General features: G+C 43.6%; 2 protein-coding genes across 8 annotated transcripts; both read left to right on the top strand.

Moving 5' to 3' along the window:
* The first annotated feature begins 1,423 nt into the window (after positions 1-1,423).
* Positions 1,424-8,403, top strand: SCAMP5 (secretory carrier membrane protein 5). The gene is made up of 6 exons (XM_058156449.1): positions 1,424-1,475; positions 2,357-2,485; positions 4,278-4,434; positions 5,296-5,397; positions 6,515-6,632; positions 8,098-8,403. Exons 1-6 carry the CDS (start codon positions 1,469-1,471, stop codon positions 8,290-8,292), a joined length of 708 nt encoding a protein of 235 aa, XP_058012432.1. The 5' UTR covers positions 1,424-1,468; the 3' UTR covers positions 8,293-8,403.
* A 4,816-nt stretch (positions 8,404-13,219) lies between these two features.
* On the top strand, positions 13,220-34,400 carry PPCDC (phosphopantothenoylcysteine decarboxylase). Of its 7 annotated transcripts, none has more exons than XM_058156692.1 (7): positions 13,220-13,357; positions 14,751-14,912; positions 14,991-15,086; positions 15,386-15,514; positions 16,267-16,435; positions 16,553-16,651; positions 22,030-22,677. In XM_058156692.1, the coding sequence occupies exons 2-6, from the start codon at positions 14,772-14,774 to the stop codon at positions 16,636-16,638; spliced, it is 621 nt and encodes a 206-aa protein (XP_058012675.1). In that variant the 5' UTR covers positions 13,220-13,357; positions 14,751-14,771; the 3' UTR covers positions 16,639-16,651; positions 22,030-22,677. The 7 variants fall into 7 exon arrangements, with proteins under 7 accessions (XP_058012675.1, XP_058012672.1, XP_058012674.1 ...); XM_058156689.1 differs by having other exon boundaries at positions 21,993-22,677; XM_058156691.1 differs by lacking the exon at positions 22,030-22,677 and adding an exon at positions 17,797-20,217.
* Positions 34,401-60,752: the final 26,352 nt, after the last annotated feature.

Raw genomic sequence — 60,752 nt, 5'->3', positions numbered from 1 at the left:
TCTAAGCCAGCGTATCTCAACCTTGACCGCTTTAAGATGGGTGGACTTCAACTCCCAGAATTCTACAGCTCCCAGTATTACCACTAACCAGGCTGACCGTGAGACTGGTGGTTGGTTCATGGGCTTCAACTCTCTTGTTTCTTTTCCTTTGGAGGGACTTGGATCAAGATTCCCTTGGGTTTGTTCATTCAAGTCACTTTGACCATCTCTGGAGACTTCAGGAATATGTTCCTGAACCAACTGGTAGGGGGAAGTGATAAAAGAGAAAGAAAGAAAAGGGTTTTGCAATGTAGGAGAGACGGACTGAGAGAGAGAGAGAGAGAGAGAGAGGGAGGGAGGGAGGGAGAGAGAGAGGGAGAGAGAGGGAGGGAGAGGAAGAGAGAGAAGGAGGGAGGGAGGGAGAGGGAGGGAGGGAGAGAGGGAGGGAGAAAGAGAGGGAGGGAGAGAGAGGGAGACAGAAAGAGAGAGTGGGAGAGGGGAGAGAGAAAAAGAAAGGAAGGGAAGGAGGGAGGGAGGGAGGGAGGGAGAGAGAGAGAGAATCTGACTATCTTGAAATAGGCCACTTCTGATCTGAGCTGACCATCTTACTGCCTAATCCAGAGGCGGGATAAGCAGGCTGACCAAAGGCCTGGAATAGCTTTACTAAGAGACATATCTCATTTCCTCCGAGTTACAAGCTGTTGTAACTCGGTTGTGCGATCTTATGCCCCCAAATCTACCTTTAAAACCGTGGCTGAGAATCTGTCCTTCTCTAAGAGTTGCCTGTGTGGACAATAGAATAGGCAAGATGAAATATAAATAAAATTAAGGTAAAACCATCATAAAATCGCCATAATATGGGGCCGGAGAACTGCAATAGGTTAGATTTTATAATTCAGCAGGTTACTATAATATAGAAGGTTGCCGTTGACCAGATCAAGATCAATCAGAAGAGATATTGGAAGAGACCTTGGAGGTCTTTTAGTCCAACCCAAGACCTTGCACAATTTGAGACAAGTAACTGTCCAGTCTCTTCTTAAAAACCTCCAATGATGGAGCACTCACAGCATGGTCTCCATGCCTTTAAACATCTTAGTTGCTCTTCTCTGCACTTTTTCCCAAAATCTCAACATCTTTTTTTGTGACACAGTGACCAAACCTGGATGGAGGTGTGGTCTTACCCAGCCTTGTTTCTCTAAGACAGGGGTCTCCAACCTTGACAACTTTAAGCCTGGAGGACTTCAACTCCCAAAGCAAAGCTGGCTGGGGAATTCTGGGAGTTGAAGTCCTCCAGGCTTAAAGTTGCCAAGGTTGGAGACCCCTCCTCTAAGAGGCCATAAAAATATTCAGGGGTGCAAACCAAACTAATGCCCTCTAGTGGCTCAATGTTCTAATGACACTATCCACCCCTTCGTTTCTACTTCAGCTTCAGTGGCGACCTGAGAATTTGTCTACGCAATACAAGATACTTTAAAGACAAGGAAAAACCATGGGAGGTAAGTGAACGATGAATTTCCTTGTATGGTAACCTTGTAATGTTACGAGGAAATTAGGAAGAGGAAGGAGTATTGGGTACATTTACCGCCTTGAGTTATTTATAAAAATAATAAAGGAAGGATTTTTAAAAAAAAATCTAAAAAAAATTAAGGCAAATGTTGTGCAAAGGATTGATTCTTTGAGCAAAATTTGGGAACGTCAAGGTTTTATTGAACCTGAGCAGTCATTTTAGCATTGGACCAGGATATTTATGGGACCGCCTGCTGCCGACAGTTACCTCCCATTGTCCGGTACGTCCAGTGCGCGCTCACAGGGAAGGCCTTCTTAGGGTCCCGTCGGCTAGGCAATGTCGGCTGGTGGCCCCCAGGGGAAGAGCGTTCTCTGTGTGGGGGCCCCGGCTCTATGGAATGAGCTGCCAGTGGGACTCCGTCTCCTCCCTGATCTCCGGACCTTTAAACGCGAGCTCAAGACTTTCTTTTTTCACCAAGCGGGGCTGGCCTGATTGATTTTAGTATGGGGGTTTTTAATAGGGTTTTAATAGGGTTTTAATAGGGTTTTAGTTTTTTATAAAATTTTTTATAAAATTTTAGCTAATATTTTAAGTATACAGCGGTTGAATCAGATTTTTAAATTTGTTATAGTATTTTAATTTATTTAGGATTTCTGTCGTTTTATTGGCTGTACACCGCCCTGAGTCTTCGGAGAAGGGCGGTATAAAAATATGAATAAAATAAATAAATAAAGTCTGGCAAGTCTTCAAGTTGCCAAGGTTGGAGACCTCTCTCTTAGATGACTGCTCAGGATTCTCTCTTGCGTTTCAGTTTGGGAAGAGAGAACCGCATCCCCATCCTCAAATGACCCTTTTTTGCTTTTCTTGCAGAAAGAGTGAACAATTTCCCCCCTCTGCCCCGCTTCATCCCCCTGAAGCCATGTTTTTACCAGGATTTCGACGAGGAAATCCCACCCCTTCACCGAACCACAGTCAAGCGTCTTTACTACCTCTGGATGTGTGAGTTGAGGGTCTGTGGGTGGGATGGGCAATAAATTAACCCGACAAAAGCGGTAGAAAACGAATCTATATATACTGTATTGCTCTAACTACAACTTCTATAGGTGAAAGGGAAAGGTTCCCTTCGCACATACGTGCTAGTCGTTCCTGACTCTAGGGGGCGCTGCTCATCTCTGTTTCAAAGCCGAAGAGCCGGCGCTGTCCGAAGACGCTTCCGTGGTCATGTGGCCGGCATGACTCTACACCAAAGGTGCACGGAACGCTGTTCCCTTCCCACCAATGGTGGTCCCTATTTTTTCTACTTGCATTTTTTACGGGCTTTCGAACTGCTAGGTTGGCAGAAGCTGGGACGAGGAACGGGAGCTCACCCCGTTACGCGGCAGCACTAGGGATTCGAACCGCTGAACTGCCGACCTTTCGATCGACAAGCAAAATTTGCAGCCAACAAATGAATTTGCTTAAGGGCTACCGTGTTCCGTTTGTGAACACTGTGTTCACATATACCGCCCTGAGTCCCTAGGGAGATAGGGCGGTATAAAAATGCGAAAAATAAATAAATAAAAATAAAAAAAGGTTGTAAAATCAGTCAGGTGGGGACCCGCTTAAGAACTGTCACGACTTAACGACTGTACGGGTAGCCCTCGACTTACAAGAGTTCATTTAGTGACTGCTCAAAGTTACGACGGCACTGAAAAAGTGAGTGATGGCCGTGTTTCATGCTTACGACCATTGCAGCCTCCCCAGGGTCACGTGATCAAAACTCAGACGCTTGGCAACTGATTTGTATTTATGACGGTTGCCGTGTCCCGGGGTGTGCGTGTCATGTGATCCCCTTTAATGACCTTCTCACAAGCAGGTTCACTTAACGACCGTGTTACTAACTGAACAACTGCAGTATTTCAATTAACAAATGTGGCAAGAAAGGTCGTAAAATGGGACCAAACTCGCTTAGCAATCTCAGTTTGGTTGTAAATCGAGGACTACCTTTATAAGCTTAGAAATGGGAAAGGATCCTTCATCTAGTTTCTGAACTGCGGCACCTCTAGGATCTTTGGTGAGCTCTGTTTTATCTTCTGCTGTGTGATCTGCCTCTTTGCTCCTTCTCTCTTTCCGCCCATCTCTCTCTCGTTTTTTCTCTCTCTCTCTCTCTCTCTTTGTCTTTCTTTCGCTGTCTTTCTCTCTCTCTTTCTCTCACTTTTTCTCTCTCTTTCTCTCACTTTTTCTCTCTCTTTCTCCTCGCTCTCACTAACTTTCTCTCAATTTTTTCTCTCTTTTTTTCTCTTCTCTCTCACTTTCTCTCTCTTTCTCTTTTTTCTCTCTTTCTCTCTCTTTCTCTCTTTCTCTCTCTCACTTTCTCTCTTTCTCTTTATCTCTCTCTCTCTTACTCTCACTTTGTCTCTCTCTCTTCCTTTCTCTCACTTTCTCTTCTCTCTCTCTTTCTCTTTTTCTCTCCCTCTTTCTCTCTCTCACTTCCTCTCTCACTTTCTTTATACCTCTTTGTCTTTCTCTCGCTGTCTTTCTCTCTTTCTCTCTCTCTTTCTTTCGCTCATTTTCTCTCTCATTTTCTCTCTCTCTCTTTCTCTCTCTCATTTTCTCTCTCACTTTCTTTCTCTCTCTTTGTCTTTTTCCTGCTCTCTCTCTCTCTCTCTCTCTTTCTCTCTCTCTTTCTCTCTCTTTCTTACTCTCACTTTCTCTTCTCTCTCTTTCTTTTCTCTCTCACTTTTTCTCTCTCTCTCTTTCTTTTCTCTCTCACTTTCTCTCTCTCTCTCTCTTTGTATAACTGTGTCTGCAGTGAATAGCATTACCTTGGCGGTCAATCTGATCGGTTGCCTCGCATGGCTGATCGGAGGCGGTGGAGCCGTTAACTTTGGACTGGCAATCCTTTGGCTTATTCTCTTTACACCCTGTTCCTACGTCTGCTGGTTTAGACCTATTTACAAAGCTTTCAAGTAAGTGATAGGCCGGGATCTTGTCTTCCGTTCCTCCCTTCTTTTTCTGCAATGATGTGTCTGCTCCCCTCCCCCGGAAGCTCCTCCTTACAGCCAGGCCTCGTTTAGTGACTACTTGGGTTAGCCACCACTCACAAACTGATAAACCATAATATTAAAAAAAAAAAAAAAGAAATCCATTTATGTGTGTGCATGGACAACAAAACTGACTGCAGCCTGAGAACAAAAGCTTTTGGTGAGAAACTGATTAAGGCCTGGTCAGTTTCAGGCAGGAGTTGGGAGCTGACGGGAGAGATCTAATCAACTAATTAAGGTCACAGAGCTCAGCTTGTTAAATCGTCCTTGGCATTTTTTTTTTTTAGAGTCCTGCTACATGGGGAGAATATCAGCTCAGGAAAAGATGGCTTGTTTAAGCGATCTCTCTGCCTTGCAAGGGGGTAAACAAATTAATAATAATAATAATAATAATAATAATAATAATAATAATAATAATAATAATAATAATAATAATAATAGGAAAATTGTACATCTTAAGAAGATACTTGGTTGATACCTAGGACGCTGGCAACCCGTATCAACCATTAGCACCAGTCAATGGTATTTGTGATGCATTTTTAAATGTTCAGTTGACTGAGTTTCATGTTTAATGAATAAAAGAGATAATAATAATAAACAAAGCTAAGGCACAGGGCAATGCATGAGAATCTGAATCGGATGGCAGCAACCAGGAATTCTTGCCGTGCCTCTGCCTCTCCAGGGAATTCTGGGAGTTGAAATTCACTCCTCTGGATGCTGCTGAGCTTTGAGTAGACGGTCCTTTCTTTTCTTTTCTTTTCTTTTCTTTTCTTTTCTTTTTTGCAGGACGGACAGCTCCTTCAGCTTCATGGCTTTCTTTTTCACCTTCATGGCGCAGCTGGTGATCAGCATCATTCAAGCCGTCGGCATCCCCGGCTGGGGAGTTTGGTAAGGAGGACGATTGTTGCTGGTTCCTAATTTCGCTCATTTCAGATTTCCGGTGTTTTATCGGCGTTTGTGGGAGTTTTAGGAACCAGCACTTGCTGCAGATTCCCGGTTGGAAAAAAATGGGCAGAAAACTTTCTGATGGATTTGGTAAAATGATGCCAGGGTTTTTTGGTTTTGTTTTTTTTCCTGCAAGGCTGGTGATCTAGTGGTGAAGGCACCAGGCTAGAAACCAGGAGGCTGGGAGTTCTAGTCCTGCTTTACCCGTGAAAGCTGACTGGGTGACTTTGGGCTAATCACCAGGAGTCTGGGAGTTGTAGTCCTGCTTTATAACTGAAAACCACCTGGGTGACTTTGGGTCAGTAACCAGGAGGCTGGGAGTTCTAGTCCCGCTTTAGGCATTAAAACCGACTGGGTGATTTTAGGCCAATCCCCAGGAGGCTGGGAGTTCTAGTCCCGCTTTAGGCATTAAAGCCAACTGGGTGATTTTAGGTCAATCACCAGGAGGCTGGGGGTTGTAGTCCTGCTTTATAACTGAAAGCCACCTGGGTGACTTTGGATCAGTAACCAGGAGGCTGGGAGTTCTAGTCCCGCTTTAGGCATTAAAGCCGACTGGGTGATTTTAGGCCAATCCCCAGGAGGCTGGGAGTTCTAGTTCCGCTTTAGGCATTAAAGCCGACTGGGTGATTTTAGGCCAATCCCCAGGGGGCTGGGAGTTCTAGTCCTGCCTTACACCTAAAAGCCTGCTGGGTGACTTTGGGCTAGTCCCTCTCTCTCAGCCCAACCCACCTCACAGGGTTGTTGTTATGGAGGAAATAGGAGGAGGAAAAAGCATTCGGAAGGTTTACTGCCTTTATAGTTATTTATAAAAAACAATAAAGGCAGGATTTTTATTTTTTTAAAAAAAATCTTTTTAAGGAACCCTTTGCAGTCTTTTTTATTTTAAAGGAGCATCTTTTCTTTCACCTGCTTTGAAATTTCCTTCATTTCGATAAGAAGATCCTGAGCATCTCAGGATTAAACAGATCCAGACAGAATCAGCCGCCCTTGAGCGATGGGGAGAATGCCCCCAAATTCTCTAAAATGTCTTTCCCTCCCCGTCCCTTCTCTTTTGCTACAGTGGCTGGATTGCAGCGATCTCTTTCTTCGGGACCAACGTGGGCTCGGCTGTTGTCATGCTGATTCCCACGGTTCTCTTCACAGCCATGTCTGTGTTCTCCTTCATTGCTCTCAGTATGGTAAGAGAACGGATTTATCCACTGGAAGTGTCGTGTCCCCCTCCCCCTCCGACGACCGGGTCAAGGAAGTCCGTATCAAACGTGGCAACGAAGCCTCTGCAGTTTGCCAAGTTCCTTCGAGGTTTATCAGGGCAGGCAGGAGTCCAAGTTGTGACTTCAGCGATAAGAGTCCGATATCAGCAAACCAGATGAGACTTTGCTTGACTCAAGGTTGGAATGCCAAAAGCAGGTCCTTTATATAGGCCGTGGGGTGTGGCTCCATGACTCAGCATTTATCCAGGCCTGCCCCTCCCTTCCTTCTGCTGGCGTCGCCTCTCAGATCTCCGGAAGCGAGGATCCTCCCACTTTGAATTGTCTTCTGCTGTTTGGGAAAGGGAGAGGTCAGAAGGAGTAGGCCCGAGCAATTCCAATCCTTGGCTGACTTCCTCTGATGGCTGAGCCAAAGGAACACACGCCTTATGAGTGAGGTTTATCAGGTTTGTTTGTTCATTCCTGGAATCCTCTCAGGGCATGGGGCCAGGGCCGGGGGCTGGAGGTATGACAGGCCGTTCATCTTCATTATCAGACTCGGAGTCTGATAACAGGCCCGGTTGGAGACGGGAGGGGCCCGGCTGAGGAGAGGAGGGAGGACGAGTCACAACAGGAAGCCTTTAAACTTTTTGAAGAAGCGTGTGGTGAGCCATAAGAAGGATAATGTTCTGACCCAGTTCCCCAAACACGACAAACCCTCTGACGCAGAAGTGGGACTCGTTTACCTTCCCTACTGGTTCACAAAAGGAAGCGCATGCGCCTCGTGTGCGCATGTGCAGTACTCGTGCGATACGACAGGGCGGGTGGGCGGAGCCTACCGCAGTCACCGCCACTGGTTTGAGCGATCCGGAAAGAACCAGCTGTATACCACCACTGCTCTGACATGAACTCAAAAGATTCCTTTGTTAGGAGTGTAGGCAGCTCCGGCCAAAAGTTGATCTCACAGGCTGACAAGTCCGTCCATCCGGAGGATGAACAGTTGTCTGCCACATCTATTCATCTCCGCCCCCTGCCTTTTATCTCCAGAGCTAGGGCGGGGCTTGGGTAGCGGTGATGGCTCTTCTGTCCCAAGGACCGGCCCATAGATTTCCACTGCTCTCCTCTCCTCTGCCTTCTGCGCATCCGCGCGTCAGGCACCGGACCCAGCTGTTCCTCCTCTTCCTCGTCTGCCACATCCAGACCTGGAGGCTGACGGATGGCCCAGGCTTTGCCTCTGTCTCTCTCTCTCTCTGACATCTCCATTCCTTCTTCCACCTCGGAGCTCTCAGGTTGCCTTGATGCTGATCCTGACTCCCACACCTCCTCCTCCTCATCTGATTCGGCTGCTGGAGGGGCCAGTGGCCGAAAGGCCACAACAGATAACATTTGTCTTGGATTTACCAACCGAAGAGGCACTGCACGGATCGATCCCTATTCTTCTCTTCTTCCTCTGCAGGTGCACAAATTTTACCGAGGGAGCGGCGGCAGTTTCAGCAAAGCTCAGGAGGAGTGGACCACCGGCGCCTGGAAAAACCCTCATGTCCAGCAGGCGGCACAAAACGTGGCCGTGGGGGCCGCTCACAACGCCACGATGCAGCACGAAACCCAGTATTCAGCCACCCCTAACTATAACTACCCCAACGACATGTGAGAAGCTGCAGGACCCCCCATCCGAGATGGAACCCCAGAAGAAGTTGGCTTTAGGCGGGCAAAGGAAGGAACGAAGAAGGCGTGCGTTGTGGGTGCGGGTATCTTGTGTAGGTTTCCAAGGGATGAATTCCACCCTCTTGTTGCCGGGGTGGGGGGAATTTGTGTGTGGACGGAGGCGGCAGGATGGCGGGAGAGACGTTTCCAGAGAAAAATCTCTGAATTTGATTCTTCTTCCTCTTCCTGGGTCCCCATCCTTGGGCCTCTTGTGGTATCTTCTCTCTCCTCCTCCTCCTCCTCCGAAGAAATGCATTGCCCTGCAGGACAGTTGTGTTGTGCTGTGGTGCCTGTGTGTGTGTGTGTGCGCGGGCTCATTTCTCTCTCTCTCTCTCTCTCTCTCTTTTTTGGTGAAACTGTGTACAGTGGTGTTTTTTTTTTTTTTTTGACATTTCTTGTGGTGATCATGATTTTCCTAGCTGCATCGGAGCACTGGAGGAAAGCCTTGAGTATTTCACCCATTCTTGACTGTCGCCGATTCTCCCTGCAGTACAGTGGATTGCTGGCTTCTGGCTTCGTAACCCTTCACTCCTCCTCTTTCTCTCTCTAAAAGCCACAGCAATAACCCCAGCAGCTAAAAACCTGGCTAAATATTTCACATTCCCGGGAAGGAATTCTTTCTCAAGATAGAAGCCAAGAAAAGTCTTGGATAATTTTCATCGTCTCTATCCTGTTTCCTTTCCTAGGTCCACTCCCTTTCAGCCTGAACAAATTCACCTTTTACAAGTCTACGTTTTCTCAATCGATCAGAGTTGATGATGTGACGAAAAGCAGGCCTTTCTTTCAAAAACAGCTGGGAAGGCTAACCTCCCCCCCCATGTGGATGTTTTTAAGCATAGTTTTCCAACCCAGCTCCACGAGGACCTGGTTGTATCTTTGCTCTCCGAAACGATCCAGGACTGGTTCACGTTACTAGGTTTTAAGTTTTTTTTAAAAAAGCAGATTCAGTTTCCTTTGGAAGCAGCCCAGTGGCTCTTGACTTCCTTGCAAAATATTAGCTCCCCTCCTTTCAAGAGTTATCTGCAAGGAGGTGGTCAAAATTTATTTTATTTTATTTATTTATTTATTTATTTATTTTATTTTTATACCGCCCTTCTCCCGAAGGACTCAGGGCGGTGTACAGGCAAAAATAAAAAACAGGCAATACAATATACGATTTAAAATGCAAATTAAAAAACTTATTTTATAATTGGCCTAAAAAATTTAAAATATATAATAAACTAAAACCCCATTTAAAATTATTAATAGAAAATTTAAAATCGATAAAATTTAAGCCAGCCCCGCGCGAATGAAAAGATGTGTCTTCAGTTCGCGGTGGAAGGTCCGAAGGTCAGGTATTTGGCGTAAACCCGGGGGAAGCTCGTTCCAGAGTGTGGGAGCCCCCACAGAGAAGGACCTTCCCCTGGGGGGCCACCAGCCGACATTGCTTGGCGGACAGCACCCTGAGAAGTCCCTCTCTGTGAGAGCGTATGGGTCGGTGGGAGGCATAAGGTAACAGCAGGCGGTCCCGTAAGTACCCGGGCCCTAAGCCATGGAGCACTTTAAAGGTCGTAACCAAAACCTTAAAGTGCACTCGAAAGGCCACAGGTTTATTGATAAATAACTAAATCAAGGCAGCTTTGAAAATAGAGTGGCAAAGTTGCTCTCCCTTTTATCCTATATTGCATCTTGATTTCTGGTTTTGCAGACTTTTCTGCTTGGTTGCCCTTGCGTTCTTCTTTCCAAGATCTAACAAGTCTACCAAACTGTATTGGGCATCTATTAAGAAGAGGCGGCATTCAGGTGCAGTTAAGCTGTCTTGTTTGAAGCAGCTGTGTCGATCTGAGGCACCAATCTCTTCTTGAAAGCCTCCAGTGATGAAGCTCCCACAACTACTGAAGGTAACTTCTGTTCCATGGGTTGATTGTTCTCACTGTCAGAAAATTTCTCCTTATTTCTTATTTATCTCTCCTTGGTCAGTTTCCATGCCTTTATTCCTTGCCTGGCCTTTGGGTGCCTTGGAAAATAGCTTGACCCCCTTCCTCTCAGTATTTGAGAGGCTGCCACAGAGAGGAGGGGGTCAAGCTATTTTCCAAAGCACCTTTGAAGGCCAAACAAGGAATAAAGGCGTCGGACCTGGAAGCCATCTTTTTTTACCTTTGAGCCTTCAGGCCTGCCACAAATTCTACTGTGGGAAAATGGGATTGTATGGAGTGAAGTTGATATGTAGTCAAAATAACATTCTTTCCAGAAAGTCAAGACCGTTGTGCCCCGCAGCTGTGCTAAGACTGGGGAGGTATCTTCTGTTCCAGAGGGTACCTGATTGGTTTGTGTGATGGGCATGTGGGTGATGGGCAAGGACTTGAACTTTCTTTTGGGTGAGGGAAACCCATAAGCTCTCAGATTCAGGTTTTCCCAGATGTGCCAATATGACATCTCTAATAAAAATTAGCTTTGAGGAAATTCAAGCCTCGGAGTTTGATTTTGTTGGGGGGGGGGGTGTTACTTGGAACCCTGACAAATGGATGGAAACTGATCAAGGAGAGATTCAACCTGGAAATAAGGAGAAATTTTCTGTCAGTGAGACCAATCAACCCATGGAACAGAAGTTGCCTTCGGAAGTTGTGGGAGCTTCATCACTGGAGGTTTTCAAGAAGAGACTGGACAGCCCTCTGTCAGAAATGGTGTAGGCAGGGTCTGCTTGGGCAGGGGGGTTGGACTAGATGACCTACAAGGTCCCTTCCAACTCTGTTAATCTGTACAAACCTCTCCAACGCACGTCAATTGAAGTAGCATTGGGGGGGTCCTTGGCGCACTCTGAGCTTGGCGACGCTTTCTTGCAGACGTCTCCTAACCCAACTAGGTAACGTCGTCAGTTGCTCTGACGGTGTTGAGATGGGGGTGGCTCCGACGGGGATGGCGAACGTCAAGAAACGATGATGTCACCTAGTGACGAAACGTCTGCCAGAAAACAGCTTAACTGGATTTTCTGGAAGCAGAAATCCACACATCTCAACCTTGAACAAGTTGGAGAAACACCCCTGTACATTTTTCGATTCGTAGATTGCTTTTTTATTTGTTGGGCTGTGTGCTGATTGCAACGGTCGGATAGGAGGAGCTGCGAATGTTGTCATGATTCTAAAGAAGAGATGGGACGTCTGTATATTTGCATCGATTCCAAACGGGCTCCTTTTATTTTAGCACTATAGAGGCCTATTCTCCTTCGGTGGAGAAAAGTCGTTGTCACAGAATAGCTGTCACAATCCTGACGCTGTATCTAATTCACCGTGCGATCTTTTCTTTTTTCTTTTTTAAATAGATATCTCAATGGGAAAAGGAGGGGGGGGGATTTTAAAACATCTGAATCACGTGATTATACAATTGTTCCATGTCTGTCCCTGATGAAACAATGTCAGCCTGGAAATTAATGAATAAAATAAACTGTATCAATAAAATGCCTTTTTCCTCCTTTCTGTAGCAGACGGTTAAGACCCGACAGTGGGAGGTCAACGCATGCAGGGTGGTACGTGGTAGTCAGGGGTGGGATTCCAATAATTTCACAACCGGTTCTCTGCCCTAATGACCAGCTGGGTAGGCGTGGCTCGGTGGTCATGTGACCGTGTGGGCGTGGCCAACTCAACGTCACTCACGTCAATAGGCGCTTCGCCTTAGCGGTTACAATGTAATAAGGGTTAACCAGAGAGGCAGTTTCTGTAAGCAGGGCAATAAAGATGAGGCTAGAAACACCACCAGAATGTTGCCTTCCTTACAGGATTAGCCCTGTAAAGAGGCAAAAAATAAAATAAGATTTCTTCCAACAACCGGTTCTCCGAACTGCTTAGAACAGGGGTCTCCAACCCTGGCAATTTTAAGCCTGGAGGACTTTAACTCCCAGAATCCCCCAGCCAGCAAAGCAAAGCTGGCTGGGGAATTCTGGGAATTGAAGTCCTCCAGGCTTAAAGTTGCCAAGGTTGGAGACCCCTGGTTTAGAAACTTAACAACCGGTTCTCCCAAATAGGTGGTAGTTGACGGCGGGAAGCTCTGATGAAAACTGTAAGGGAATTGGGTGAAGGGGCTACAAAGGGTGTTGAGGTATCTGAAGTGAGAAGGGGGGGCTTGGTTTACATAAGCCACAGTTAAACCATGTGTGAGCGGATTCGCATCTTACGCAGACGCTAACAGTATTTAATTTGGCGAGTCTTATCGCTTAGGCACTTTTCTTGCCTCGACCAGTTGCCGTTTTGGCAAAACCACGTTTTCAAAAGCACAAAAAACCATTATTAAAATAGAAGCACCGAAACCTGCAAAAAAAATTTTTTGGGAGGGGACTTTCTACTGCAACGAGACAAAACTGCACAGGAGTCTAGAGCGGTGTTTTTCAAACTTGGCCAGATCAGAGGACCACAATTCCCAGAATTCCCCAGCCGTTCCTTGCTGGCAGGGGGAATTCTGGGAGTTTGAAAACATGGCTTAAGGATTTCCAAGTTATAAAATGTGTAATATAAAGTGGGTTTCCAGCAAATCTGGCATCAGGAGAGCCTTTGAAGAAATATGGGATTTTTTTCTTAAAATCAGAGTCTCCTATCTTAACTGTCAAAGTGTCTGTTTGCTCTGCTGTCCACATTCTAGAAATAAAAACTTAAATTCTGAGTTTGCTATGAGATATCCGCCTGAAGAGGGAGGGAGGGAGGGAGAAGCGGGTTGCGTCTAGGAATCCAATCTATGGTCACCCTACCCGGAAGTGGGGTCAGAAGAGCTCGTCTAGCCGTTAGAGCCATAGTCAAAACCACTTCGCTCTTCGGAAAGGAAACGGAAGTTGAGTCCGTTTAAAGCCGCCGTACTCTCTATGATCCAGAAAGAACCGGAAGGTACAGTCTTTATTGACATCCGCCGGCCGGAACGTTTTGATCCGTGGGTTGTGTACCCTTATCGCTTTCCCCCCCCACGTTCCTTTTTTAATACGAAATTTTAATATGTAATTTTTATATATTATACCGACCCAGATTGGATCCTGCAACATTATCCTGGGACACGTATGTTCGACTTCGTTACGTGTTTTTATATCGGATCTTAGACTCTGAAGGAAGGGAAAGCCGAAGGCTCTCCTCTCTTCCTCCCCACCCACCCCACTCCAAACCCTCCCTGTAAGGTAGGCCAGCCTGCAAGAAGGAGCCATTGCTTCCCCCAGTGAAGCTTCCTGGCTGCCCAAAGACTGCGCCTTTTCAGACGAGGCTCTCGCTTGGGGTTTTCCCCACAATCCGCAGGGCTTTTCTGGTTCTTGCTTGGCTCAATAAAAACATGGCCTGGGTGGGTTTTGCCCCTGAAAATCCCCGCGTGGCGTTTGAAAAACAGCTGGGCTTGCTGCTGAGTTGAAGGAGCGTTTTGTCTGTCTATATCACAATTGTCTATATCTATCTATCACAATTATCTATGTCTGTCTGTCTGTCTATCATCTAATCTATCTGAAATGATTATCTACCTATCTATCTATTTATATATCATCTATCTTTATATTTAGCTATCTACCAACCAACTATCTACCTACCTATCTATCATTGATCTATCCCTATCTCTCTCTCTCTGTCTATCTATCTATCTATCTATCTATCTATCTATCTATCTATCTATCTATCATCTATCTATTGTTATATCTATCTATCTATCTTTGTTTTCTGAGGTTTTCACGGGTGTTTGTATGTAGGTCTTTGGTTGTTCGGGTGTTCTCCCGTGTAAAATTGGAAGTGTCTTGGCAACGTTTCGACGAAGTCTCATTCGTCATCTTCAGGCTTCAGCTTCGTGCTTCTGGGAGCAATGTGTCTATCTATCTTTATGTCTATCTATCTATCTTTATGTCTATCTATCTATCTATCTATCTATCTATCTATCTATCTATCTATCTATCTATCTATGTCTGTCTATCATCTATCTTTATATCTATCTATCATCTATATATCTTTATATCTATCTATCTACCTACCTATCACTGATCTATCCCTATCTCTGTCTATGTCTGTCTGTCTGTCTGTCTGTCTGTCTGTCTATCTATCTATCTATCTATCTATCTATCTATCTATCTATCTATCTATCTTTATATCTATCTTTGTATCTATCTATTATATATCTTTATATCTATCTATCTAGTTAGCTAGCTAGCTAGCTTTTATCTATCTATCTATCTTTCTATCTATCTATCATCTATCATTGATCTATCCCTATCTATATCTATGTCTATCTTTATCTATCTACCTACCTACCTACCTACCTATCTATCTATCCTGCCCATGTCCCCCATAAGGCATCTCTAGGTGGAACATAGCTTTGGAGCATAAAATTAACCAGTAAGTCCTGTAATTGACCAAATGCAGTACAGAGGTATTCAATTTGGAGCAGTAGGTCTCATGTTTTCTTGTTTTGCATGTGAAAAAGGATCGCTGTCTGGGCTTGATCATGGAGGCTACGGCATCTCCTCCGTCACCAATCTGCCCCGTGGCTTCGGAGAAGAATGCCCACATCCTGGTCGGGGTAACTGGGAGTGTGGCTGCGCTAAAGTTGCCTCTTTTGGTGGCAGAGCTTCTGAAGATACCTGGAGTGAGCAGTTTTTCGTTGTTTTTATTCATTGGTCCACTTTAGGGACCCCATATTCATACCACTGTTCTTTTCTTTTAGCTAGAAGTTCAGGTGGTGACAACAGAAAATGCAAAACACTTCTATAAATCCAAAGAGATTCCTGTAAGAACCTACAGTGACTCTGATGAATGGCAGGTCAGCAGCATTCGAACAGGTTTAGCTTTTCCTTTATGGCTAAGGAACTTTTATTTGTACAGTTTCACAAACTGTGTAGAATGATCTTAATATGTTGTAATTTGCAGGCTTTTAGTTGTTTTTGGAGGCCAGCAGCAAACTTATGTTTTTGAATTGTGATAACTTGGTTGATTCTGAGTTCATTTTACTGAGCCTAAGAAGATTGGTAGGAAAGCTTTGTAACTTGGGCTGTATTTATGTAGAATACGATTAAGCCTGCTGGGTGAATTACATTAATTGAAGCAGTACCTTGTCCTCAGATGTGGAAAAAGCGCTCCGACCCTGTGCTACATATTGACTTGAGGCGTTGGGCTGACCTCATGCTGTTGGCTCCTCTGGATGCAAACACCCTTGCCAAAATTGCAAATGGCATTTGTGACAACTTGCTGGTGAGTTACTGGAACTAGGCGCTCCTCTGTTAATCCCAGCACTTCCTCATTAAGACGTGTGTGGTAAACTGATGTTTCATGTTGTTGTTCGTCACGAAGTCGTGTCCGACCCATCGTGACCCCATGGACAACGTTCTGCCAGGCCTCTCTACTTCTTGGTTTATTTTATTTTATTTTATTTATTTTATTTGTCACAACATTATATATAAGCATAAGCATGAAATAACTATACGATATATAAGCATGTATATAACCGTAAGTATGTAATAACTATATGAAATTGTATACAATCAAAGGGAACATTAGGACAGGAACGGTAGGCACATTTGTGCTCTTATGCACGCCCCTTACAGACCTCTTAGGAATGGGGTTGAGGTCAGTAGTGGATAGTTTTTGGTTAAAGCTTTGGGGATTTTGGGAAGAAACCACAGAGTCTGGTAGTGCATTCCAGGCATAAACAACTCTGTTTCTTAAGTCATATTTTCTGCAATCAAGATTGGAGCAGTTCACTTTAAGCTTAAATCTATTATGTGCTCGTGTATTGTTGTGATTGAAGCTGAAGTAGTCTTCAGCAGGAAGGACATTGTAGCAGATGATTCTATGAGTTAAGCTCAGATCATGTCGAAGGATAATTTTATAAATTATCCAGCCTCAGCCTCCCTCCCTCTGTCCAAGGTTCTGGCTGCATTTCCCTTGGGGTCAGGTTCCCCACCTGCAGCCATTTCCTCCTGAGGCTTTGCCTTTCTCTGCAGACGTGTGTCATCCGCGCCTGGGACGTGAGCAAACCGCTGCTCTTCTGCCCTGCCATGAACACCCTTATGTGGGAGCACCCCATCACGGCTCGGCAGCTGGGGCAGCTGAAAGAATTCGGCTACGTCGAGATCCCTTGCATAGTGAAGAAACTGGTTTGCGGAGACGAAGGTTGGTGTGCCTCTCCTTCCAATCCCCTTCGTGCGAGGTGAAAAGATAACGCTGCAGGTAGGCCTCAACTTAACCTCAACCATAGTTGACCTCCCTGCTTTTCTGGTTTTCACACAGGCCGAGGGGCCATGGCAGACATTTCGACCATTGTGGAAAAAACAGAGGCTGTGCTGTCAGAACGGGGCCTGCTGAAGCCAAAGTGATTCCAACCTGAAGGTTTGTTGTTGCTGGTCCCGAAGTCTTGTCTGACCCGTCACAACCCCATGGACAACATTCCTCCAGGCCTTCCTGTCCTCTACCATCCTCTGGAGTCCATTTAAGCTCATGCCTACTGCTTCAGTGACTCCATCCAGCCACCTCGTTCTCTGCCGTCCCCTTCTTCTTTTGCCCTCCATCCTTCCCAGCATTAGGCTCTTCTCCAGGGAGTCCTTCCTTCTCAGTAGGTGGCCAGAGTGTTTGAGTTTCCTCTTCAGGATCTGGCCTTCTAAAGAGCAGTCAGGGTTGATCTCCTCTAGGACTGACCGGTTGGATCGCCTCGCAGTCCAAGGGACTCGCAGGAGTCTTCACCTCCAGCACCAGAATTCAAAGGCCTCCATTCTTTGGCTTTCCCGCTTTTCATGGAATTTTACTCCGTGAAGCTGGAGAGGGCGGATCAGGAAAAGGAAAGCTCGAAAGAAGCCAGCTTGCCTCTTGTTTTACAGAAAGAGTAGCGGAAGCTGGGAACCAAACTTCCAGGGGATCATGATAGTCGTGGGTCTTTCCTCAGTAACTTGAGTTTAAACACGCTTGGGATAAACACATCTCCATCATCGAACTAAAATTGAAAAAGTAAATAGGTGAAACAATAAATGAATAATAAATAAAAATATAAATAAATAAATTAGAAGGGAGACTAAAACAAGCAAAAAAAAACAACACCTCAGAGGGCAGACTCAATGGATTACTGGGTCTTGTAGGTTATAAGTATTATAGTTATTATAGGTTCTCCTGTTTGAATGGGGCTGGACTAGAAGACCTCCAAGATCCCTTCCAGTCCTATTCTATTCTATTCTATTCTATTCTATTCTATTCTATTCTATTCTATTCTATTCTATTCTATTCCTATTATTTCTTTCATTCTCTTCTCTTCTCTTCTCTTCTCTTCTCTTCTCTTCTCTTCTCTTCTCTTCTCTTCTCTTCTCTTCCTATTATTTCTATTTCTATTTATTTCTATTCTATTATTTCTATTTCTATTCTGTTCTGTTCCTTATTCTGTTCCACTCTACTCTACTCTACTCTACTCTACTCTACTCTACTCTGTTCTCTCCCCCCCCCCATCAATTTATTATGTTTGTATGTTTCTATAAACTCTATGCATTTAGGTCCTCTTACGATGCACCACCAAGTGGGTATTTTGGACAACCTCCATTCTGGTTTCAGCCTGAAATTTTGGATCACATCTACACTTCTTCTGGGCTGGGCTTGGTCTATACTTCAGGCTTCTAGAGGTTTTTTTCTTCTCCCTGGGGAAAGCCCTTGAGAAGAGAAGGAGATCGAGATGGATGGATTCAGGCAGGTGCCTCTCTGTGAATCTCCTGCCAAGCTCGCCTCCTGAATTGGCAGCTCGCCACAGATACCTTTGACCTACCTCTGCTTTGCCAGGTGCCTTCCTGCAATCTGCTGCTGGAATCAAGGGGACCCCCCCCAATTCCTTTTGGATGAGGCTCACGATGCTTGGGGGGAGCCCAGGGCCCCAGATTGTCTGGGGAAGCGACCCTCAGGAGAACTTGCCCTTTGCTCCAATGGGCTCAGCGTTGTGAGGAATGCGGACATCAAAGGAGACACACAAACAATGCCTGACACACAGTCTCCGTGTGGTGCTTCTGCCAGACAGAGCCTGTTGGGTTTGGGGCTGCTTTTGTGGGGTGGTGAATAGGGGCGGAGATGCCCAGGAATTCCTTTACCGAGAAAGAGGATCAATCATGTGAAAACACTCCCAGTTCACAATGAACCACTTGTTAACGGGAGTACCGAGAAAAGGGGATTGATTAGAGAAAAGGGAGCCAAGCTTACCTTATTTCTTTTTGATCTGTGTCCATGGATGGGTCAGTGACCTGTCCGATAAAATCAGAGGGTCAAGAATGAAACAAAGAGGCAGATACGTTGACCCAGAGTTTATTCACATGCCCCCGAGTACATTAAACAGATTAAAACAACATCAACAATAGCTCCTCCCACTTCCCCCTCCCCCAAAACAGGACAACTGCTGTCAGAGAACCACCCTGTGGTAAGACGGGCGGCTTATACATTTTATAAATAAAAATATCGCAGACCTTTTCATTTTTAATGCTTGGTGCTAGGCCCTTGATAGGTAGTTCTCCACTTACGATCAGTCACTTAAACAACAATGTGAAGTTACGATGGACTGGAAAAAAGTTAATTACAGCCTGAGCCTCTGGTGGCTCAGACTGCTAAGACAGTCTGTTATTAACACAGCTGCTTGCAATTATTGCAAGTTCAAGTCCCACCAGGCCCAAGGTTGACTCAGCCTTCCATCCTTTATAAGGTAGGTAAAATGAGGACCCAGATTGTTGGGGGCAATAAGTTGACTTTGTATATAAATATACAAATAGGATGAAGACTATTGCTTAACACAGTGTAAGCCGCCCTGAGTCTTCGGAGAAGGGCGGGATATAAATGCAAATAAATAAAAAAAGTCACTTAAACAACAATGTGAAGTTACGATGGACTGGAAAAAAGTTAATTACAAATCATCCCCAAAGTTATAACTGCAGCGCCATCATATAATCGCAGTTGGGACTCCTAGCCACTGGCTTGCATTTACAACTGAAGTGTCCCATAGTCACGTGATCGGACAAAAAGCAGAAAAAAACCCCCATCCATTGGATAAGCTGGGTTAGGACTTTTTAACGATCATGCGATTCGTTGAACAATTTACGATTTGCTTAACAACCATGGTGACTCAGTTTAAGACTTGCAGGGAAGTCTTAAAACCAAATTCTGGCCTTCAGTTGTGGTCATAAGTGGAGGAATAGCTGTACAATTTTTGCAAGGCATGAAGGCAGCTGACTAAGCTATTGGGATGATGATGGCCTTACAGAATTAGCAAAGTGTTAAGTTCACATGTTCAAAGTTCCCAGCTTCGGTCATAAGATAAAGGCGTTCAGTGGGGCTGTAGGATTCAGAAGCAAGTAAATTCATTCATATATATATATATTTAATTAGCTGTTGGTTAAGTCTTTCATTCAGGTTAAGTCATTCAACAAATAATTTCCTCAACACTATCAAACTATTTACTAAGCCTGCACTACTATTAGTCTTCTCATCGTCCCTATCACCCATCTCCACCCACTTATGACTGTATGACTATAACCTTGTTGCTTGTATCCTTACGATTTATATTGATTGTTTCCTAGTATGATTTGATTGCTTGTTTGTACCCTATGACTATCATTAAGTGTTGTAGCTTATGATTCTTGATGAATGTATTTTATCTTTTTATGTACACTGAGAGCTTATGCACCAAAGACAAATTCCTTGTGTCTCCCATCACACTTGGCCAATAAAAATTCTATTCTATTCTATTCTATTCTATTCTATTCTATTCTATTCTATTCTATTCTATTCTATTCTATTCTATTTTCTATGACTATCATTAAGCGCTATACCTTATGATTCTTGACGAATGAATCTTTTCTTTTATGTACACTGAGAGCATATGCACCAAAGACAATTCCTTGTGTGTCCAATCGCACTTGGCCAATAAAAAATTCTGTTCTGTTCTATTGGGTTTGTGGGCTTGACTAACATCTCACTGACTTGAGAAAAGGAAACTCGCTTGAGGTCTACGCATCTGCACAGCCAAATTGAGGAAAGCTGGCTTAAAAATTCCAGGGTTGCTTTTTTGTGTGTGATCAGAATCATAGTTTCATCCCTCCACCAGCTGCTCACACATTTTTAAAAACCTCCTGTAAAGCTGTGTTTGGGGTTTTGAAAGCAGCGGTATTCTCGGGGACATGACCCAACTCAATGCACTGCGTATGCAACTCCCCAGACCTGGGTATCTTCAGTCAAAAAGATTAGGTAGCAAGTCCAGTCCCCACCCTCCAGTCAGAGCTGAAGAAGCTTCTTGGATGAGAAGCGAAACGTCTTCCAAGAAAACACAAGAAAGTCCGGTTGTCTCTTGGAAAAAGGAGCACCTTTGAGACAACCGTGACCTGGAGGACTGAGAATCTCCATAGCCATCAGGTAGCAAGGGAGCCAAGTATCTTAGGAGGCCATCACTCAAAACCCCTCAGGTAGCAGCTGGAGATCTGGAGATCTTTTGCCAACCCAACAGATAATTGCCGGATCTGCCACTTCGCGTCTTGCTTGGCCCTTCGGTGGTGCGTGGCTCTTGGTAACTCTGGGTCTTCTGAAATGGAAGAGCATTTTTATAGCTGTTGTGAAAAAGTTGCGGTCCAAAGCTTGGAGATAAAGGCAGGTCATGTTTGGAAACACCCCGGCGGCCAGGTGCCAAGTGGCCTTGCAAAAGGGTAGCCTTCAGGGTTGAGTTTTCATAAATATTGACGGATGTTTGTCTGTCCAGTTGTGCAAGCAGATGAAAAAGTAGGATCTGCTCTGCAGGCCGTCCCACGGCGTGGCAGATGAAGCGCTTTGAGTCCAAGAACAGACCAAGGGATGTTGTACAGAAGATTCTGGTTTTGTAAAACCACAGAGCAAGATGGCAGCGATTCAAAATAAAAGGATCCGTTGGGTGTCGACCACGGGTGAAATGTAAAATTCGTTACTACCGGTTCTGGGGGCATGGCTTGGGGGTGTGTAATGTGACTAGGTAGGCATAGCCAACTTTTTTTTTTTTACTTTTAAAAGCATTTTTTCTACAACCTCTTCGGCTGAAAAAATGTCGAAAATTTTTTTCCGGCAGAAAAAATGCTTTTAAAAGCCTCTGATGACCAGCTGGGATCGCCAGAGGAGCTTTTTAAAAGCATTTTTTTTACAACCTCTTTGGCCAAAGAGATTGTAAAAAAAAATTGCTTTTAAAGGATTCTGACGATCCCAGGTGAGTTGCCTGATCGCCAGAACCCTTTAAAAGCATTTTTTACAGCCTCTTCTGCCAAAGAGGTTGAGAAAAAAAATGCTTTTAAAAGGTTCAGATGATCCCAGCTGAGCCACGTGATCATCAGAGGCTCTTTTTTTTTTTTTTTACTTTTAAAAGCATTTTTTCGGCCAAAGAAAAAATGCTTTTAAAAGTAACAAAAAAAGCCTCTGATGATCAGTGCGGCTCAGCTGGGCATGTGGGGGATGGGGGAGGCAGGGATTTTTGGTACCGGTTTTCTGAACCACCGGCCGCCACCTCTACTGGATCGGCCGATTCTGTCTGAACCGGGAGCATTTCACTTCTGCCTTCAGGACCATCCTGGTTGCAGAAAACTGTGTTTGTCTCCCCAGCAGATGGCAGTTAGGAGCTGGACCGCATGGCTAAGAATCCATGTAGTTGTCCTCACTGTCAGTAAATTCCTCCTTAATTCCCGGTTGCTTCTCTCCTTGATTACAGGTAGTTTCCCATCCATTGTTTCTCATCTTGTTTCCAGATGCTTCGGAAAATAATTTGACAACCCCCCCACAATTCTTTGTGGCAGCCCCTCAAATGCGAAGATAAGACAGTCCCACCAAATTCTAACTGGTGTAGACTGACCGAATCCTTAGTTTACAATCATCTGTCTGTCTGGTTCAGTTCTGCAACCCAGCAAGAAAGACACAGACTTCAGAGGATAATTAGAACTGCAGAAAAAATAATTGCTACCAACCTGCCTTCCATTGAGGACCTGTATACTGCACGAATCAAGAAGAGGGCCGTGAAAATATTTGCAGACCCCTCGCATCCTGGACATAAACTGTTTCAACTCCTACCCTCAAAACGACGCTATAGAGCACTGCACACCAGAACAACTAGACACAAGAACAGTTTTTTCCCGAAGGCCATCACTCTGCTAAACAAATAATTCCCTCAACACTGTCAAACTATTTACTGAATCTGCACTACTATTAATCTTCTCATCGTTCCCATCACCAATCTACTTCCACTTATGACTGTATGACTGTAACTTGTTGCTGGCAATCCTTATGTTTTATATTGATATATTGACCATCAATTGTGTTGTAAATGTTGTACCTTGATGAACGTATCTTTTCTTTTATGTACACTGAGAGCATATGCACCAAGACAAATTCCTTGTGTGTCCAATCACACTTGGCCAATAAAGAATTCTATTCTATTCTATTCTATCTAGATAAGGTTGAAAGGGTGCCATAATTGGGAAGTGGAGTGCTTGGAAGAGAGATGGTAGCACATTGGCATAAACCTTATCAAAAGTGCAGATAACCCTGCAAATTGCTCTTTCTTGTTATTATAACTGAGAGGCTTCTTATTTTCTAAACACAGGGAAGCCTAATGAACGGGGGAATTCATTACCTTTATCCTTGATCTTTTCGGGCAACTGGCATAAATACCGTAGCTCTCTTTACACCCGGGAGAGGAAGTTACATAGTAAAAGAGAATAGGAGTCTTGCCGGCGTGGTCAGGATTGGCTGCTTCCATGCCAGTTTGAGTTTCCTCGCTGGTGTTTTGAGAAGGTCACGTTAGGAAGCTGGCAATTCTACCCAGCGCTGATTCCATCAAACGGGCGGGTTCTCTTGCAGTTTGCAAAGCAGTTGGGACGTAGTTGCTGCGGTACCTCATTCCTCTCTCTCTGCCAGGCATTTGTCTTGCTTCCAAATATTGTTGATCGATGGGATAAATCATTCAGGATCTGTTGACCTGAAACCTTGCACTGTTTGTAGACCCTGCAAGTACCAAAGGTCTGGAGCTAGAAGCATCCATTGAGGCCCTCCTCTTCCCCTTCCCCTTTCCCTTTCCTTTCCTTTCCTGTCCTGTCCTGTCCTGTCCTGTCCTGTCCTGTGTTCATTTTTTATTTTAACAAAGCACTGTTCTAACATATCCCTCCCACCTTCCTTCCTTCCTTCCTTCCTTCCTTCCTTCCTTCCTTCCTTCCTTCCTTCCTTCCTTCCTTCCTTCCTTCCTTCCTTCCTTCCTTCCTTCCTTCCTTCCTTCCCTCCCTCCCTCCTTCTATCCCTCCCTTTCCCTTCTTCCCCCCTCTCTCCCTCTCTCCCTCCCTCCCTCCCTCCCTTCCTGAAAAAAAAACAAATAATAGATATAGGTGCTGGAGAAGACTCTTTCAAGGTGATCAAACTGGTCAGTCCTAGAGTAGATCAACCCTGACTGCTCTTTAGAAGGCCAGATCCTGAAGATGAAACTCAAATACTTTGGCCATCTAATGAGAAGGAAGGACTCCCTGGAGAAGAGCCTAATGCTGGGAGAAATTGAGGGCAAAAGAAGAAGGGGATGACAGAGAACGAAGTGGTTGGAAGGAGTCACTGAAGCAGTCAGCGTGAGCTTAAATGGACTCTGGAGGATGGTAGAGGACAGGAAGGCCTGGAGGAACATTGTCCATAGGATTGCTATGGGTCGGACACGACTTCGTGATTAACAACAAGATATAGATGATATAGATATGGATGGATGTCTCCCGAACTTCCTCTAACCATTTCTCCAAACATCATGAGACATTAGAACATCTAGTCTTTGATCTTCTGAGCTATGTCTCTTGGTAGCTCCTTCCTCACATATTTTATTTGTCTGCCGCCCTGTTACTTGATCTTGAGGAATGTAGGTTAGTTTCCCTATTGCAGATGTTCTCAGACCTTGGCTGCAAGAAACACAAATATTAGAATCCTAGGTCTGGAAAGGGACCTTGCAGATCTTCTAGTCCAACTCCCTGCCTAAGGCAGAAGTCCTTCCTGGACAAACAGTTGTCCAACATTTTAAACCCCGGGAGTCTATTTTGCAGGAATGACCATCCTCTGCCACAGTTCTCTCCGATTCCCCTGATAATTAAAAACAACCAATTTTGTTGTATACACCAGGGGTCTCCAACCTTGGCAACTTTTAAGACTTGTGAACTTCAACTCCCAGAATTCTGGGAGTTAAAGCCCACAAGTCTTAAAGATGCCAAGTTGGAGACCCCTGGTATATATGATCTACAATGACAATAATGGCGATACTATTAAAAAACTAAGTTACATTTTCCTTTTTCTGGTATCAGAGGCTTCCTTGTCTTAATGGGTACAGGGACTACCGTCCTGTGGGCAGATACATAGATTAGCCAGATGGGCAGAGTCTTCATTACGTTTTGCATCTTGTTCGAGAGTACAGGCTGTTCCGATTCCCGAGGCGTTATCTACCCCATCAATACAGTCTAGATGGAACTGTTCCCACGGTGTATCATTAAACCCCGTAGAATTTATTCCACAATACACCAAGACGGCCAAGTCTATGGTGACTTCAAGGAGAGGTTGTATAAATTCAAGGAGGGCCTCTCTACAACGGTGGCCGAAATTGTGGAAACCTTTTGGGCAAAGTGTATTTTCTAAAATAATAACACCACTTTTTTTTTTTTTGGAGTAGTACCCTAAAATTATATATCAACGGAAAGATAATTTAATCAAGAATGTAATGCCATAACTTTTATGAAGGATTTGCTATTAGAATAGCAGTTACAATATAAAGAAGAAAAGTGAAACAGGTAGAAAAAATGAGACATACAAAAATTATCACCATGTCAGTTAATGCTTAGTTGGGGAACCTTTAGCATGACATACAGCCTTGCAATGTCTTCCCATGGAGTGACCCAAGTCTTTGAGTTCTGCAGCTGTTCTAATGTGATACCAAAATTGAACGATGGCTTCTATTAACTGGGTTTTATTGCCGGGTTGCTTCTGATGAACAAGTTTCTTTAGCCCAGACCTTCACCCAATTGAAAATCTATGGAGCTGACTAAAGAAACATGTTAGTCAGAAGCGACCCAGCAATAAAACACAGTTAACAGAAGCCATCGTTCAATCTTGGTTTCACATTAGAACAGCTGCAAGAACTAAAAGACTAGGTTCATTCCATGGGAAGACGTTGTAAGGCCATAATTCATGCTAAAGGTTACCCAACTAAGTATTAACTGACATGGTGATCAGTTTTGTATATCTCATTTTTCTATAGTGATAATTTTTGCATATCTCGTTTTTTTCTACGTGTTTCACTTTTCTTCTTTATACTGTAACTGCTATTCTAATAGCAAACCCTTCACAAAAGTTATTGCATTACATCCTTGATTAAATTATTTTTCCATTGATCTATACCAGAGGTGGGTCTCAGCAGGTTCTGACCAGTTCTGGAGAACCGGTAGCGGAAATTTTGAGTAGTTCAGAGAATCGGTAGTAAAAATTCTGACTGGCCCCGCCCCCATCTATTCTCTGCCTCCCAAGTCCCAGCTGATTGGGAGGAAATGGGGATTCTTCAGTAACCTTCCCCTGGATTGGGGTGGGAATGAAGATTTTACAGTATCCTTCCCCTGCCACGCCCACCAAGCCACGCCAGCAAGCCACACCCACAGAATCAGTAGTAAAATTTTTTGAAACCCATCACTGATCTATACGGTCATTTTATGGTACTAATCCAAAAAGAATTGGTGTTATTAGCTAGTTTTAGAAAATACACATTCCCCAAAAGGTTCCCATAATTTTGGCCACTACTGTATCCGGTTGGCCATGGAGAAACAAAGTCATGGGTTGGAAGACTCCGATTTTCGGGGTTGCTTTCCGACAATAAATTTCCCACTTGTGCTTCTTCTTCAAGGTGCTACAAGAGAAGGAAGTTCAGACCTGTATTCAGGTTAATTATAGTTGTAAATCGGCTGCTTGGCAAGGGGCAGGGTGGCAATTAGAGGCACGTTACAGTGCCAGCCTCCTGACCTAATGGGATTCTACATCGCTCATCCCTGAAGGATAGCGTCAACTCCTGTCAATTCCCAGAAGGAAAGGCAACCAGCTCTCACTGTTTCATCAGCCACAAATCCCTTAGAACAGAGTTTCTCAGCCTTGGGCAACTTCAAGATGGATGGACTTCAACGCCCGGAATTCTCCAGCCAACTGGGGAATTCTGGGAGTTCAAGTCCACTCAGCTTTACAAGTTTTCAAGGCTGAGCGACCCTTCCTTAGAAGGTATCGTAGCTGTCTTCTATCGATCAAGACTTCTGCTAACTCTATCCAGTCCAGCCGAACAAATGTCAAGAGAGGATGTTTCTTTTTTTGAAAAGAAGAGTTAACTGCAGTATTTCAACGTTCCCCGCCCCTCCAAAAAAAGGGTCATAGAATTCACTTAACAACCGTGTTGCTTAGCGAACAGAAATATGGGACTCAATTGTCGTAAGTCGAGGACTATGTGTCAACAACAGAATCTATTAATTAGATAGATAATCAGGTCTGACGCAGCCCTTCTATGTTCACCTCCCTGATTAGACTAGACTAGACTAGATTAGACTAGACTTGAATAGAATAGAATAGAATAGAATAGAATTTATAGAATAGAATAGAATAGAATAGAAATACAGAATAGAATAGAATAGAATTTATAGAATAGAATAGAATAGAATAGAATAGAATAGAATAGAATAGAATAGAATAGGAATTCAGAATAAAATAGAATTACTGTATATACTCGAGTATAAGCCGAGTTTTTCAGCACGTTTTTTGTGCTGAAAAATGTCCCCTACATACTCGATATCTCTGACTTATCTCGAGTTTTTTTTCTTCTTTTTCACATTATACCGGATGGTGCAAACTTGGCGGGCTTTTGCATTGGCGGGGAAGCCCTGCCGGTGCAGTGAGAGGCGGGCGGGGAGCCGCCAGCCTTCTCAGCTGAGGAGGAGGCTTTCCTGACCGGTAGCTGCCTCATTTCCTCCCTCGCATACTGAGTCCCCAGTTTACCCCAGTTTTTTGGGGTAAAATTGGGGACCTCGGCTTATACTCGGATCGGCTTATATTCGAGTATATACGGTAATAGAATAGAATAGAATAAATTACAAATAAAATAGAATGAAATTACAAATAGAATGAAATTACAAACAGAATAGAATAGAATAGCAAAACAATAGAATTGAATAGCAAAATAGAACAGAACAGAATAGTAAAATAGACTAGAATATGAAATTACAAATAGAACAGAATGGAATAAAATAAAATAGAATAGCAAAACAGAATAGAACAGAATAGAATAGCAAAGTAGAAGAGAAGAGAAGAGAAGAGGAGAAGAGAAGAGAATTCTTTATTGGCCAAGTGTGATTGGACACACAAGGAATTTGCCTCCAGTACAGAAGCTCTCGCTGTACATACAAACAATAAAGTCATAGGTCACTGAGTAATTTTAACAGGGATACTGAAAGGAGCCATCGCCAGAGGCAGGCAAAGGCTCAACACTTAGCTTGTCAGAATTTTAATTGCAGAGCAGAGCAAGAAAATTGCATCCCCCATTGGCTCCTCATGCTTGGACGTTCTCCAGCACTGCTGATGTTTATGAGTGAAGGTTTAGGGACTCGCTAGAGTTGTTTCTTTTTTTAATTGGGTATTTGTTTACCGGGCTCACTGACACTATCGCACAGTTGGCTGGCTCCAAGGACCACATTCAATTCAGACATGGAGATACCAACCACAGCTGCTGTTTTTCATTGTTATCTGAATCCATTTAAAAAAACAAAACAGTTTGGAATCGGAATCAATCCACATCGAATGAAATAGAAGGCTGAGGTTACCGGGTTCAAATATTTTCTATCCCTCTGGGCCTTCGTGAACATCTAACATAAAAGAAATTCATCCTTTTAAACATCAGGTTGATGAAACATCAAGATATTCCCACGGTTAAAATTAAACGCTTCTTCAGTTCGAAACAAGGACGGATTTAAATGGGAGACCAACTGTAAAAGGGTAGACTTGCTCCTTCAGTTACAGCCATAATTTACCCCGATAATTACAATCCTAGCTAAGTCGTGACAATTGTAAAGCTGGTCCCCATAAAAAATCACTCGGTTTTATGACATCTTTTGTGGTGGTCCTTAAGTGAATCTAGTGGCCGTAAAGCAAACCCTGTGGTCTTTAAGTGATTGTAGAAATATGAAATACAAATCAATCAATCAATCTCTTTGTTCATTATGGATGGGTTGGTTTATTTTTGCCAGAAACTGGAAGTAAACCCTGGTTTCCTGCAAAATCATCATAAATCACAAAGAGTAGAGTAGAGTAGAGTAGAGTACAGTAGAAAAATAATAGAGTAGAATTATAGTAGAGTAGAATAATAGTAGAGTAGAATAAGAGAAGACTAGAGTAGAGTAGAATAAGAAAAGACTAGAGTAGAGTAGAGTAGAGTAGAATAGAGAAGAGAAGAGAAGAGAAGAGAAAATATCAGAGTTGGAAGGGACCTTGGAGGTCTTCTAGTCGAACCCCCTGCTCAGGTAGGAAACCCTATACCATGGGGCACTGCAAAAGACTATAAATGCAGGGCAGTTGCCAAGCGCCCAAGCTATACCATGGGATGTTGGAATTTCGAAACTGGGTTTTTGTTATAGTTTTTTGGGGGTGTCCGTCATAACATTCTCGCCTGGACTACTGTAACGCTCTCTACATGGGGCTCCCCTTGAGGTGCACCCGGAGACTTCAGTTAGTTCAGAATGCAGCCGCGCGGGTGATAGAGGGAGCCACTCGTGGCTCCCATATAACACCAATCCTGCGCAGGCTGCACTGGCTGCCTGTGGTTTTCCGAGTGCACTTCAAGGTGTTGGTTACCACCTTTAAAGCGCTCCATGGCATAGGACCGGGATATCTTCGGGACCGCCTTCTGTTACCACATGCCTCCCACCGACCGGTACGCTCTCATAGAGAGGGCCTCCTCAGGGTGCCGTCAGCCAGACAGTGTAGGCTGGCGACCCCCAGGAGGAGAGCCTTCTCTGTGGGGGCACCTACCCTCTGGAATGAGCTTCCCCCAGGACTTCGACAACTTCCTGACCTCCGGACCTTTCGCCGCGAGCTTAAAACATATCTATTCTTCCGAGCAGGACTGGCTTAATAGGGTTTTTAAACATGGATTTTATTGGGGTTTATTTTATATTTTGTATTGTATTTTAAATTTAGGCTTTTGGAATAAGTTTTTTAAATAGTGTTTTTATTGATGTATTGTATTGTTTTATCTGCCTGTTCACCGCCCTGAGTCCTTCGGGAGAAGGGCGGTATAAAAATTAAATTATTATTATTATTATTATTAACTTTGAATGGTTGCTAAACGGCCAATCATAAATTGAGGACTAATCAGGGGACCAGAGATTTCCTAAGCCAAAAAGTGAGCTAAATGACCAAGGTTCTTGACCCGTGAGACGAGGAAAAGGAAGTGTTTGTTGGTACTGGCGTATCATGTGGCAGAAGTGGAAGTATCATTGAGAAGGTTCTGCTCAGGGACCTTGTTGCTGTGATCTCAGCAGATCAAGTTTTTCCCTGGACATTTTAGCCACGTGCATAAATAAAATTCAGAATGGAGCTGAGGCAAGCAGTTTTTAAAACTCTTCCGACCTCAAATAATTGGAGGTTTTTTTTGTTTTTTTTTTGGAATCGTCTCCAGTGCTTGGAACTGGACTCGGAAAAAAGACAGGCAGCCGGTGGAGATGATCTAATGCCATCCTGATTTCGTCAGTGTCTTTAGTGTCCCCATGTGTCACAACGGGGTTAACATCTGCTTTTCATCGCCGGTTTCACAATTTCACTCGCTTCAGTCCAGTTGTGGCCAAGCGCTCTCTTGTGCAACTGGCTGGGTAAGGACCCGTTTTAAACTTTCTCGAAACCTGGTTTTGCCTCTGTTTGCAACATACGGAGTTTTCTCCCAGGAGGCATCTTTGTACAGGGCGCGCTTGTGCGTTCCAGTTCTGCTTTTCCCCACCACAAGTTACTGTGTGGAATGTGAATGGAAGACAGAAGTGTCTGGAGAAACAAAGCAAATTTCTGGGTTCTATCATATCGCAAGATCTCAAATGGACAGCTAACATCAAAAACATCATTAAAAAAGGACAACAAAGAATGTTCTTTCTGCGCCAACTCAGTAAGCTCAAACTGCCCAAGGAGCTGCTGATCCAATTCTACAGAGGAATTATTGAGTCTGTCATTTGCACCTCTATAACTGTCTGGTTCGGTTCTGCAATCCAACAAGAAAGACACAGACTTCAGAGGATAATTAGAACTGCAGAAAAAATAATTGCTACCAACTTGCCTTCCATTGAGGACCTGTATACTGCACGAATCAAGAAGAGGGCCGTGAAAATATTTACAGATCCCTCGCATCCTGGACATAAACTGTTTCAACTCCTACCCTCAAAACAACGCTATAGAGCACTGCACACCAGAACAACTAGACACAAGAACAGTTTTTTCCCGAAGGCCATCACTCTGCTAAACAAATAATTCCCTCAACACTGTCAGACTATTTACTGAATCTGCACTACTATTAATCTTCTCATAGTTCCCATCACCAATCTCTTTCCACTTATGACTGTATGACTATAACTTGTTGCTGGCAATCCTTATGATTTACATTGATATATTGATCATCAATTGTGTTGTAAATGTTGTACCATGATGAACGTATCTTTTCTTTTATGTACACTGAGAGCATATGCACCAAGACAAATTCCTTGTGTGTCCAATCACACTTGGCCAATAAAAATTCTATTCTATTCTAAAAAAACATTTCCAACCAGCACAGGGTACCATCTTGCAAACATTTTCAGAGAGTTCTGCCAAAAACCTTTCGAAGGAGGAGTGGTTTCTGTGGTGATTGAAAACAATCGGGAAAATCTGTGGCTCATTCGGAATTCTTCCTTATCGACTTTCCAGGGTTTCCTTTTCTAGAGGAGGCTGTTGTCCCTATTCCTCTTCTCCAAGATGCAAAGAGAGGAAAGATGGAAGGGTAGATAAACTGGTTTCAGCCAAAGATAGAATTTTGCACCCGGAGAACTTCAGGTTAAACGTCTCTGGAATTCTAAGCACGCCCCTGACAAACAGGAATTCTGGAAGTTGAAGTCCATACACTTTAACAAATAACAGACTTGGAAGGGACCGTGGAGGTCTTCTAGTCCAGGGGTCTCCAACCTTGGCGACTTTAAGACTTGTGGACCTCAATTCCCAGAACTCCTCAGCCAGCAAAGTTTTAACTCCCAGAACTGAGGAGTTCTGGGAGTTGAAGTCCACAAGTCTTAAAGTTGCCAAAGTTGGAGACCCCTGTTCTAGTCCAACCCCCTGCTCAAGCAGGAAACCCTACACCACTTCAGACAAAGGGTTATCCAATATCTTCTTAAAAACTTCCAGTGTTGGAGCATTCACAACTTCTGGAGGCAAGTTGTTCCACTGATTAATTGTTCTCACTGTCAGGAAATTTCTCCTTAGTTCTAGGTTGCTTCTCTCCTTGATAAGTCTCCACCCATTGCTTCTTGTCCTGCCTTCAGGTGCTTTGGAGAATAGCTTGACTTCCTCTTCTTTGGGGCAGCCCCTGAGATATTGGAAGACTGCTATCCTGTCACCCCAGTCCTTCTTTTCATCAAACTAGACATACCCAGTTCCTGCAACCGTTCTTCATATATTTTAGCCTTCAGTCCCCTAATCATCTTTGCTGCTCTTCTCTGCATTCTTTCTAGAACCGACAAGCAATCTTAAAGTCGCAGAGACTGAAAAATTGTGTGTTCTTTTTAAAGCGAGTGACAATATATTCATGGCGTACTCTCAAGCTGCAGTTCAAGGGGTTTGGTTCTGTAGCGAACCGAAATCTCATGTGATTGACCAATACGACGAGCTGCCTTCTATAGCTTTTTTTTTTCTGGGAAGTGTGACATTAATCTGTGATCCTTCAAATAATAGCAGATGGACTTATTGGCTGATTGAGATCTCACGGGGTTAGGCAAAGGTAGGGGTATCATCCCGCTGTTGCTTCCTTATTTGGAAGGAGATGACACTCTGGCTGGCCTTTAAATTGAAAGAATTGGGTTCTGTGGTTGATCAGCCCATGTCAGAATGATGGGGCTGTTCACATTCATGCAGGTTTGCGTGAAGGACAAGGCCTGGTTTGCTGAGAGTTTCAGCACAATGGCCCTTTGATTTTGTGGCCTCAAGACATCTGTCACTGTTGTTCTATAAGTCGGGAGGCTTGTATACACGTCCAGTTTGCAGCTTCTCATACCTGGGTATTTCCTGTTCAGGGCAAGGATGGTGAATGGCGAGGAAGAAATGGGTCCATCCACCCCCTTCTCCGCCCCACCTTTTATTTCTTGGCTTTGTTGCTTCTGGCGACTCTGTCATTCCTTTGTTCGGACTTGCCAAATCAAACTTACACTCCCTTTCCTCTTGTTGATGTTCCCTCCTGCCTCCCTCCTTTCTGTTTTAAACCAATATCGCCTTTATTTCCCCCAGCCCAGAGTTCTAACCAAAGTCCACAGAGGATGTGGCAGACTTCTTGCCCTGCTGTCTTTCTAGCATCCTACCTTTGGCTGGGCTGCCTCTGACGTCAGGACAGGGGGAAGCCGTGGTTGTTTCAAGCCGCAGTGGGAGTCCCACAGACGCGGCTTCTGCATCAGGGATGTTTAACCTTGGCAGCTTGAAGACTTGTGGACTTCAACTCGCAGAATTCCTCAGAGAGCGTGGCTGGCTGGGGAATTCTGGAGTTGAAATCCACACATCTTCAAGTTCCAAGGTTGAGAAATACTGGGTTGGAGTATTGGTTAAGGTCATCAGTAGCAACTGAATGTGGGAGTCATCTTGATCTTTCTTTCTTTCTTTCTTTCTTTCTTTCTTTCTTTCTTTCTTTCTTTCTTTCTTTCTTTCTTTCTTTCTTTCTTTCCTTCCTTCCTCCCTCCCTCCATCCATCCTTCTTCCTTCCTTCCTTCCTTCCTTCCTTCCTTCCTTCCTTCCTTCCTTCCTTCCTTCCTTCCTTCCTTCCTTCCTTCCCTCCCTCTCTCCCTCCCTCTCTCCCACCCGCCTGCCTACCTGCCTTCCTTCCTTCCTGAAATAACACTGCTGTCTCATTCTTAATCAGTTAGACTTGCTAGTAGGTCTGAAGGTGCTCTGGGGTTATGTATAAGTAGAATTAAATTACTTTATTGAGTCCATATAATACAGCAGTTGAGCTTATCTTCCCTCCATTTAATAGTAGTGCCAGTTCTTATCGAATTTACCTTTCTTTGTCCTTCCTTGATTCCTGCAAAATATAGAGATAAGCACGCTATTAAGGAAATAGGAACGATAATAATAATTTAGATTAAATATAGCACCAATAAATGTAGCAATCCCAAAACATCCGGCGCACCCCATGAACCTTCAAAAAGACCTTCAAAATACCTGGACTTTGTATCCGATTGGTCTAAAACTTGGCAACTCCAAATCTCAACCAGCAAATGCTCAGTCTTACATATTGGAAAAAAGAACCCAAACACTAAGTACAAGCTTGATGGACATTACCTTACAGATGACCCCCACCCTGTAAAAGACCTTGGAGTTTTCATATCAAATGATCTAAGTGCCAAAGCCCACTGCAACTATATAGCAAAAAAGGCTCTAAGAGTTGAAAACCTAATTTTGCGTAGCTTCTTTTCCAAAAACTCTACACTACTAACCAGAGCATTCAAAACATTTGCCAGACTCATTCTTGAATACAGCTCACCTGTCTGGAACCCATACCACATCTCTGACATTAATACAATTGAATGAGTCCAGAAATATTTTACAAGAAGAGTTCTCCGCTCCTCTGTAAATAACAAAATATCTTATACCTCCAGACTTGAAATCCTGGGATTAGAAAGAACTCCGCCGAATCCGACATGACCTGTGTTTAACACACAGAATCATCTATTGCAATGTCCTTCCTGTTAAAGACTACTTCAGCTTCAGTCGCAATAATACAAGAGCAAACAATAGATTCAAACTTAATGTGAACCGCTCCAATCTTGATTGCAGAAAATATGACTTTTGTAACAGAGTTGTTAACGCTTGGAACACACTACCTGACTCTGTGGTCTCTTCTCAAACTCCCAAAAGCTTTAACCAAAAACTGTCTACCACTGACCTCACCCCATTCCTAAGAGGACTATAAGGGGCGTGCATAAGTGCACAAAAGTGCCTACCGTTCCTGTCCTATTGTTTTCTTTCATTATATGTGCTTGTATATAATGTTGTGACAAAAATAAATAAATAAATAAAAACACTGTCGGCATTGACAACATCATTATGGTGAGCACAGAACAAAACATTGTGGGCTGTCTCCTGATGCTACTGGATGAGATCACTAGGGCTCGCTGCCTTAGAAGAGTGAGGAAAATTCTCAGGGATGATTCACACCCTGGTAACCACTTCTTTGCCCTCCTGCCATCGGGAAGGAGATATAGAAGCATAGCCAGCCGCACAAACAGGCTGAAGAGCAGTTTTTAATCCATGGGCTGTCAGACTCCTGAATGCGAAATAACATCGTAACTATGTAGTATGATGGACTGCAGGGCCGGCGCAACATGTAACATGTTCACATGGGTGCAATAGGACTGGGTGTTTTGTTAATATGATTGATTGGGTTAGGGATTTTCTGTCTTCACTGTGAGTTGTGTTGTGTTGGGGGTGGTGGTAGTGCAGAGGTGGGTTTCTGCAGGTTCTGACCAGTTCTGGAGAACCGGGAGTGGAAATTTTGATTAGTTCGGAGAACTGGTAGTAAAAATTCTGACTGGTCCCGTTCCCGTCTATTCTCTGCCTCCCAAGTCCCAGCTGATTGGGAAGGAATGGGGATTTTGCAGTGTCCTTCCCGTGGAGTGGGGTGGGAATGGAGATTTTACAGTATCCTTCCCCTGCCATGCCCGCCAAGCCACGCCCACCAAGCCACACCCACAGAACCGTAATAAAAAAATTTGAAACCCACCACTGGGGGTGGGGTAGGGTGTGCACTGAGGGAGCTCAACCAATCTCATTGCACATAGGTTGTGCACTGACAATAAAGATTTGAACTGAATTTGAATTATCTTCAGTCAATTGCAAAGGGCAGCTTTACTCGGAACAGCTTACATCCGGCAAAGATATAATTTAATATTATTAAACAATAACTTCTGCCTATCCTGGATCCTTTGGGAAGAAGTCAATTGATGGACACAAATGCCAGTTCTGGTCCCAACATCCATCAGAATGTGCGACTAGCCATCATAACACGATTGTTGCAGTTATTATTTCAGATTATTCATACCGTCACCTCTGGTATTATTTTAGCAGACTTTTTTTTAGACAAGGAAAAAAATAGCCCATTGTTGGAGGCTTTTTTTCCCTTGTCTAAAAAGTCTACTGAAATAACAGTATTAATAATCTGCAATAATAACTGCAACAATCATATTATTATAGATGGTCACACACACTAAGCTTGTGATGAAATCGGGAAGTTGAGGAAGGCTAAAACACCTTCAAGGTTTTCTACTTATTGGATGGCCCTGGGTTGTTTTTTTTTTAAATTCATTCTGTTTTAACTTCCTGTTGTGGCTCTGAAGTTCTTCTCAATAGTTCTGTGGAAGCCTATGACAAAATACATTTCTCAAAGAGTTATATAAGCGGAATCGTTTGTTTCTGAGAACGACTGTAATGTCTTCAGATGAGCTGGTGCAGCAGCGGCTCTTCCTATAATATTGCTAAGGCCAACGTTGTCTGAATTTTCTCCTTGCTTCAAACCACAGCAGTTCATTATCTATTAACCAGATCATCGCTGATTCTTTTCTGTTTTTAGCCAGCAGTGATTCATAGCCCACATTCTGCCTTATCTGAAATCGCTTCATGTTTCTGGAGAAATCTGGCCTTAGATAGGAGCTCTATAAACCGAGGAGCGGAAAGTGCAAGAGCTGCCCCAAATATCAGCTCTTGAAACTGACGGCCAAGTTAAATGATCGAAAGTCTAAAATCCTGGTTTATTTTTCCCACCCTGGCTTGGGAAAATTCTGGGAGTTGAAGCACAGCTGAAAGTAGCTGAGGCTGAGAAACATGGTCTTGGAGCATCGGGGCGTAGAAAGATGAAATTAAGTTTTCTTTTTTGATTTAAAAGCAGGTATAAAGGAATCACGTGTAGGAGAATGCAGATGATACCACTCGAATGGCAGAAAGCGAAGAGGAGCGAAAGAGCCTCTTGATGCGGGTGAAGGAGGAGAGTGCAAAAGTTGGCTTGAAACTCAACATTGGGAGACCTTCTAGGAGCCTGGGGAGGGCAAAAATAGCCTTCCCCATCCCCCCAGGATGCCCCACCCCCCCGGAGGCAGGAAAAAGCCTGTTTTTGACTTCCAGAAGGCCTGAAAATCAGCTGCCTGGTGCACATGCATGCTGGGGCTGAGCTAGGGCAACACTCGTGCGCCCACAGATATGGCTTCTTCACGTGCCACTTGTGGTCCTGTACTATTTCAGACAAATGGTCATCTAGTCTCTAAGGATGAATCCTTAGACGATCCCAGCTAAATGGGTGAGCCACCTTGGCTTGGAAACACCCAATATATTGGCGGGTTGAGCTTGGTGACATGCACACAATTTTCTCGACTGCCAATAAGATACGGGATCTCTTTTACCAATGGTTAGAAGGGAAATTGTGTTAAAGGGAATTAAGAAAGGTTAGAATAAACGGAAACGTTTAAATTACATAATTGATTTTAGGGAATGGATCTGAAGATGTATAATATTAATCTGGAAAGTTGACTTTAAGGGAGTAATTGAAATTTATATTGGTTTTAATGGGTTTTATTATTTATATTATTCTTTTAAAAATTCGGCCATGTAGAATAAGTTTTTTAACTGTTATTTTATTCTGTATTTATATGTACTTTTTTACTTGTGAATCGCCCTGAGTCCCTAGGGAGATAGGGCAGTATACAAATGTGATAAATAAATAAATAAATAAATAAATAAATAAATAAATAAATAAATAAATAAATAAATAAATGTTACAGTGAATTAGAGATTATTTGATTGTAGTTGAGATACCTATCAGATTGACAAAATACAAGTTCAGATCAATTAATTGGAATGTATATGGGAAGTACATAAGATTGGGGATCAACCCACCGACACAATGTATCTGGATCGAAGATGATTTTAGGTATGTTTGTTTGTCAAAAAATAAAAAAAAAATTACAAAAAACAAAACAAAACAATTTTCTCAATTGCCAGAGGCTGATTGCTGGAGATTGTTGGGACTAGAAATGATTGCAATGCTAGCCGGAAGGGTGTTTTTTTTTTCCCCATGGCAACTGGGCAAACTGCTTGCAAGCTGCCTCCTGCAGCTCAGGCAGGTTACAGCTTGAAGATCCCCGAGACTCGGCCTCCGGCTCTCCTTCCAGGTTCTTGATTCAACAGACCCTTCCCTGCAGTGTTTAAAAGGCAGGGGACGTCCTCCTGCTAGAATAGGGAAGGAAGGAAGGAGAGGAGGTGTTGAGAGAAAGGATCCTGTTGATTTGCAAAAGACCAGATTGAGCTGCAGACAATCCTTACAGGCATTAACCTACTTGTGTTTGGCTTGCGAAACATCGGATGCGTTCAGTTGGACTTGTTTTATTATGGAACAGTCTTGGCTTTCTATGGTTTTCCTAGTTGCAATGTATGGCTGTGAAAGTTGGACCATAAGGAAGGCTGAGCGCCAAAGAATTGAGGCCTTTGAACTCTGGTGCTGGAGAAGACTCCTGCGAGTCCCTTGGACTGCAAGGTGATCCAACCGGTCAGTCCTAGAGGAGACCAACCCAGATCCTGAAGAGGAAACTCAAATACTTTGGCCACCTAATAAGAAGGAAGGACTCACTGGAGAAGAGCCTAATGCTGGGAAAGATTGAGGGCAAAAGAAGAATGGGACGACAGAGAACGAGATGGCTGGATGGAGTCACTGAAGCAGTTGGCATGAGCTTAAATGGACTCCAGAGGCGGGTAGAGGACAGGAAGGCCTGGAGGAATGTTGTCCATGGGGTCACAATGGGTCGGACACAACTTCGCAATTAGCAACAACAACTTGGCTTTCTGGTCAGGAATGATGGCATGTGAGAACTTAGGCCAGGAGTCAGCAACCTGCGGCTCTGGAGCTGCATTTGGCTCTTTCATCCCTCTGCTCTGGCTCCTTGTTGCTGGTTAGCTCCACAATTGATATGGCTTTCAATTAGGACAGGTAGAGGAAAAAGGACGCCGCATTAGGAGGAGACTATGATGTGGGAACCAGACTTCCGGTCACCTCCAGAATTGAACGGGGGCTTCCAGTTAGGACTTTTGTGGCTCTTTGGGTGTTTAAGGTTGCCGACCCTTGACGTAGGCCATGGTGCACTGCCCAGCAGTCCTGTCTTCTCATTCCAACTGTAGGAGCTTTGGGGAGATTGGGGCACGACTCCCTTAATAATTGCTTCGCTAAGTGACACAGGTACCAGGTCCAATCTCAGCAATCTCAGTCATGGGAATATCACTTTATAAGGTCTTGGTAAGACCACACTTGGAAGATTGCATCCAGTTTCGGTCGCCACGATATTAAAAAGGATGTTGAGACTCTAGAAAGAGTGTAGAGAAGAGCAAGAAAGATGATTAGGGGGCTGGAGGCAAAAACACACGAAGAACAGTTGCAGGAACTGGGTATGTCTAGTTTAATGAAAAGAAGGACCAGGGGAGACATGATAGCAGCCTTCCAATATCTCAGGGGCTGCCACAAAGAAGAGGGAGTCAAGCTATTCTCCAAAGCACCTGAGGGCAGGAGAAGAAGCAATGGGTGGAAACTAATCAAGGAGAGAAGCAACCTGGAATTAAGGAGAAATTTTCTGACAGAATAGAATAGAGTAGAGTAGAGTAGAGTAGAGTAGAGTAGAGTAGACTAGACTAGACTAGACTAGACTAGACTAGACTAGACTAGACTAGAATAGAATAGAATAGAATAGAATAGAATAGAATACCAACTAGCAGTCAGAAGCCAGGATGAAAATGTTTTCATTTCACAACGTAGAGATCGACTGCAGCCTAATTTCAGTTGGGAAAATATGACCCTCCTAGACCAAGTCCAAAAATGCCAGGGAATTTCTAGATAAAGAACGGTTGCTGGAATTGAGTATGTTTAATTTAATGAATAGAAGGACTAGAGGTGACAGGATGGCAGCCTTCTAAAATCTAAGGGGCTGCCCCAAAGAAGAGGGAGTCAAGCTATTTTCCAAAGCACTTGAAGGCAGGACAAGAAGCAACAGATGGGAATTAATCCAGGGGAAAAGCAACCTGGAACTAGGGAGAAATTTCCTAACTGTGAGGACAATTAATCAGTGGAACAACTTGCCACCAGAAGTTGTGGGTGCTCCATCACTCGAGGTTTTTAAGAAGAGATTGGACAACCTTAACCATTGCAACATCCCGGGGCCCTGTGATCCCCTATTGCGACCTTCCGACACGCAAAGTCAACGGGGAAACCCGATTCACTTAACAGCCATGGTTCCTCACTTATCATTAACGGCTGTGGCAAGAAAAGGTCGTAAAACGAGGGGGCAAAGCTCTCTTTACAAACACCTCGCTTAGCAACTGAAAAGTTTGGGCTCCGTGGTGGTCGTAAATCAAGGATAACCTGTATTCCTAACTCGGCTGCAAGAAGACATGGACTCAGCTGCAAGAAGAGGCGGACTGGCTGCGTTCCCTAATTTCTGGCTGGGATATTTATGCTTTCTCTCATAAAGTCCTCAGGTAATTTACTGCCGACCGCTAATCTGACGATCAGTTTTAGTGGGTGGTTCTCGCCTCCTCCGCTTTTCTCCTAATCAGCAAGAACAAATCTTCTATCTCTCAGCCCGTAGAGATCGTTCCAACGCTGGACTCCCCGAAGCAAAAGTTTTGCATTGCTTTGCAGTAAGAGTGGCCCCGTAGAAGTTCTTTTAAAACTTAAAAATGGGAGGGGGGGCAGGGGGGGAAGAGAAGTGCCGTTTTTCCCAGCACTAAAGTCACCAGAAACTGAAATCATCTTTTTTTTTTCGCCCGCTCTGAATTGCCAATATGAGGACCTGAGCTTAGCAGGCAGAATTAGTATAATGCAAGGCTAACAACCAGCCAGCCCAGCTGAAATTCTTCCTGCCCTCTTGGCAGAATTCGAAGAATTTTAATTGTCAAGGAACAACTTGTTAAAAGTTTAGAGATTTATATCCCTTGCGTAGGCAAGAATAGGGGATTCCTATTTTTAGTTTGCATCGAAAGCTTTGCTATTAATTATGTTAGGATTAGCATGCTATAAAGTAGAGACATCACCCTGCCAACAAAAGTGCATAATAGTCATGGCTATGGTTTTCCCAGTTGCAATGGATGGCTGTGAAAGTTGGACCGTAAGGAAGGCTGAGCGCCAAAGAATTGAGGTCTTTGAACTCTGGTGCTAGAGGAGACTCCTGCGAGTCCCTTGGACTGCAAGGCCATCCAACCGGTCAGTCCTAGAGGAGACCAACCCTGACTGCTCTTTAGAAGGCCAGATTCTGAAGAGGAAACTCAAATCCTTTGGCCACCTAATGAGAAGGAAGGACTCCCTGGAGAAGAGCCTAATGCTGGGAACGATGGAGGGCAAAAGAAGAAGGGGACGGCAGAGAACGAGGTGGCTGGATGGAGTCACTGAAGCAGTCGGCAGGAGCTTAAATGGACTCCAGAGGATGGTAGAGGATAGAAAGGCCTGGAGGAACCTTGTCCATGGGGTCGTGATGGGTCGGACATGACTTCTCAACTAAGAAAAACAAAGTTACAAACAGAATAATTCATTGAAAGAAACATGAATTTCATCTGAGAGAATAACAGACTAACAAGAGTGGAAAGGGACTCTGAAGATCTTCTAATCCAGGGGTCTCCAACCTTGGCAACTTTAAGACTTGTGGACTTCAACTCCCAGAATCCCTCAGCCAGCTTTGAATTCTGGGAGTTGAAGTCCACAAGTCTTAAAGTTGCCAAGGTTGGAGACCCCTGTTCTAATCCAACGATAACTCTGAAACGTTGCTAAATGAATAACCTGTAACTTGAGGACAACCTGCATGATGATAAAATGTCCAAACTTGACTCTCTTCCTCCGTTCCATCCTTCCATTTACAGGTCTCAGCTTTGCAAACGACCGTCCATTTAAAAAAAAAAAAAAAAGCAAACGCTTTAAAACAACAACCCAACCACCACACAAATTCTGCTTACGTTTGAAAAAATAAAAATAAAAAAAATCAAACGGCGGAAAGTAATGCAAAATAGCGAAGGAAGAAAAGGCATCGATTTAAAAAAAAAAAAAAAGGTTGATGGGGGAGGTGTGAAAGCCGTGGTTGAAACTAGATTGGTTAAGATCAGAACTCCGCTAGCAAATGTGGGAATTCACCCCTGGGGGGGCGGCGGGGGGGGCGGGGGGTGGGGAGGAAGCATTTCTCACAGAGATTGCCCGGTTTATACAAGGAAGTGAAAAAATATCAATTTGGTTTTGAGTCATTGTCTAAACAATCAACTTGAGCTCTCAAAGCACTGCATCCAAGTCACGCTGGGAGTCTGTCACTTAGGCCCAAACCAGAAAGAAAGCCATACAATTCAGTCAGCTGCAGCCACAGCTGACTGTTGGAGGCGAGTTATTGGCCCCAAAGGATAGGGTACGCAACTTAGGTGTCCTCCTGGATGAACGGCTGTCGTTTGACGATCATTTGATGGCCGTCTCCAGGAGGGCCTTCCACCAGGTCCGCCTGGTTCGGCAGTTGCGCCCCTTCCTTGATCGGGATGCCTTGTGCACAGTTACTCATGCGCTCGTTACCTCTCGCTTGGATTATTGTAATGCTCTCTACATGGGGCTCCCCTTGAGGTGCACTCGGAGGCTTCAGTTAGTCCAGAATGCAGCTGCGCGGGTGATAGAGGGAGCTTCGCGTAGCTCCCATATAACACCGCTCCTGCGCAGACTGCACTGGCTACCTGTGGCCTTTCGAGTGCACTTTAAGGTGTTGGTTACGACCTTTAAAGCGCTCCATGGCTTAGGGCCTGGGGACCTACGGGACCGCCTGCTGTTACCGCATGCCTCCCACCGACCCGTACGCTCTCACAGAGAGGGACTTCTCAGGGTGCCGTCCGCCAAACAATGCCGGCTGGCGGCCCCCAGGGGAAGGGCCTTCTCTGTGGGGGCTCTCACACTCTGGAACGAGCTTCCCCCGGGTTAACGCCAAATACCTGACCTTCGGACCTTCCGCCGCGAACTGAAGACGCATCTTTTCATTCGCGCGGGGCTGGCTTGAATTGAATTTTAATGTCAAATTTTTATTAATTTTAAATGGGGTTTTTAGTGTACGGTAAATTTTAAATTTTTCAGGCTAATTTAAATAAGTTTTTTAAATTGCATTTTAAATTGTACTTTGTATTGTTTGTTTTATTTTGCCTGTACACCGCCCTGAGTCCTTCGGGAGAAGGGCGGTATAAAAATCAAATAAATAAATAAATAAAAATAAATAAATACGGCTAGTCCTCGACTTACGACCACAACGGAGCCCAGCATTTATGTCGTGAAGCGAGAAGTTTCTGATTTTTACGGCTTTCCTTGCCGCAGCTGCTACGTGAATCCCTCAAGTTCGTCGCCCGGTTGCTAAGGGAATCCGGCATGCCCGTTGGGACTTGACTTGGCAGGAGATCACCAAAGTGGATCACGCAACCGTCATAAATATGAGTCAATGGCCAAGCTGTCCGAATTTTGACTGTTGGCCATGGGGATGCTGCAACGGTCACAAGCGTGAGAAATGGCCACGAGTCACTATTTTCCAGGGCTGTTTTAACTTTGAATGGTCACTAAACAAACCGTTGTAAGTCAAGGACTTATTATTTTTAAAGCAGCGTCGCCTTCGGCAAAATGGGCGGGATAAAAGTTCGGCAAACCAACAAATAAATATCCTGACATCTTGTTGCCAGGCGCATTCTCTCTCTGTCTCTTTTTTTTATTCCTTTTTTGTTATTTTTAGCAAACCCCATCACAATTTTCATTTCTGTTGGAAATAAAATCCGCTCCGGTTCCAAGCTGGGAGAAAGACGCTGGAAATAAAATGGAGGCTGACTAGCTGCAAGGAGAGAAGGTTTATGGATGAGCCGAACCAATCACAGCATGCAGTTCTGGGACAGCTGACAAATCGGCTGAATGAGTGGGTGGATCTTTTTATAGGTTTCCGTGACTTTGAAGTTTGAACTGTTCTAGGGAATTGTTTCTTTTGTGTCTTTTGCTGTTTCAATGGTGGTGGGTTAATCCTATTGTGTCTTAAAGGTCCTGTCTTGTCCTTAGAAAACCCTACACTATTTCAGACAAATGGTTATCCAACTTCTTCTTTAAAAACTTCCAATTGTTGGAGAATTTGCAACTTCTGGAGGCAAGTAGTTCCACTGATTAATTGTTCTATCAAATAATTTACTAAGACTGTATTACTATTATTATTCTTTTCTTCCCTACTATTATCTATCTCTTCCCACTTGTTACTATCACTATGTTGCTTGTATCTTTCAATTATATTGTTTTTATTTGTTTCCTAGTAGGATTTGATAGCTTCTTAGTAACCTTGACTATCACTAATTATTGTATCTTTTTATTCTTGATGAATGCATTTTATTCTCCTTATGTACACTGAGAGCATATACAGCAAAGACAAATTCCTTGTGTGTCCAATCACACTTGGCCAATAAAGAATTCTATTCTATTCTATTCTATTCTATTCTATTCTATTCTATTCTATTCTATTCTATTCTATTCTATTCTATTCTATTCTACTCTACCCTACCCTACCCTACTCTACCCTACCCTACCCTACCCTGCTTACTGTTAGGATGTAACAACAACAACAACAACAACAACAACAACAACAGAGTTGGAAGGGATCTTGGAGGTCTTCTAGTCCAACCCCCTGCTTAGGCAGGAAACCCTACACCATTTCAGACAAATGGTTATCCAACCTCTTATTAAAAACTTCCAGTGTTGGAGCCTTCACAACTTCTGGAGGCAAGTTGTTCCACTGATTAATTGTTCTCACTGTCAGGAAATTTCTCCTTAGTTCAAAGTTGCTTCTGTCCTTGATTAGTTTCCACCCATTGCTTCTTGTCCTGCCTTCTGGGGCTTTGGAGAATAGTTTGACTCCCTCTTCTTTGTGGCGACTCCTGATATATTGGAAGACTGCTATCATGTCTCCCCTAGTCCTTCTTTTCATTAAACTAGGCATATCGAGTTCCTGCAACCGTTCTTCATACGTTTTAGCCTCCAGTCCCCTATTTATCTTTGTTGCTCGTCTCTGCACTCTTTCTAGGATGCTTTGAAGGGTTTTCAAGTTGGCTTGTGTGCTGTGCTGATCTTGGCCTTGATTTGCTACCCGAGCGATCCAGCAGAGGCTGAAAGAAGGTGTCACCACCCCTCAGCCAACCTCCTGCAAGCCTCAACAAGAATTTCATCATGGTCCTTATTATCACCCAGCAGATGCAGAAGTCCCAAGAGCCTTAAGTTTTGTTTTGCCAAGAGGAGGATATGGAGCTCTTTAAAAGCTGGCCCCGGGGAACCCTTGTCTCCTGTTTTGACTATTGTTTTTCATCAACCTCGGATATTTTCTCCTAACGGACCAAGGGGCTGAATTCATTTCACCCGGGTTTATGAGTGGAGAGAAAGTCACCCCTTATAGGCTGTGCGGTGAGCAAGGGAGACACGTCACAGTCTCTCCCTGCTATTAAATGTGACCCACTTGGCGATTGGAGGTGTGACACACAGAGATCTTTGTGCAACTCTCTGAACCCAAACGGCTGTTATTGTCTTATCGCTGCTCCATGGATATCTGTTGTGTCTGCGCCCCCCCCCCCAGCTGGGCCCTCTGCCAGAAAGTGACTTGGAAAGTGAGGGGGAAGGGCCATCAGGACTTACCTCGGGAGCACCGGCTTCCCTGGCTCAGCTCCAGGAGCCAGAGGCAGGCCAGGTGGAGGAGATAATGAGGCCTCCGTCCCCTGACTCTTTCCCCCCCAGGCCACGCCTCCAGACCCAGCTGATTTATTTATTTATTATTATTTATTTATTTTATTTTATTAAATTTTTATACCGCCCTTCTCCCGAAGGACTCAGGGCGGTGTACAGCTGATGGCAATCAGGCCTGGCTGGACCCTAGGTTTCATAGGCAGGAGAGGCGGGAACAACAGAAGCAGGGGTGGGGTAGGCCTAGGAAGTGCTGAGTCATGGAGCCACACCCCACAGGATATAAAAGCAGCAAGGGCTGCTATGCCTCTTCGTAGCAGGCAAATCAACTGCTTGACTAGAGCTGAAGTACTGTTTGTTGACTCATCGGCATCAAGGGAGATAACAGAGGCACTTGGCAGACGCTCGCTTGTTTGCTGCCAGAGCTGATAGTGCCAGCTAATTAAGCCATCGCTCGGACTGAGGCGAGCGGGACAGAACAATATCCGTGGTTCAGTGTGAGAGTTAAAGCAGCCGCCCCACAAGAAGTACAAGACTATTGGCAAGCTCAGGGGAACCCCAAAGCTTTTCAGAAAATAAATTAGTGGGTGCAGAGAGATTAATCAGGGGGCAGAACAGGGGTGCTATTCATCAAGGTTCTGACAGGTTTTGGAGAACTGGTAGCAGAAATTTTGAGTAGCTCGGAGAACCGGCAAATGCCACCTCTGGCTGGCCCCAGAGTGGGGAGGGAATGCAGATTTTGCAGTATTCTTCCCCCAGGAGTGGGGTGGGAATGGAGATTTTGCAGTATCCTTCCCCTGCCAAGCCCACCAAGCCACGCCCACAGAACCGGTAGGGAAAAATTTTGAATTTTATCTCTGGGGCAGAGACCCTAAAACCTTCAGGGGAAGACTGAGCATGCTCGGTAGTCATAGAGTGGTGATGGGCTAGAAGGGATGAAGTGGCCGGAAGTTCTAAGACAGGGGTGTCAAACTCAATTTCATTGGTTCGAAGTTACAACGGCACTGAAAAAGGTGACTTATGACCGTTTTTCACACTTATGACCGTTGCAGCATCCCCACGGTCACATGGTAAAAAATTCAGATGCTTGGTGACCGACCCGCGTTTCTGACGGTTGCCGTGTCTCCGAATCACATGATTCCTCCTTTTGCGCCCTTCTGACAAGCAAAACCAATGGGGGAGCCAGAGTCACTTAACCGCCATGTTCCTAATGTCACAATTTGAGTGATTCGCTTAACGGAAAAGTCGTTTTATTCTGTATTCATATGTATGTTGATGTAAACCACGGAATAGGGCATAAATGTGATTAAATAAATAAATAAAACAGAGCAGAACTTGCGGGACACATTTCTCACTCAGCAACAAAAATCCCGGGCTGGATTGAGAGTTCATGAGGAATTTTTATTGTTGTACTCTTTATTTTTATTTATTGAACAATTTTCTATCCTATCCTCAGCTCACCTGAGTGGAGAAATTGGCACCGCTTGGTTTATTTATGTTTCTTCCCCCCCCCCCCACAACAGAATTCTCCACCTGAAAGGGGAATTTTGTGAGATCTGAGCTTCTGACTTGTAACGTAGGTAATGTGTTGCCACTTACACGTCGGCCTGTCGGCCTTGTTATATTGCCCTCTGGGAATGGTTCCCACCCATTCGCTGGAAAAAGCCCTTTATTGACAATTAAAGCAGTAAAACCATTCAGCCTTTACAGTTGGAACGGAAATGGCTAATAAGACGGAAACGGCTGATAAGAAAAAGGAAAACAAAACAACACACACACACACACACACACACACACACACACACACAAGCCACATATCCTTCGTGAAAAGGGCTATAAAAATATCAGGAGGCCAGGAGGCTAAACACCTGCAATTTTTCTTTATCTTTTTCTCTCTCTCTCTTTCTTTCTTTCTTTCTTTCTTTCTTTCTTTCTTTCTTTCTTTCTTTCTTTCTTTCCTTCCTTCCTTCCTTCCTTCCTTCCTTCCTTCCTTCCTTCCTTTCTTTCTTTCCATCAATTGTGTTGTAAATGTTGTACCTTGATGAAGTTATCTTTTCTTTTATGTACCCTGAGAGCATATGCACCAAGATAAATTCCTTGTGTGTCCAATCACACTTGGCCAATAAAATTCTATTCTATTCTATTCTATTCTTTCTCTTCCTTCCTTCCTTCTCTTCCTTTCTTTTTTCCTTTCTTTTTTCTCTTTCTTTCCCTTCCTTCCTCCCTCCCTCCCTCCCTCTCTCTTTCTCTTTCTTTCTCTTGTTCCAAAGTTTCATTCTGCTATCTGAGCAACCTTTTTGAAAAAGACCTCCGGGCTCAGAACCTGATAAATAAGCTAGTAGTATAATCTAATAATCTAGTAATAATATAATAATATATATAATAATATATTAGTTTTCTGAGGTTTTCGCGGGTGTTTGTATGTAGGTCTTCGGTTATTCGGGTTTTCTCCCGCGTAAAATTGGAAGTGTCTTGGCGACGTTTCGACGAAATCCCATTCGTCATCATCAGGCTAGGTGCTTACAGTTTCGTGTGTCTGAAACTGTAAGCACCTAGCCTGATGATGACGAATGGGATTTCATCGAAATGTCGCCAAGACACTTCCAATTTTACGCGGGAGAAAACCCGAATAACCGAAGACCTACAATAATATATTATTATATATATTTAATCATCATCATCATCATCTAGTAATAAGGGATGTGGTGGCTCAGTGGCTAAGACGCTGAGCTTGTCAATCGAAAGGTCAGCAGTTCAGCGGTTCGAATCCCTAGTGCTGCCGCATAACGGGGTGAGCTCCCGTTCCTTGTCCCAGCTTCTGCCAACCTAGCAGTTTCAAAAGCACGTAAAAATGCAAGTAGAGAAAATAGGGACCACTTTTGGTGGGAAGGGAACAGCGTTCCGTGCGCCTTTGGCGTTGAGTCATGCCGGCCACATGACCACGGAGACGTCTTCGGACAGCGCTGGCTCTTCGGCTTTGAAACGGAGATGAGCACTGCCCCCTAGAGGTGGGAACGACTAGCACATCTGTGCGAGGGGAACCTTTACCTTTTTATAATCTAGTAAATATCCTAGCAGAGAATAGCCTGGATTGCCAGGCTTCGTATTCATTTGTCCCACCAGACTCTTCAAACTTTCATGAGATATTAGATTGTGTATTGAAATTAAATAACTCAGGCTTTCAATATAAAGGCATCCTTGAACTTTGCTCCACTCAGAATGATTTATTTATTTGTTTGTATCCTGCCTTTATTATTTTTCACAAATAACTCGAGGGGGTGAATAAACCCAACACATCTTCCTTCTCCTATTTCCTCCCCCCCACACAAAAACCACCTTGTGAAGTGGGTTGGGCTAAAGAAAAAGGGGCTGGCCCAAAGACACCCAGCTGACTTTCATGGCTAAGGTGGGACTAGAACTCTCTGTCTCCCGGTTTAGTGGCCCAAAGTCACCCGACTCTGCCATATCACCTAGCTGCTGCCTCCAGCATGGAGGTGTAGGAATTTAGCACCCACCCCCCTCCTAGAAGAATGAAATATTTTAGAAAATATTTAAAAAGGCAGAATATATTTCCCTGGATGAGAAAAGGAGAAACATGCTCTTGGAAAGCGGCCCCCACCTTTGTTAATAGCCCCAGAAAGACAAAAGACATCTTATCTACAACACAGAAGACCTTCAGCTCCAGGGTGATGGGATTAAGACATGGCCCTCAGGACATGATAGGATTAGCCTCTACCCATTTCACCACATGGCACCTGGGAAGATTACATCAGCCAGCAAGGCTAGCTAAGACCCCCACCCCCTGGGAGTCTGACAACCAATCAGGATACTCTTCCTGTGCCCCAGAAAGTTCAAAGCTCAGAAAAAGCATAAAACCAGGGAGCACACAGGATCTCAGCCCTTTTTCTGTTCAGGATCTCAAGCCATGTGATCCTGGCCACCATTAAACCATCTTTCCAAGCAGCCTCCATGTTTCCAGTGTCTTTGTCCCCACTTGGAACTGAACCCAGATGGATATTTCTTTCAACAGGAGGAAAGGAAGGAGGGAGGGAGGGAGGGAAGAAAGGAGGGAGGGAGGGAGGAAGGAAAGAAAGAGAGAGAGAGAAAAAGAAAGAAAGGAAGGAAGGAAGGAAGGAAAGAAAAAGTGATGGAGGGATGGATGGGAGTGTAGGAATTTAGCACCCACCCCCCTCCTAGAAGAATGAAATATTTTAGAAAATACTTAAAAGGCAGAATATATTTCCCTGGATGAGAAATGGAGAAACATGTTTTAAAGACAAAGCAGCTTCCCCACCTTTGTCAATGGGCCATTAAAGCCTCAGCTAAGCTCACTCATTTCCCCCCACCTTTGTCAACCATCATCTGCATCATAATAGAACCCATCTAGCAACTGAAACTCACCACATGGCACCTGGGAAGATTACATCAGCCAGCAAGGCTAGCTAAGACCCCCACCCCCTGGGAGTCTGACAGCCAATCAGGGTACTCTTCCTGTGCCCCAGAAAGTTCAAAGCTCAGAAAAAGCATAAAACCAGGGAGCACACAGGATCTCAGCCCTTTTCTGTTCAGGAACTCAAGCCATGTGATCCTGACCACCATTAAACCATCTTTCCAAGCAGTCTCCATGTTTCCAGTGTCTTTGTCCCCACTTGGAACTGAACCCAGATGGATATTTCTTCCAACAGGAGGAAAGGAAGGAAGGAAGGAAGAAAGGATGGATGGGTAGATGGATGGATGGATGGAAGGAAAGAAAGGGAGGAAAGGAAGGAAGGAAAGGGTTGGGTGGGTGGATGGAAGGGAGGGAGGAAGGAAGGAGGGAGGGAGGGAGGGAAGGAAGAAAGAAAGAGAAGGAAAGAAGAAAAGAAAGAAAGAAAAAAGGAAAGAAAAAGTGATGATGGCATGGATGGGAGGGAAGGAAGGAAGGAAAAGGATGGATGGATTGGTTGTCAGACTCCCAGGGGGTGGGGGTCTTAGCTAACATTGTAGGTTGTCCCTCAAGCTTGCCTGAGCCTTGCCATGTGGTGAGTTTCTGTTCTATTGTGTTGCAAATGATGGTCATTGACAAAGGTGGGGAGATTGAGTGAGCTTGGCTGAAGCCTTAATTGCCCATTGACAAAGGTGGGGGGTGGCAGGAAGTTGCAGGGAGCTGCTTTGTCTTTAAAACATGTTTCTCCATTTCTCATCCAGGGAAATATATTCTGCCTTTTTAAATATTTTCTAAAATATTTCATTCTTCTAGGAGGGGGGTGGGTGCTAAATTCCTACAGAAGGAAAGAAAGAAAGGGAGGGAGGGAGGGAGGGAGGGAGGGAGGGAGGGAGGGAGGAAGGAAGGAAGGAAGGAAGGAAGGAAGGAAGGAAGGAAGGAAGGAAGGAAGGAAGGAAGGATGGATTGATTCTGGGAGTTGAAATGCATACTTAAATGTTCCTCAGCCTTTGCAACTTGAAGATAACATGAACTGCAGCTCCCAGAATTGAATTTATTTGTTTGTATCCTGCCTTTATTATTTTTCACAAATAACTCGAGGGGGTGAATAAACCCAACACATCTTCCTTCTCCTATTTCCTCCCCCCCCACACAAAAACCACCTTGTGAAGTGGGTTGGGCTAAAGAAAAAGGGGCTGGCCCAAAGACACCCAGCTGACTTTCATGGCTAAGGTGGGACTAGAACTCTCTGTCTCCCGGTTTAGTGGCCCAAAGTCACCCGACTCTGCCATATCACCTAGCTGCTGCCTCCAGCATGGAGGTGTAGGAATTTAGCACCCACCCCCCTCCTAGAAGAATGAAATATTTTAGAAAATACTTAAAAGGCAGAATATATTTCCCTGGATGAGAAATGGAGAAACATCTATTAATAACATAGCAGCTGCATGACTCCCCCACACCTTTGTCAACCATCATCTGCATCATAATAGAACCCATCTAGCAACTGAAACTCACCACATGGCACCTGGGAAGATTACATCAGCCAGCAAGGCTAGCTAAGACCCCCACCCCTGGACGATTCTACCAGGGTTGAATCTGGAGGAGACCTTGGCATGACCTCTACGTAATGATGCTCCAGGGGTTTCCTTAAGGACGCTTACCCTCCAAGTGCCACAAACACATAATTGTGCCCCTGGTGATAGGAAGCATGGCTCAGAACCAGGTTTTTCTACCCCAGCCCCAGTCAAGACAAGAGCCAACCGAGCCTCCTTCCTTGGCAAGGAGGCTGGCAGACATCATTCCGGATGAATGGGTAGACTCAGGGGCCGCTGCGGGTGCGTTAAAACCCACAGGTCCTGATGTAAAGTCCTGCCGGAGCTCTTGAAGAGCTTGCAGCCTCCCCAAGCTATAACTTTTCACATGTTAGGGAAGAGGGATGCCTACGGGGGGAGTAAACTCATCGGTGGAGAAGGCCTTCATGGAAAATCAAATGAGGCTGCCTTGCCGCCATAACAGATCATTTTAACCAATGTTCATTCTGGGTTTTAAAGTTGTCTTGGTTTGGTAGAATTGCAATGTGTAAGATGATGTTGCTGCCCAAGTTCAACTTTTTATTCGAGATGCTACCACTAAATCTGACAGAGAAAGATATTGAAGGATATCAGAAAAAACTGGATAAATTTTGCAATGGTGGCAAAAGACCCAGATTAGTGAAGAAAATGTGGTATCAAAATCAAAAGGAAGGCGGATTAGGAATCCCCAAATTATTTAATTATTACTGTGCGTATGGTATCCGGATAGTGGTAAAAATACTTAAAGGTGAAGATAATTATTGGAGAGATTTAGAGTTAAGGGATATAGAAATTTGGATCAAGGTGGTTTTAGATAAAGCAAATTTAAAATGTGTAAGATGATGTTGCTGCCCAAGTTCAACTTTTTATTCGAGATGCTACCACTAAATCTGACAGAGAAAGATATTGAAGGATATCAGAAAAACTGGATAAATTTTGCAATGGTGGCAAAAGACCCAGATTAGTGAAGAAAATGTGGTATCAAAATCAAAAGGAAGGCGGATTAGGAATCCCCAAATTATTTAATTATTACTGTGCGTATGGTATCCGGATAGTGGTAAAAATACTTAAAAGGCAGAATATATTTCCCTGGATGAGAAATGGAGAAACATGTTTTAAAGACAAAGCAGCTTCCTGACTCCCCCACCTTTGTCAATGGGCCATTAAAGCCTCAGCTAAGCTCACTCATTTCCCCACCTTTGTTAATAGCCCCAGAAAGTTCAAAGTTCAGAAAAAGCATAAAACCAGGGAGCACACAGGATCTCAGCCCTTTTCTGTTCAGGAACTCAAGCCATGTGATCCTGACCACCATTAAACCATCTTTCCAAGCAGTCTCCATGTTTCCAGTGTCTTTGTCCCCACTTGGAACTGAACCCAGATGGATATTTCTTCCAACAGGAGGAAAGGAAGGAAGGAAGGAAGAAAGGATGGATGGGTAGATGGATGGATGGATGGAAGGAAAGAAAGGGAGGAAAGGAAGGAAGGAAAGGGTTGGGTGGGTGGATGGAAGGGAGGAAGGAAGGAGGGAGGGAGGGAGGGAAGGAAGAAAGAAAGAGAAGGAAAGAAGAAAAGAAAGAAAGAAAAAAGGAAAGAAAAAGTGATGATGGCATGGATGGGAGGGAAGGAAGGAAGGAAGGAAAAGGATGGATGGATTGGTTGTCAGACTCCCAGGGGGTGGGGGTCTTAGCTAACATTGTAGGTTGTCCCTCAAGCTTGCCTGAGCCTTGCCATGTGGTGAGTTTCTGTTCTATTGTGTTGCAAATGATGGTCATTGACAAAGGTGGGGAGATTGAGTGAGCTTGGCTGAAGCCTTAATTGCCCATTGACAAAGGTGGGGGGTGGCAGGAAGTTGCAGGGAGCTGCTTTGTCTTTAAAACATGTTTCTCCATTTCTCATCCAGGGAAATATATTCTGCCTTTTTAAATATTTTCTAAAATATTTCATTCTTCTAGGAGGGGGGTGGGTGCTAAATTCCTACAGAAGGAAAGAAAGAAAGGGAGGGAGGGAGGGAGGGAGGGAGGGAGGGAGGGAGGGAGGAAGGAAGGAAGGAAGGAAGGAAGGAAGGAAGGAAGGAAGGAAGGATGGATTGATTCTGGGAGTTGAAATGCATACTTAAATGTTCCTCAGCCTTTGCAACTTGAAGATAACATGAACTGCAGCTCCCAGAATTGAATTCCCACGCTGGCTGGGGCACTCAGCCAATTGAAGCCCCCACATCTTCAAGTTGGGAAGGCTGAGAAAACACTGGGTTAAAGGACCTCCCCGCACCCCCTGGACGATTCTACCAGGGTTGAATCTGGAGGAGACCTTGGCATGACCTCTACGTAATGATGCTCCAGGGGTTTCCTTAAGGACGCTTACCCTCCAAGTGCCACAAACACATAATTGTGCCCCTGGTGATAGGAAGCATGGCTCAGAACCAGGTTTTTCTACCCCAGCCCCAGTCAAGACAAGAGCCAACCGAGCCTCCTTCCTTGGCAAGGAGGCTGGCAGACATCATTCCGGATGAATGGGTAGACTCAGGGGCCGCTGCGGGTGCGTTAAAACCCACAGGTCCTGATGTAAAGTCCTGCCGGAGCTCTTGAAGAGCTTGCAGCCTCCCCAAGCTATAACTTTTCACATGTTAGGGAAGAGGGATGCCTACGGGGGGAGTAAACTCATCGGTGGAGAAGGCCTTCATGGAAAATCAAATGAGGCTGCCTTGCCGCCATAACAGATCATTTTAACCAATGTTCATTCTGGGTTTTAAAGTTGTCTTGGTTTGGTAGAATTGCAATGTGTAAGATGATGTTGCTGCCCAAGTTCAACTTTTTATTCGAGATGCTACCACTAAATCTGACAGAGAAAGATATTGAAGGATATCAGAAAAAACTGGATAAATTTTGCAATGGTGGCAAAAGACCCAGATTAGTGAAGAAAATGTGGTATCAAAATCAAAAGGAAGGCGGATTAGGAATCCCCAAATTATTTAATTATTACTGTGCGTATGGTATCCGGATAGTGGTAAAAATACTTAAAGGTGAAGATAATTATTGGAGAGATTTAGAGTTAAGGGATATAGAAATTTGGATCAAGGTGGTTTTAGATAAAGCAAATTTAAAATGTGTAAGTAGAAGTTATTGGTTAAAGGGATTAAGTAAAAATGTGGAACAAATTTGTTAAAATTTTAATTCCGGATATAATCTTTTTGGGGGAGACAACTGGAATTTGGCCGATTAAAAATAATATAAAACGTAATGAAGTGATTAAAGAGGAAAATATAGAAATTATTAAAGATTGGATAAAAGTTATGGGAAATGAAAGGAGGAATAAAGAAATTATTGAAAAATTAGGGTTAAGTTGGTTTGAAAAAATACAGATAGAAAAATGGACAAAAACTAAAGGAAAATTATTCGATAAATAGATGTGAAACTGAATTTGAATATTTAGTATCTCGGATTATGAAAGATGAAATTGGGCTAAAGGGACTCGTTAGTAGGGTTTATAAGATTATAAATTCTGATGAAAAATTACAAAGAGTGATGAGGACAAATTGGGAAAAAGATCTTAATATTGAAATACCAGAATCAGATTGGAATGTGAATTGGAAGAGTAGAATTATGAGAACTTTATCTATAAGGATTAAAGAGCACAATTATAAAGTTGTTTGGAAATGGTATTTGACTCCAGTAAGATTGTCACAAATGGATAAAAACTAGTAAAAATGTTGGAGATGTGAGATGGAATTGGGGACTTATGAACATATGTGGTATAATTGTGATAAGGTTAAAAGTTTTGGCAACAATTGGAGAAAATGATATTTGAAATGATGGGGAAAGTAATAACATTGAGAGTGGAAACTATATTATTGTTGGTAATTAAGGAAATAGAATTAACAAAATATGAAAAGAATTGATTAGAATTATGATTATAATAGGTAGAATTATAATAGCTAGATATTGGAAACTAGATGTGATTTTTAGAATAGAAGAGTGGAATTCTGAAATGTGGAAATTAGCTTTAAATGATAAAATGACATGTGATATTAAAATTAGAAGTGGTGTGTATAAAGAAGATATTTTCTGGAAGACTTGGAAACCATTTGTGGACTTTGCGCTTGGAACATTGGACGCTTCAGTACCTGTACCTCGAGAACGTGGATTTTGGCAATCATGAGGATATATCCGAAGACCCAAATCTTCCTTTTATGTATAGCACAAGGGTGTAATAATGTATTTTCTTTTTGTTTGTTTGTTGCAAAAAAAAATAATAATAATAAAAAAAAAAACAAAAAACCCACAGGTCCTGATGTAAAGTCCTGCCGGAGCTCTTGAAGAGCTTGCAGCCTCCCCAAGCTATAACTTTTCACATGTTAGGGAAGAGGGATGCCTACGGGGGGAGTAAACTCATCGGTGGAGAAGGCCTTCATGGAAAATCAAATGAGGCTGCCTTGCCGCCATAACAGATCATTTTAACCAATGTTCATTCTGGGTTTTAAAGTTGTCTTGGTTTGGTAGAATTGCAATGTGTAAGATGATGTTGCTGCCCAAGTTCAACTTTTTATTCGAGATGCTACCACTAAATCTGACAGAGAAAGATATTGAAGGATATCAGAAAAAACTGGATAAATTTTGCAATGGTGGCAAAAGACCCAGATTAGTGAAGAAAATGTGGTATCAAAATCAAAAGGAAGGCGGATTAGGAATCCCCAAATTATTTAATTATTACTGTGCGTATGGTATCCGGATAGTGGTAAAAATACTTAAAGGTGAAGATAATTATTGGAGAGATTTAGAGTTAAGGGATATAGAGAAATTTGGATCAAGGTGGTTTTTAGATAAAGCAAATTTAAAATGTGTAAGTAGAAGTTATTGGTTAAAGGGATTAAGTAAAATGTGGAACAAATTTGTTAAAATTTTAATTCCGGATATAATCTTTTTGGGGGAGACAACTGGAATTTGGCCGATTAAAAATAATATAAAAGCGTAATGAAGTGATTAAAGAGGAAAATATAGAAATTATTAAAGATTGGATAAAAGTTATGGGAAATGAAAGGAGGAATAAAGAAATTATTGAAAAATTAGGGTTAAGTTGGTTTGGAAAAATACAGATAGAAAAATGGACAAAAAAACTAAAGGAAAATTATTCGATAAATAGATGTGAAACTGAATTTGAATATTTAGTATCTCGGATTATGAAAGATGAAATTGGGCTAAAGGGACTCGTTAGTAGGGTTTATAAGATTATAAATTCTGATGAAAAATTACAAAGAGTGATGAGGACAAATTGGGAAAAAGATCTTAATATTGAAATACCAGAATCAGATTGGAATGTGAATTGGAAGAGTAGAATTATGAGAACTTTATCTATAAGGATTAAAGAGCACAATTATAAAGTTGTTTGGAAATGGTATTTGACTCCAGTAAGATTGTCACAAATGGATAAAAAAACTAGTAAAAAATGTTGGAGATGTGAGATGGAATTGGGGACTTATGAACATATGTGGTATAATTGTGATAAGGTTAAAAGTTTTGGCAACAATTGGAGAAAGTGATATTTGAAATGATGGGGAAAGTAATAACATTGAGAGTGGAAACTATATTATTGTTGGTAATTAAGGAAATAGAATTAACAAAATATGAAAAGAATTGATTAGAATTATGATTATAATAGGTAGAATTATAATAGCTAGATATTGGAAACTAGATGTGATTTTAGAATAGAAGAGTGGAATTCTGAAATGTGGAAATTAGCTTTAAATGATAAAATGACATGTGATATTAAAATTAGAAGTGGTGTGTATAAAGAAGATATTTTCTGGAAGACTTGGAAACCATTTGTGGACTTTGCGCTTGGAACATTGGACGCTTCAGTACCTGTACCTCGAGAACGTGGATTTTGGCAATCATGAGGATATATCCGAAGACCCAAATCTTCCTTTTATGTATAGCACAAGGGTGTAATAATGTATTTTCTTTTTGTTTGTTTGTTGCAAAAAAAAATAATAATAATAAAAAAAAAAACAAAAAACCCACAGGTCCTGATGTAAAGTCCTGCCGGAGCTCTTGAAGAGCTTGCAGCCTCCCCAAGCTATAACTTTTCACATGTTAGGGAAGAGGGATGCCTACGGGGGGAGTAAACTCATCGGTGGAGAAGGCCTTCATGGAAAATCAAATGAGGCTGCCTTGCCGCCATAACAGATCATTTTAGCCAATGTTCATTCTGGGTTTCCTGCCTGTCGTCAACTTAGGATTTGGGCATCTCTTGCCAATTCTTTGGCATTGACAATAGCCTTTGCACCCTGCCTTGACAACAGGGAAGGAGATGTGCTTCACAGTCAGGCACAGTGCCTTCTAGGAGAGAATAAATTAACCCAGGAAGCTAAACAAGAACGGGCCCTTCACAAGCCACAGGGCAGAATCTCCTGGCTCCAACATCTGGTTTTAATATCCATAAGAAAGTATGCCTGGAGGTGGGTGAAATATAGCCGATTATCTCTCAGAGTCAGGACGTTCCAACACCGAAAAGAACAGGACAATCCGAGTCAAGGTGTTCTCCAAACAAAGTTTCCCCAGAACGCGCGCGATTAAGGACATTGGCAGAGACAATGGATGTCTTGATTTCCATTAGTGGCTTATTCGAGTTTCTTCCTTCGATGGTGCAGGCTGTGTTGGCACGGCACAATATGGAACAGCTTCACTTTCTCGTCGCTGGAGCTTCAGCATCTCTTCACCTTCCAGAGAATAGAATAGAATAGAATAGAATAGAATAGAATAGAATAGAATAGAATAGAATAACAGAGTTGGAAGGGACCTTGGAGGTCTTCTAGTCCAACCCCCTGCTCAGGCAGGAAACCCTACACCACTTCAGACAAATGGTTGTCCAATCTCTTCTTAAAAACATCCAGTGTTGGGGCCTTCACAACTTCTGGAGGCAAGTTGTTCCACTGATGAATTGTTCGTTCTCACTGTCAGGAAATTTCTCCTTGGTTTTAAGTTGCTTCTCTCCTTGATGTGTTTTTTCAGCCATCGCTTCTTGTCCTGCCCTCATGTGAGAAAAATTTTATACTCACAAAAAAATTTATTCTCACTAATTCGATAGGAAACTCTGATGCACAAACAAAGAGAATTTATTGGAACGCGTTTGCAAAGGCAGGCCTCCACGTCTCTTCCCAAGTTGGATTGAGATCGTGTAGCGCACTTTTCAAAGTTTCAAACAATACTTTTATACCGTTTCCCCCAGTATATATCCTACCCAGTGGTGGGATTCAGCCAGTTCACACCTATTCGGGAGAACCGGTTGTTAACTTTCTAAGCAGTTCGGAGAACCGGTTGTTGGAAGAAATCTTATTTTATTTTTTTCCACTTTGCAGGGCTAATCCTGTAAGGAAGGCAGGAAGGAAACATTCTGGTGGTGTTTCTAGCCTCATCATTATTGCCCTGTGTACAGAAACTGCCTCTCTGGTTTACCCTTGTTACATTGTAATAAGTGACCACATCATTGATGTGAGTGACCACGCCCACACAGTCACATGACCACTGAGCCACGCCTACCCAGCTGGTCATTAGGGCAAGGAACCGGTTGTTAAATAACCAAGGTATTGGTTACCACCTTTAAAGCACTCCATGGCTTAGGACCAGGTTATTTACGGGACCGCCTGCTGCTTCCGTTTGCCTCCCACCGACCCGTGCGCTCCCACAGAGAGGGACTCCTCAGGGTGCCGTCGGCCAAGCAATGCCGGCCGGCGACCCCCAGGGGAGGGGCCTTCTCTGTGGGGGCTCCTACCCTCTGGAATGAACTTCCCCCGGGACTTCGTCAACTTCCCGACCTTCGGACCTTTCGCCGCGAGCTGAAGACGTATCTATTTCTTCGAGCAGGAATGGCATAGGATTTTAGAATTTTATATGTTACTATTGGGGTTTTAAATTTTAATTGGGTTTTATTGTTTATATATATTTTAAATTGGCCATATTTGATAGGCTTTTTAATTATTGTTTTAATATATTTATTATTGTGGTTTTAGTTGGCTGTGAACCGCCCTGAGTCCTTCGGGAGAAGGGCGGTATAAAAATTTGATTAAATAAATAAATAAATAAATTTGAATTCCACCGCTGAACATACCTCCTCTCCCCACCACCTTCCTGCCTGTTTACATCCTGTGTACGTGTCCAGCATGATTCCTTTTGGTTATGGCTTCTTTTATTTACTGATTTCCAATTTCCTGTGTTTTGCAGTGATTGCTTTTGCTGATTTACAGTGGGGTGCATCTTATTTCTCTCACCTTTTGTAGGTGAACTTTGTTGAACATTTTGGCCAAGCTGACACATAATAATTACCGGTAACCTTTCTTCCTGTGGCTTTTCCTTTCCCTTGCTACTGAGGCTTTGCAATAGAGCCTTTATAATTTCTTTCATGAAATAATACATTCTACAAAAGAGTAACTTTTTATCTTTTCTTACCCTCAGGTGCTTCGGGGAATAGCATCACTCCCTCTTCTTTGTGGCAGCCCCTGAGATATGGGAACACTGGTATCAGAGGTGGGTTTCAGCAGGTTCTGACCAGTTCTGGAGAACCAGGAGTGGCAATTTTGAGTAGTTCAGAGAACCGGTAGTAAAAATTCTGACTGGCCCCGTCCCCATCTATTCTGTGCCCACTAAGTACCAGTTGATCGGGAGGAAATGGGGATTTTACAGTATCCTTCCCCTGCCATGCCCAAGCCACGCCCACTAAGCCATGCCACGCCCACCAAGCCACACCCACACAAATCTGTTTCTTCTTTTAATGGGCCAGGCATCACGGCATTCGAGCCTCCGAGCGATACCACAAAATCTGGCAGCCAAACTCCCCTGGGTGACTCACACTTGCTCTGTCAAACCCAAACCGACTTCAATTAATGCATTACACAATTGCACACCATCTCTCCATTGAAAAAGGGGGAGATCTTGCAACTTCCTTGGAAGTGTAGGTTTCGGTGACTCAGTGTTTAAACCCCAAGTAGCACCCACCGCTCCTCTGATCTGCTTATCTGTGGCAGGTTGAATGATTGATGTCAAACCTCAGAACTTAGCAATAGCACTTAGACTTATATCCTGCTTCACGGGCTTTACAGCCCTCTCTAAGCGGATTATAGAGTCAGCATGTAATGTATTTGAATTTCAGGAGGGAAATTTAGGCAGGAAAAAAGCACGTTGCTGATTGGCTGGTGCCTCAGCCAAATTACTATTTAAAGAGGGGTTTGCCTGTTGGGCTTTTGCTGGGATCACAATAAACTAAAGAGCTGTTGTCACTTGTATCGTCTTCTGCCTCTTCATTGCCCGAACCCAACACAGCATATTGCTCCCAACTATCTGGGTCCTCATTTTACCGACCTTGGAAGGATGGAAGGCTGAGTCAACCTTGAGCCAGTCAGGATCGAACTGCTGGCAGTCAGCAGAATTAGCCTTTAATACTGCATTCTAACATTGCACCACCACT

This window comes from Ahaetulla prasina, chromosome 13 (genome assembly GCF_028640845.1).
Source record: "Ahaetulla prasina isolate Xishuangbanna chromosome 13, ASM2864084v1, whole genome shotgun sequence".
Classification (NCBI taxonomy): Eukaryota; Metazoa; Chordata; class Lepidosauria; order Squamata; family Colubridae; genus Ahaetulla; species Ahaetulla prasina.
Note: the sequence above shows the minus strand (reverse complement) of the source record. Positions and strands in the feature narration are given on the sequence as shown.

Coding starts and splice junctions, on each gene's coding strand:
- SCAMP5 (XM_058156449.1), top strand. Junction 5,398..6,514: donor ATCCCCGGCTGGGGAGTTTG/GTAAGGAGGACG, acceptor CTTTTGCTACAG/TGGCTGGATTGCAGCGATCT. Junction 6,633..8,097: donor CCTTCATTGCTCTCAGTATG/GTAAGAGAACGG, acceptor CTTCCTCTGCAG/GTGCACAAATTTTACCGAGG.
- PPCDC (XM_058156692.1), top strand. CDS start 14,772: ATGGAGGCTACGGCATCTCCTCCGTCACCAATCTGCCCCGTGGCTTCG. Junction 15,515..16,266: donor GCATTTGTGACAACTTGCTG/GTGAGTTACTGG, acceptor CTTTCTCTGCAG/ACGTGTGTCATCCGCGCCTG. Junction 16,436..16,552: donor ACTGGTTTGCGGAGACGAAG/GTTGGTGTGCCT, acceptor GTTTTCACACAG/GCCGAGGGGCCATGGCAGAC.